Below are 60,948 nucleotides of genomic sequence, written 5' to 3'. Positions count from 1 at the left end.
AAAAACGGCGTCGTTTTGATTAAAAACGCGTGTCCGGCTTAAAAAAAAAAATCAATTTCAGTTACCGTAACAGCGTTATATTGTGCATAATTTGAACTATATATCCAGAACGAATGAACTATATATCCAGAATGAATGAACTATATATCCAGAATGAATGAATTATATATTCAGAATGAATGAATTATATATCCAGAATGAATGAACTATATATCCAAAATGAATTAACTATATAATTCAAATTATGCACAACATAACATCGTTAACAATAATCAAAACTGTTTTTTTTTTTTAAAGTCGGATGTCAAAACGACGTCGTTTTGCAACCGTGTACACTATGCACCATGCATGGTGCACACGGTTGTACAGCATAACGCTCCTAAGGGGTTTCCATGGGCCGATTTACAGGTTATGGATACGGCCCAATTAAATTTCCCACAAGCCCAAAAGGCCAAGGATTTTCTGAGGGGCCGTCTCATTCAAACTGGAGATAAATACCGAAAAACCCTAGCTTCGTCTTCTCGAACGGGCGTGGTTGCAGAAGAGTGAGACAGAGAGAGAGAAGTGAGACGCCAGCGAAGATGAAGTACAACCCGAGAGTTTCCTCTTCCCGCCGCAAGAGCAGGAAGGCTCACTTCACGGCGCCGTCTAGTCTCCGCAGGGTGCTTATGAGCGCGCCCTTGTCGGCCGACCAGCGCACCAAGTACAACGTGAGGTCGATGCCGGTGAGGAAGGACGACGAGGTTCAAGTTGTTCGCGGGACTTACAAGGGCCGTGAAGGAAAGGTAGTTCAGGTTTACCGTAAGAAATGGGTGATTCACATTGAGCGCATTACTCGGGAGAAGGTTAACGGATCCACTGTCAACGTCGGCATCCATCCTTCCAAGGTTGTTATCACCAAGCTCCGCCTCGACAAGGACCGCAAGTCGCTTATCGAACGCAAGGCTAAGGGCCGCGCCGCCCATGACAAGGATAAGGGAACCAAGTTCACCGCCGACGACATCATGCAGACTGTTGATTAATTTTGAGCTTGTCTGTTAGTTTTTGGTACACTTTTATCACTACTATATCTTACATTGTTAAATTTTTGCTTATTCAGACTTCCTGCGTTGTTGCAAGACTTTGAAACTGGTTCGCAGCTTTCTATATTGGTTTAAAGTTTAATCGAATTGTGACAATAGTTTTGAACCGTATTATTTTGGTGTTGATAATCTTCTGTGCTACATATATGTGTTTGTGTTTATGCTTGCAAATCAATTAGGCATATCTTCTGTTGCTGGTACTAGTTGTGAAGGTCTTGATTTGCCTTGAAATAGAATTGTGATTTGTGTCAATTCGAAAGCTCTAGAATTGTAGCTGATATGTTTTTCATTTCTTTGGATTTTACTATGCATTTTGTGTGTTACAATATTTCTAAGGACTTACATTATTGAACCTTTGCTAATATCAGTTTTTAGTTCCCGAGCTTCCATTGCCACTCCTTGAATTGATTTTTTTTGTATATCTGGTTGCTAGTAAATTGTGAGTGGTTTTTTGGTTCATTAGGTCTTATAAATCAAGATCAGATGTAGGATTATAATCTCTGTTAGATAAGGATACTTGCATCACATGTTACCTTGCCACAATTCAATTTCGTTTTTCAAATCATCACCTTAGTCAGCATCTTTCTAGATAACCATTCTTTATCTGGCTGAATTTAGTTTCCATCAATATCGAAAGCCGCTTTTTCTCAATTAAATTATTTCCCTTTGGTCTTCTCCCATTGCACAATCTATTCTCATTGTAAATTGTCTCCTTTAAAGTGTTTTTTTTTTTTTTTTTTTTTTTTTTTTTTTTTTTTTTCAGTAAATTGTCTCCATTAAATTTTTTTTAGTATCTGTAAAAATCATTTATTCTGATCTCAACTATCTATCTCTGTTGTTGAATATTGTCAGAGACTTCATTTCTTTACACCAAAAAAAAAGAGAGACTTCATTTCTCAGCTTGTACTCAAATTCTGAACTATTATTACTAAGGGTGTGTTTGGTTCGCACATAGGAATCGGAATTGGTATGGGTATCAAATATTTGGTAATGGTAATGGGTTTTGGTGAAAATATTTAACATGTTTGGTAGTAAGGTGGAATGGGAATGGTTACTAATAGTAGTGTTTGCGAATGAATAAGGGAATGAAACCCTTATTGTATTTGGGTATGGGTTTTTCAATTGATGGGGTATTTGAAACCCATAGTAGTGTTCTAAAAACCTATCAACCAAACAACAACAAGCACTTTCATATCCATTCCTATGGGCAAAACCCACCAACCAAACACACCCTAACTGTTTTCAGTAAGGTGGCGAGTACTTTGGTTGATTATTTCAAGTCTTGAGGTTTTATTAGTTGATATCTTTAATGTATTATGATTCTTGTATTCTTTTACTAGTTTAGGGCAATCTATAATGCATTTTTTACCCATTTTTTGAAAAAAAAACTTGGATGGATTGACTTTACATGAGAGTAGTTTGGTTCTGTAGCCTTGGATTCTTATGATGCATTGTAGATTGTCTTATCACTTTTAAGCTTCAAGCCTAGTGTGACATAATTGGCAATATAATGTTTTCAGCTTGTAATGTGAATTTATACATATTTCGGTTGTGAATGGTAATAAATAGATAATCCATGTTGGCTGCTAACTAAGATATTCATGGACTCCCTAAACACCATCGCATTTATTTTTCTTAACTAGTAAAGTGTGTGATTCTGGCCTTCTGGGGATCTTACGGACTATTTGCCCATTGGGTTATTTCGTAGTGATTGGTAGCTGGTAAGAAATTGAAGTCATAGTAACGAACATATATGTAAGACTTGGATGCTATACAGTACTGTTGCTGGGAAATCAAATCGGCCAGTACAGTGACGTGTCAACTTGAAATATGTGTTCATGTGGGTGTGGAAGGATGCTACAAGCGCAGTCATCCGTTACTGATTTAAAGAAATTCATAATAGCAACACATAAATATGGCATGGGGAGTTTATATGCTTCAAGAAAAGAGGAGAGCTCAAAGGAACTATGGAAATTAAACAAACTTTGCATAACTCCAGGAACAGCTCAATGAATAGATTGTTGCTAGACAGTTTTCTCACAAAAGGATATTAGGAAAAAGTAAACAGAACTGGACAAGACCATGCCATGGCCACTAAATCAAACAAACCCTATATGTCATCCCACATCTGTTGAAAAGTATTTGCAACCTTATTGTGCTTCAACGTTATCACAGGGGAAAAAAATGTTTTAATCAATTAAGGCTGTGGTGTCAAAAAACAAAATGAAATTAAGGCTTGAGAGCAAGTGACACACCGAACCTTGGAGTCTTCTCCAAGGCCTTGGTATCAAACTCACTCGAGATGGACAAAATTGATTTTGGTACCACCTCGTGCTGTAAGAGAGCACCTAATTTGCCGTGATTGTTGAGCTTCAGCTTCACATTTGTCAGGTGATCAATAGCGCACGATCCACCAACTGTAAATGTGTTCTCATTGGTGGAGAATCTTCTAACAATCTCTCCTACTGCAGCAGTCTTCTTCAATGCATCCAGATGCTGAGTATATGATGCCTTTATTGTGTCCCCCTTGTCTCCCCTGCAAGAAGTAAAGAACAAACATGAGAAAATTGGGCAAATTATTGTGGACCATGGTCCACACACACAGTGTTGTGTGGACCAAAAAATACATTATTCGTGTACTGAATGTACATTATACAAAATAATGTACTTTCAGTACTTAAATAATGTATTTTTTCCGAGTATAATATACAATTTTAATATACTAAAAGTACATTATTTGTGTACTAAATATACATTATTTGATAGTATGGTCACCACAGCTGTGTGGACCATGATCCACCCAATAATGATTGGAGAAAATAGAGTCTTGGCCTCATATGTACATGGGGATGCATTAGCTATCATTAACTCACAAGATTATAGCAGCGCAAGATTCGGGTCTTGTTACACTGATACCAGCATTATACTTTGATAATTTACCAGAAGCAGTTTCGTAACCTGCTTCAGCACCAATAGCAAAGGTTGGAGTGCCAAGGGTAAGAGAAAGATCAATGATGGGTGAGTGATTGGGGGCAACAACAGCTGTTGTGAAGGTTGCATGGTGGTGGAGGTACTCAAACTCCAGCTGCATAACACAACACAACAGAAAAGGTGTGTTGTTAGAAATTGCCAGTACTTAAACTTTCATTTACAGATGAGATTTTCACCTTGACAGAATTATAATTAGGAAATTTCACAGAGGCAATGGTCTTCGATGATGGGACAATGTTGGTGAAAGTCAGAGTTGTAAAGATCTGCAACAAAAAATAGTTAGAAAATTTTTTGGGTGAAAATAAGGATATTTTTGGAAGGAATAAGTTGGTCTTAAGCTCCCCACATTTGATTCTGTATCAACTTTGACATCAACCGTAGTGTTCTTATATTTGTATTGCACTGCTACATCTCCAGTTGAAAGAGCTCCTTTCTTAACTGCAGTTGGTGTTATGGTCTACACCACACAGTAGAAATATGAATCACGAAGTGTACAAAAAGTGACAAAATCTAATGGTTATCAAATGAAAAAACAATACCCTTTCATATTGACTCTTTACTTATTAGCTTAGCATCCTAAAATCAATGGCAACCTTCAAAGTAACTAGACATGAGTATAAAGTGTCTACCTGGTCATTTTATTAATTTATGAAATGTAAGCAATTAGGCAATTTAAAAATTACAAAGGTTCCATTGTAAGTTTAGTTACTAAAGGCATGTAATATAAGCATGTACAGATATATCAGGCTTAACCATGGCCAGACAAGTCGTTTAATCTATAAATGTCTCTCCTATCTTCAAGTCATCCATACTTGTTGTAGCATTGATGGGTTCCAACCTTTCAAATCACCAAGTCTCCACCACAATCCTTACCAGATTTTATTAGTTAAAAAGTTCACAAAACTAATGTTTCAATGCATGCATTAGAAAATTACATGCTTGTTGTCTAGCAAGGTCTAGAATATATGAGTGAGCCTGAAGAAGAAGAAAGATTGCAATGAAAATGTGACATCATGACTGGTGCATTACTGCACCATACCTCCCAAAACTGGGAGCCGTTGTTTCACAAAGACCTTGGATTCAATTTTCATATTGAACCATTGAGTGCTGCCTGACTGATGTGAGACTCAGGGTTGTCATAGTCAACCTAACTCAAAGGAGCAATGCTCAATATTTATAATGAACCCCAAAAGCCACCCCAACAGATGTTGGACTCTAGGGTATCACAATTACATAACCACACCTTGTCACTGTGAAGCAATGTGGATTCTAAAGGTGGTGTTTCCAACCGGATATAATACGGTGTCCTTCCAGACCATAAGGACCTTTACCTGATTAGTTTCGGTCTTTGGGATAACGGATATCATCACCAACACAAAATATCAGTGAATCAACCATATGCCAAGTCCTAATGTTCAATGGACGAACAGGCAAACATGTGGAAACATAGATTGGACCATATAATAATGTAACAAAGACAGAAAACGACTCGTGAGTTCCAAATTAAGAAAACCTGGAGTACTTTATACAGCTTAAATTGAATTCTACTCAAGTTTGAAAATCAATATCAAGAAGTAGTATTACATGTATTTTACACCACCTTCATTGCTTAAGTCAACAGGGATACTTTCATAGCATAGACTGATTAATACTCCGTAATAATAAATTCAAATACAATAACAAAGAACAAGTCGATGCAGAGGGTAGTAATTATGTATCAAGCCGAACGAACATTTGGAAATGTGCTGTACGGCGCTAAATCTAGCTAAGAAGAGTACTTAAATTCTAATGAAAGCCTAATTAAGTGCCTAACTAACCTATATCAGCAAAGGAAACAAAAAAAATCACCAGAAAGCACTCTATTCAAATTGAATGAGGAGAAGTCAAGGAATTCGTACCACTCCGCAGTCACTGTGGGTCGACACAGATATCTTCTGATCCGAGATATAGTCCTTCGTCAGCAGATCTATGTGAATTGTGCAGGAGAAACGACGTCATGTTTCGGAATCGAAGGATTTACACACACAGAGTACGTGAGGAGCGTATAGATACGAAGATGGATTAGAAGAAAGGAGGATCTGAAAATAGATTTACCTTTGGCTTTCTTGCCAATACCGGAGAAGAGACCAGGTCCGGTAGTCATTTTGTCTCAGGCCGATGAGATCACCAGAGATGGAGAGTATTGCAGAGAATCGGGAAGGCGGAACTCTGAATCTGGAAACCGAGAAGGAGGAAGACAGCTCCAAAAGAGAAATTCGTTTTTATTGTTACCATTATCATATTATTTTTTGGTGACCACGAATCGTAGTAGTAACCGGGAAGTCGGGAACGGGTTGGATTTTGGTAGCAAACATATCTCTACCGTTGATTTTGTCCTCCTTACTATTTTGTGTTTTTTTTTTTGGTAAACAGTATATGCTTTTATTTTTAAAGAACAAATTGTTAAATTAAGAAAATAATGTAATTGAGTATCATAACTATTTTTGTAAAGCTTCATTCAACCTCTTAAATGGATTTAAAAAAAAGTATAATTAAACGTTGATTTCACACATTAATTAAATTGTCACATATGCTTGAGCCAATTAGGTCACAGAAACATAGATCAAAGTCCATTTGAACTAATGAACCAAAAAAGAGTTCAATTAAACTACTCAACATTTAAAATCATCTATTTTGTTTAGATTCATGCATGTTAAATTTTGAGTGGTTCATGAGATTTTATGGCACAAATTCACAAACAATCAATAAAATAAAGAAAGTATTTTCACACCATATGTCAACAACTCTTATTTGACTTGCATGAACTTAAACAACTAGTTATATAGAAAAAAAAATGGATGACTTTTAAATGTTGAGTGGTATAATCAGACTTTTCTTTTATTTAGTAGCTCAATTGAATTTTGATCTATGATTCAGTGGCGGCCTAATTGGTCATTTTCCGGTATATTTTTAATGAAGAATAGCTATGTGTGAAAGGTAAAAAAGGATATAAGAATTGTATATTTCTACGAGCAAAATCATTCAAACGTTGTGATGCACCTTTGCGCTTTGTTTTTGTGTTTGCTAACGGTACTGCTCATAAAGAAAAATAAAAATCAAAGGTCTTCACATGAGAATAAAGAAGAAGTGCGTAATAGCCAATGGGACCAAGTCTGCTCTAAAGTCTACGAATAAATTAAAGGTTAAATAAATATTTAAACTTATTTAGATAATTAATATAAGATAGACGTGATGTGAACAAAATATTAAAATTATTTTAAATTTTGAATTCAAACTATTTTATGGGGTATAATTTGTTATTGTTGTAAATTTCAGTTATTAAATTTTTAAAAAATTGAAAAATAAAATATTAATACTTTTATCTAGTAATATAATGTTGTTGAGGTTAATATTACCAACATGTGTCTCTTGATAATAGGCCATTGGCTTGAGGTTAGAGTCAAGCATGATGAAAAGTATTAAGAGTTGCAGAGTACTGTAAAATTAAATGTTGGTGTGTTTGACCCATCCTCACTTGAAACACCTAACAACTCATGAAATCAATTACAACTGTCTTATATTTTTGTTGTCAGTCCTAATTACAGGAAAAATCATATTGGGACAAGCACAATTAATCTATTAGCTCTCTTGTAATGGCTAAACACCATCTTATATATGAGTGTATAACTTGAAGTTTCAATGCAGACTAGCCCACTCCATTAGGCCCGCGCCCACTGCGAGTTGTAAATTTTACGAGCATTTACAGTCTAGCCCGCGGACTAAAAATCTTCAACAATTCAACCCTAACCCACCTCATGTAGGTTTATAGGGGCCGCGGGCTAGCTTATGGGCCAACTCAAAATTCTTTTAAAAAATTATTATTTTATATTCTAATAATTTAAACTAAATAATATTAGATTCTTTCGAGCTTAAAAAAAATTCTCTGTGTTTATTAAAAAATTTTAAGTTTTTAATCTATTTAATGGTATATATATTATTGTTGTTAGCCTGCGAGATGGCCTGCGTGGACTAACTTGTGTAGCCCGCTAGACTCGCATTTTTGCTGGTCAAAATTTTTAGGCGTTAAACTGCTCTACCGCGGAGCGGTTTAGGACTGGCCCATGGACTTCCCATGTTGACACTCCTATAAATACAACATACATGCACAATAAGGAGGGTCAACATTCTGCTTATTTGAATACATTGTTTTATTAGGGTCACCCCAAGTAACCAAAAACATTCCATTACTCTGTCATTTACACTTTTGTTATAATTTTGTACTTACCTTACGGTTTATGTTGGGATTGTATTATATCAATAAACTTCAGCAGATGTAAATCATTCTCATAAATTTAATATTTTTGTAAATAAAATAACTAAATAATCCCTATTAATTAAAATGTAAATTAAATTAAATTTATTTAATTTTTTTTATTTATCATGGAAGGGGGAGACCCCAAAGAGAACTACAAAAATTCAGACTGTATGAACATTACGCCAAGTATGTATTCCGGCAATGTCATCTTCTATAATGCCCAACAACGGCTCAGGAGGATTATTTAGTACATGAAATCCCTTTGGGAAATTCCGGCTAAGCTTTGCTAGGGTGTCAGCTGCATGATTCTGTTCCCGCGGTATAGCAGCAAGCTCCCAAACTTCTAGTCTTCGCAAGCCGGTGTATGTAAATTAAATTAAATTTATTTACTTTATTATTCTAATATACTGTTTACAAATATTTAATATATACTCCGTATTAGTTTTTTATTACCTATTTTATTACTTTTATTTTTCAGTTGTCACAAAATATTATCCACTTTACTCAAATAAATACTAGTATACTACCACCTTGAAATAAATAAAAATAATTCCATATTAAAAATGTAAATTTGAAATACAATTTGAATAAACATAAATATTGTACCACAATAACCAACCACTATCAAGGATAAATTAAAATTTAAAAAGAAAATGCAAGGATTGAGATGTCAACATTATACATGTGTTTATACTGCAAAATTGTGTAAAAATTTAAAAAGACAGTAAATTGTTGGACAAATTTTTACAACCCCGTTGAGATTGTGCAACTGCTCGAGAATGATAGGATGAGAATTCCAAAACTGATCTTATAAAAAAATTACTCTAAATAGTTTTTTTCATATTTAGTTTATTAACATTAATAAGCAAATTCAAAGGTCAAATTAAAGCACGTGTAAGGTTTAGTCCTGTTGATGTGACACTAATATCATCTCTATCACATCATCATACTTACATGTCAATTGATATATTATTTTATAAATATTTAAAATCAATTATTTTCACCATCAATATATTACATTGAATAAAATACTATAGTATAAGGATCTTGTAGGTAATTTGACTAAATTTAACTATATTAAATTGTTTACCAAATACCCTGTATGTATTACCAACTCCATAAAAATATTTGAAGCAAACTTAAAATAATAATGCCTTAAATCCACATGTGAATCCCAACAAATCAATCACCATTGTTAACAAACACTTTGAAGATATGAACCTACTAAATTCACACACGTACAAATTAACTCCACTTTGGTGTTTAAAAAAAAAAAAAAAAAACCCACAAAACCGATCCATTTTGGATGGTGACGTTTCATGGCAAAAGGCTGATCACCGGCCATCGCCGCCGTCGCTCAAGGCTTCCATACACTAGCCCACACCACCGGCTGATCCTTCCAGGACAAGAATATTCCGGCGGAAGATTCCCCGGAACACTGTCCCTGCATTGACCATCCTTCTCTGTACCTCCTCAAAAGGGCGCGTACATCATCGCACACTTCATCACTGTATGAAGCGGGGCTGAACCCCCCTGCATGGAGGCGGCGTGACCAACGCGCCGCCGTCTCCCGTCGCTCCACCGACTCCGACGGCGGGCACGCCACTAGGTCCACTACCGCCCGTCCGGCCTGCCGCTCCAACATTAAACGCTCGTTGCTCGTTTTCGGGAAACTTTCCTCCAAACACTCGAAATAAACCCTAAACCACCTCAAACATTCTTGAAAACCGGTGATAAAGTCGGACCCATCAACGCCCACGTCAAGATTAGCCTCCTCCTCCACCACCGTCAAAACCCTCGGCTGTAATCGCCGGAAAGTCGATATCAAGTGGCCCCGCCGGCTGTCGGCGACGGAATGTAACGCCCCGACGCAGTTTACTGCCAATGCTTCATCTTCTTCCACATTCAATGCAAGAATATCGAATTCAGATAGATCGCCTGCACAAAAAATGGGAAACCCATTCAAGTTTTTCTTGTTCATTTCTCAAAACCTTCTCAAATTTATCCACCTTTTTTAAAAATACTAAAATAATTAGCCCATCAGCCAATTATTTAACCACAATTAGCAATTTAACTTGGTTAAACAATCAATACTATTTGATTAATTAACTTTTTGTAACAATTTATTATTCCAAAATGCTAAATTTAAAAAGCTTGCATCAACTTTTTGATAAAATTATGTTTATATATAATCAGCTAATTTACCAAATACTTTTCTGCAATTAACTAATGCTATCAACTAATCAAACTTATTAACCAAATCAGCTAACAGTCATTTATCAAACACCGCCAATACCTAATAATTTGTTCATTTCTCAAAACATTCTCACCTGTATGATATACAACGTTGAACTTAAAGGGCACACCCATAAGTCTAGCAAACTTCTCCATCCTACTCCCAATCTCTTCCATCACCGTCTGGACCGCCGCAGGCGGCCCATGACCGCCGCCCGGTTTCCGGACCACCACAGTGGTGAGCCGTAGACGAGGGGGGTCGTCAGTTCTGGTAGCGAGGGATTCAAGAAAAGTGGGCCACTGCGTGCAAAAAGTATTGCTTATATCAACTATATGAATCTTGGATTCACCGTCAATGGCGTCCATGATCGCTCCGTTACAGGCGACGTGGCCGAAAGTGGTCCACGGGCTCACCTCCTGGAACTTCAACGCCGTCTTCCTCGTCGACTCAAACGAGCAATTCTTCTCCGACGCCGACGCCGACTTCCGGCAATTCCGCTCGCCGGAATCCGTTATGCGGCTAAACAACGCTTGGAGAAAGTAATAAGCCAGCTTCTGATCGGTGTCGCCGTACGGAGAGCTGATCTCGTTGAGCATCCATATGAGGTGCCGCACGCGGGGGGTGTTCTTGTCAGCTACGGCTCTGGCGGCGTCGAGCAGAATATCGTCGCCGGAAAAAGACGACCCGGAATCAAGACCCAAGAAATGATCGATGGGAGTTTGATAGCGGTGAGAGTAATTACCAGAGAAGTGGTGGGGATTATAAGAGGAAGAAGAAAAGTCGTCTTCATTATTATTATCCATGAAAACAGGAGTGAAGCATTGTTGTTGGGAAGATCTGGAGGTGGCAGAAGTTCTGGAAGAGTTGAAGGATTGATCGGAGTGTTGAAGGGTGAGTAGAGGAAGAAACATATCATCCATTTCAGCTTACCCAACGAGGAATCAACAACATACATTAAAAGTTGGTTGGATGTGTGTTAGATTTGGCCAGACACAAAATATATGTATATATAATATATGTGGAGTTGTTGTCTGATATCGCGGATGTACGAGAAAGGAAAGGATAAATCACAATAATTTAGTCGCCATCATGTGAGAGGGTTCATGTTTGGTATTTACAAGGAACTTATAATATTAATCTTATTGGATATGAGCCTAAACTATAAGTAATATTTGAGTATTTGACAATAATATCCAGAAGAATTAATTAATCAAATTATAGGGGTATGGCATACTTCAATTGTTATACTATGGGATCAGGGTTCATATTGCGTTCTGAGTCTTAATATAAAAATTATGTATTTTTAGTTAACACGTTATATACTTACAATTAACCGTTTGTGTACATGTAAACAAATAACTTGATAATTGCTAACACATAATATGATAGCTACAGATACAGAAATTATCAACCACAGGTACAGAATGTATCAACTATACATATAGAATTTGAAAGTTATTTTTGGACCAAAATCTACAATGCAAGGTAGACCCTGATTCATGATACGATTTGCTGCATACTTAGTCCCAAAATTATAGACACTACCTCCATTTTTATTTTTTTTTAAGTCCTCAATTATTAATTAACATAGTTGTATTTTTCCCCTTCATTGAAGCATAACACGGTTAATTAGTTATGTTACACTTTTTTTTTTTTGGTCTCAAAACATAATTTTGTAGGACTAAACTTGTAAATTTATCATTTTGAAATGTTTTCCTTCTCGATACATTGAGGGAAAATTACACATTCAAGTTATTATTTGGGTTAAATTATAAATTTAGGAGAAAATAAGGTGTTTCGTCTCGGTACGGAACTCACGCACTGGAGATTTGTGAGGAAAATATAGGAAAAAAAGAGAAAACTTCGGTGAATTTGTCTTGAGAAATTAGGTTTCGAAGAAGAAATTAATAATCTCTAACGATTATATTTCGATAGGGTCAGAAAAAAAAAAATTAAACAATACTAATCATTGAAGGATCAAAAGTATTATTTTCCTGCAAATCCGGAAGTTGACAACCGACCATTTCAAAATGCATTTCCTATGTATTATTGATGTCAATTAATTATCCAGGGGCAACTAACGTACGTTAATTAGAAACGGGATAAATTAGAGTCTAATATACTTGCTACTCAATTACACCCCTCAAGTTATGATTTGTGAATATTACACCAGGGTAAAGCTTAGCCTTTATACACTATAAAATAGTGGTAATGCGATTTGTGTGATTTATAAATATTACATAGAAGTAGAGTTTATCTAGTGTACACTCTGATTAAGATATCACGTAGAAAAAGCAGATGGTTGGGTTAGTTTAAAAAGGTACACAAAGATAACTAAACAAATGCTTAAAATAAGAGTAGATGACCAAAAAAATCAAATTAAATGTTTGTAAGTTTTAGAAGGCATTATTCGACCACCTAACCTTTTTTTTCAATGAAGCGGACCATTTTTCAGTTAATTTATGTTATGGAAACAGTTTTGGAGGATTTAACTAAAATAAAAAATTGTAAGAAGTATTGACTTGGCGTGGCTTCTGTGACTGTGGGCAACAATTTTTTTATTTTTTATTTTTTAATATATTTGAAACATTCTTGGAAATATTAATTAACTTAACTGGAATGTATTGACCAGACCGACTCATAGTTGACATCTGCAGTCTTCAATTGAAATTTTAGAAATATCAAATTGGATAGATCCAAACATTATAGAAAAATTCGAGATTTCTAATCCATTAAAAATAGTTAGAACTTAGATTTTTAGGTTTTTTTTTTTTTAAAAAAAAAAAAAAACAACTTTTCTAACCATTTTAGGATTCAAAACATCTTTCCTTATTATTACCAATCACACATGGACAATAATCGATAACATCAACCACCAAAAGTCATCAACAACTTGGTCAATTAATTTAGTAATTATGCCTGTTCACAAATTTCTGATCACCGGTAATTGATTATTATTATTTTTTTAAAAAAAACATTTTGTTTTTAAAAACATGGCTGCTAAAATCCATGGCTATCGGATAATGTAAACTGAGTTTCTGCTTTCCAACATAAATAGAATTATAGAAACAAGGTTTCTACTGGTAGCAAAAATCCAGAAGTAGGTTTAAGCTCCATTGGTTACATATTTATTATTTATATATATTATATGCTTAATATATTTATGTGTGAATCGATTACTTTATGATGAGCTATAATTTTGCATGAATTTAGATATGATACTAAATTAAAAGATGTACCTCGTCTTTTTTAAAAATTTTAAGATATAATAATTACATTGTATGTTTATTATTTATATATAGAATAACTTATCACAAGTAGACTCAATCATCTTTTAAAAGGTAGTAAAGGTTTAATATAAAGTAAAAGCATATATAACTTTAATTTGCTGAGCAAAAGAAAGATTTAAAGTAATGAGAAGTTGCAATCAGATCTGAGAAGCCAAGCCATTTTCCTGGCTGGACCTGTTTTCAAAAGACATAAAATGGTTTCTGCCTTTGAGGCCCACCACCGTGACCGATTCTCATTGGCCAAGTCCCCAAAATGGGGCAAATTATGCCCTGGACCCGTGTCCACATTGAATTGTGGACACGGGCCCAGAACGACGTCGTTTTTAAAAAAAAACGCGTCATTTAGTTTTTTTAAAAAAAATTCGCGCGCGTTTTGCCGTTAACGGTGTTATTTTTTTTTTTGATTATGAATGTACAGTTATGCCGTTATGAATGTACAGTTATGCCGTTATGAATATACAGTTATGCAATTATGAAATTATGAACACAGAGCTCTAACATTATGAACTTACAATTATGAACATATATAGTGATAAAATTATGACCATGGAGCTTTAAAATTGTGAATATAGAGCTTCGAAGATTATGAATGTACAGTTATGGAGTTATGAATGTACAGTTATAGAGTTATGAATCTACAGTTATGGAGTTATGAATCTACAGTTATGAGATTATGAATCTACAGTATGGAATTATGAATGTACAGTTATTGATCAAATTATGAACAAAGAGCTCTAACATTATGAACTTACAATTATGAACATATAGTGATAAAATTATGAACATAGAGCTCTAAAATTGTGAACATAGAGCTTCGAAAATTATGAATGTACAATTATGGAGTTATGAATGTACAGTTATGGAGTTATGAATGTACATTTATGGAGTTATGAATGTACAGTTATAGAGTTATGAACGTACAATTATGGAGTTATGAATGTATAGTTATTAACATATAGTAATAAAATTATGAACATATACTCTTACAATGAAGTGGTCTGAAATTAAAAAAAAAAAAAAAAAAAAAAAAAAAAAGGTAACAGTGCCGTTTCTTGTCCAGCAAGCATGCTGGACACGGGTCCAACGCATAACGATTGCCAAAATGGACCTGCATTTTCCGGCCATGAGATTACAATTGAATCGTGTTTGTCCCCAACATAGTTCAACGGATCAATGTACAAACATTTGAGCATGTAAATGATACGATATTTAAGTTTAAACTCTAACTCCATTACAAAAGTTAGCCTCATTTTTTCTCCCTCTTATTTTTCAGGTAACCTAAAAAGAATTGATAAAATCTCCAATTGGTGGAGATGCTATGATCTAATTAAGGTAATGTCTAAATTAAAGTAGCAATTTAATGACGACACTGTTACTGCCGACAGGAACAAGGAATCAACCTGTGTGCTACACAATTGTTCATCAAATCATTTCAATGTCGGTTTACTATATATTTTGTTGCATCAATTCATTTCAGTATTGATGGGTTGCTATGGAGTGTTACTCCGGGAATAATTATGGTAACATTATTATTGATCTTGTGATCTAATAATTAATTAAGGGACTGATTAATATAAATCCGTAGCAGAGTTACCAAAATTGCAAAAGAATGCTTGATAATGATCAAATTGCTTTGTTTTAGAAGTAATATAATTGCTTGTCCGGCCTTTTTCTCACCCCTTCAAGGATTTTATACACTTACACTAGTCATCACATTCCTAAAAATCTAAAATACAAATTTGACAAATCAATATATTTTCATAAATAATACCTAATTTCCTTAATCATTAAACTTTCTTAGATTCAATTTTCATACCATATATGCCCGAAATGTCAAGATGCCTTGCATTCCACGTCATCTTATCTTGGGCCGGCTGAAGGTCCATGCATACAGGAAGGCTTAGCCCACAGTTCTGTGGATCACGGTCCAAAACGACATTATTGAATTTATTATGAGTTAGAATAATGTACATTATGAATTAGAATAATGTGTTTTTTTTTTTTATGTTAGAATAATATTCTTTATGTGTTAACCCAACATGGTAGTTCAAGTGACAAATGAGCTCTCTTTTGGGATAACCCGGGTTTGATTCCCTTTGGGCCAACTCCTGTGCCTCTCGGAGCGAATGGAGATTAGTCGTAAAAACCAATGATTGAAGTATTTGAGTATTTTTATTTTTTAATATTGTTTTGAAACTATGACTTATGAATTATTATTATTTCATTTATTTGGAAGTTTTATTTGATTAAATGTTGAAAACAGCCTCATTAAAATTGTCAAACTACAAGTCTGCCACTATTTTGTTGGCACCTGCCTAGATTCCGCCAAGGCGCTAGGCACTGCGCGGGCGCCCAACTAGCGTCTAACACCTACTGCTCGCAACAATGGTTAGAATAATATACATAATGTGTTAGAATAATGAAGCTTCTGGGGTAAGATAACGTACTTTATGAATTATAAAAATGTATATTGTTGTGGGTCACGTAAAAAAAATAAATTACATAAAACGACATCATTTTTAGACCGTGATCTACATAATTGTGTAGACCACGGTCTACGCAATAACTATTGACAGGTACAATATGTGTTTTATTTCATTTGAACCATAGGTCAGGAAAAAAAAATTACGATTAATTTGGTTGGCTAGCTAATTAATGTTTAGTTTAATTCAATTAATTGTAATTTAGAAAACGTTGGAATAACCAAAAAAGTAAAATTCATTAGGGAATTAATTTAAAAAAAAAAGAAGAGATTTTACACTTTCTTTATGACGAGAATGTCTACGTTTCCGTCCTCATCTACCTCTTTCGCTTTCCCGGCTTTCCCTCCGTCCAATTTTCCGGCGGGTTCCTCTGGCTTCTTCTTTGATATTCTAAATGTGCTTATCAGTCCTCTAATAAACCTCCCCGGAAGATTGTATTTTGCGGCTCCCGGAATCTCATCCTGCGACCATTCAGAGGAAGAAGAAGCCGCCATATTCGATCTATCTTTGCCTGAAAGAATCCGAAAACTAGAAGAACAAACTCGTTCTCTCTCCGCCTTATCAATATTATTACTCTCAGAACTAAGCCGGAAACTTCCAGAAGAAACCGAGCCTCTTTCTCCCTTGCCGATCTTGTTCAGAGAGCCTGCAGCAAGGCGACAGCTGGCGGAGCGACAAGAATCCGTCTTGACGACGTCGTTCGGTTCCGCCAGAAACTTTCTCATGTCGCTCAGCTCCTTCTCCAAGCTCTGGATGCGTGAGACGGTGGCGTGCATGGCTTCCTTGAGTTGAGCCGACTGGCGAAGAGCCGCGTCGCGCTCCAGGACTGCGCCGAGGGTCATTGATGATGATGAGCTTTTGCTCCTGTTTTCGTGAAGATTATGGTGGCCGGCGGCTGAAACGATGGAGCGCCGCGTGTTGTGCTGCTCAACGAACATGGCTTGGACCACAAAGCGTAATGGCATCCTTGGGTTCTGAACTGCATGCATGACAACCTTTGGAGAGAGCATGGCGCAGTTGACGTTGTTGCAGATTCCCATTTTCTGTTCTTCTGTCATCTTCCCATTGTATTCCTGCAAGACATGACAGCCAACTTGAATTCATGAATAAAACTAAATCCACAAAACACCATAAGACACTAAATCAACCTAGTTACCTAGGTGACTAAAAAGGCTAATAGGCCGCTATTGCTAAATGTCAAATAGGGATGGCAACGGGGCGGGGCGGGGCGGGGGTGGAGAGTATACTCCCCGTCCCCGTCCCCGCGACCCCGTCCCCATCTCCGTTCCCGTCCCCGTCCCCGTTCCCGACGGGGAATTGAAAATATTTCCCATCCCCATCCCCACGGGGAATTAGCCGGGGACAGTGATTCTCCATTCCCCATTAACTCCTAGTCAAAATGTTAAATTTTTAATTTTTGTTAATAAAAAATTTAAAATCTAAGTCTTAGTTTCAAAACTAAAATACTAACTCTACAAATAAATAAAATACTAACAATATACTATTTATATTTATATATGCAATGAAGTATATACAGTAGCAATAGTGCAACTTATATAAACAGTAACAACATTAACTATATACTCCGTATATATATATTCATTACATATATAAATATATATAGTATTCTATTAGTATTATATATATATATATATATATATATATATATATATATATATATATATATATTATTCGGGGACGGGGCAAGGCGGGGACGGGTATCCCCGTCCCCGTAGGGAATTACACATATTCCCCGTCTCCGTCCCCGATCCCCAAAAATTTTCCCCATCCCCGTCTCTTTCGGGGCAGGGATCAGGGATCCCCATTGGGGATGGGGCACATTGCCATCCTTAATGTCAAATTTGTAATCTATAATCACTTGGTTGGGTTTGTTGGGCGAAATTTCTCAACCTATGGATCAGCCCTACAAGATTTGTGGATATGGTAAATCACGTGACTCAGAAGACAAATGTCTAGTGCATGCCTACCAAGAGTCCATCATATTGGGTGTGACTTTCACACTGCGGTTACTAAGTCTCTGATTTGCCCATAATTTACCACTCAAAAATCAACTGAACTGGTTGTACAGATTTAATATTTCTAATCTTTATGTTACCTTAAGATAGAGGTCAACAAGCTTGTAAAGCAAGTCATGGCTGGAACTCAACCGTTGATTCATGGACTCGAGAATTACTAAAAACTCCTTGGGTTTCAACTCTTTAATGTCGTCCATGCAACTCGTAACGCCGTGATCTTCATCCATTACCCATAACGCTTCAATACATCTGCTTGCAAGACACGCCGTCGTTTCGGACACCGGGAGCAACGACAGGGAAGACCGCAGCAAAATCAGCGTGTATTCAGGTTTAATCGCGACGGCGCGGCGGAAGTAATTTTCTGCTTTTGTTACCAGGCCCTCTCCGCAGGTCATCTCCATCAGCTCAGCGGCGGTTCGGAGTGCCGCGACGTTGAACGGCGTTATGACCAAGTCACCATCGTAACAGAACTCGACTAGCATGGTGAAGGTTTCGGACGTTATCTTTAACGGCGGAGGGAGGGTTAATTCTGACACTTTCTTCAGCTGCCGTTTCAGGTACCTGCTCCTAGTCGTCAACGGCTCCTGTGGAAAATTAAAGGAAATACAATTAATGCCCACGACTTTTACATTAATTGCGCAAAAGTACACTGATTTTCCTCAGGGGGTTGGGTAAGCATTAAGTGCCATACCACTTAATTTTTATTTTATTAAGATCAAATTAAAGGGATGAAATTTACACCCAATTAGAAATTAGAAATTTAGGCATGCCAATTAAAGAGATATTAGTTCAAAATTATTAGATTAATTACCGAAATGGTCCCTTGACTATAGCGAAATTATCAATTTGATCGTTGACTATTTTTTTGACCAATTAAGTCCCTCAAGTTTAAAAATTTTAACCTATTTGGTCCTCCGTTTGTTTGACCGTTAGTCAACCGTTAACTTGGGACCAAATTGGTAATTTGCTATAGTCAAGGGACCATTTTGGTAATTAACTTTAAGGGTGGACAATTTTGTTCAGTTTTCTCGAACCGAACTGTACCAAACTAGTTAGATTCGTAATATACCGAACAACCGAACGGTAATATATTCTTGTATACCGAACGGTTCGGTAAAAACTCGAACCGAACTGAATTTGTTCGGTAAAAATCGAACCGAATACTGTTTGAATTGTGGATTGCTATTTTATTATATATTAGACTTTAGATATGGACTATGTAAACACCATAACACATAATATAGAACTTTTGATAACAAACCATAAAGAAATCAAATAAAACATTTACGAGATACCCGTGAGAATATGAGCTGAAAGGCAGAGCAAGCAGTAAGGGACTTGGATTTACTTTTTATTTATTTATTATTATTATTATTATATTTTTTAAAAAATAATCAAACGGTATTCGGTTCAGTTCAATTTTTTACCGAACAATTCGGATCGGTTTATTATCGAACCGTTCGGTATACAAGAATCCAATACCGAACCAAATTAGTTCAGTTCGGTTTGGTACGGTTCAGTTCGAAAAAACTAAATCGAATTGCCCACCCCTAAAGTTAATTACCAAAATGGTCCCTTGACTATAGCGAAATTACCAATTTGGTCCCAAATGAACGGTTGACTAACGGTCAAACAAACGGAGGACCAAATTGGTTAAGTTTTTAAAGTTGAGGGACTTAATTAGTTAAAAAAAAAAATAGTCAAGGACCAAATTGGTAATTTCGCTATAATCAAGGGACCATTTCGGTAATTAACTTAAATTATTAAATACAGGACAATCTCAATCAAGTTAGTAATCACAAAGTTTTAAGTTTGACTCTACCATTAATGTCTATTGATTTTATTGGTTTAAGTCAGTCGAGCTTCTTGTGATCTTTTAAGAGTTAGGGTACGGTCAAAAGACGAATTTCACCTAAACGGGCTTTCTCGAAAATCAATAGTATTAAATATTTATCTTTTGTCACAAAATAGATACGAACAAAATAGTTATGAATCAATAGGTCGAGCCCGTATGGATAGTTCAGTTGGTCACATGGTGAAGTTTGAGAACATGACCTGTGATCGAAACTCACCAGAGATAGTGTGGGAGGAACCTAGGGGGCTCGGTGTGGGAGCCATTAGGGTTGGAGATTCAAACAATGAATCAATAGGTTGATATGAATATATGAATTTAGTATCTTGTTTAATACTTGATGATTAAGAAGTGCATGCATGTCATTGACATTTGTCAGCAAATAAGTTAGAAATCTTATCAATTTGCTACCTTGGACGACCAATAACAACCTAATAGATTAATTAGCTAATTTGGTTGTTTGCTGACCTATTTAATGTTTGATGGAGATGTAGCAACTGCTTATAGTATTTTGGTCAATGCTTAACAACTCTCTGTTCCCTTCCAAATGGAAAAATAAAAAATAAAAAGAATCATGGAAAATAGTTAATTCCTCTTTTGGAGGAGGCAAGGGGAGATGCCGTAGGAAAAAGGTAATCAATGGGGGAGTGGCCGGTACCACGGACTAAAGTCCGATAACAATTTAAAATTTTTGACTATTATTTAAGGTGTGTATTGAGTAAATTCTATCTATTCGACCATATTTTGTGGCATAACAATTCAATTTTAACATAATAACTTAATGTAATTATTATGAATGAGGACGTGTTTTAACTTTTTAGTGAAATAGAATCATGTTAAAAAAAAATGTGACAAACTAGAGTAGCTACATAAATTTTAAGGTACAATAGCCACATTCCTAGAGGTCTAAGCTAAATCGGTCCTATAAGTCCTCCTGCGTCAGAATTCAGAAATAAATGAGACGAGATATACTTGGTTTTTTTTATTAATAAATAAACATTTGAGGAGTTAAACTGAAACTGTTTTCTATTTTTGAAATACAACATTTTTATTCAAAATAAACACAAAATTTGATTTTAATTCAAGCAAATCATCGAAACTAGTGCAAAATAGTTCAGAAATTTGTATGCCGCAATTAAAATCGATCAGCGTACCTTATGCAAATGGAAACGCGAATTTTGAACGTATATCACCACATCCGTTTCACGTCCGGCGGCTCGGCGCCTTTTCATTTCAGTTACAGAAACACAGATGTAAACATACATCTATACATCCATAGAGCTGAGATATATAAATATGGAGATAGAGACAGTATTGAAAAATTACCAGGAATTAACGCAGGAAAGGAGAGGAGTCGCCGGAGAAGGGGACGACGGAAGCTCAGGAGAGAGAGCAGAGAGGGAAGAGGCGGAGTCTTCGCAGTATATTCTATCTTCGTCTTCTTCCTCGTAGATAGTCTCCACAAACCCTAGCTCATCGCCGCCGCCGCGTTTTGCCGTTTCCTTGGCCGCCATACGGCCTAAAACCTTTGCTTCCTGCTGCATCGATCAAGTTATTCGATCTCCAGTGGAAGCTAGACAGTGTTTGTGTGCTGGTAGTACAGTGAGGATCGATCGGATAATGGTATACAGTGTAACGTACGCCGTGTATGTTCGCTTAGGGTTCAATAAATAGGGAGAAATAACTGTAGCAGGTTACAATCTGGTGGACTGTATTAAATTGCATTCCCCTTTCATGTGATGATTCATAAATACATACCATCGAGTAAAGAGAAAGGGATTAGCCCGTACTGATTTAGCTTAATGGTTCAGTAAATTCTTTGTGCGTATCGATATTTCGCCCTTTCTGATTAGTTATTAAGTCATCGGAATTGAGGATTCAATCTTTTGGAAGAAGAGAAAGGGATTAATTAGAATTAAAAGAGATTCAATGAATGATGAAAATGGTATAGATTTTTAGGTAGGATAGTTGAGTTGGGGTTTGACATTTTGATTTATTACTTAAACTGTTAAACATCTTGCTTGTAATTTGAGAGTAAATTTTGAACATCAAATCTATTAACAAGAAAATGTCAAAAGGGCTCCACACACGGACATGTAGTCAATAATATTTGGAATAAGGTTCAAATTGGCCACTGAACGTAACCTGAGAATGCAATTAGGCCACTGAATGAAAAACAAGTGCAATTAGGCCACTGAACACTCAAAAAATGTGCAATTTCACCTGATAGCAGGTTACCCTCAATTTTAGCAGGTTATCTGCTTACGTGGCAGCTGAGTTGGCATTTTTAATAAATTTTAATTAATTTTTAATAAATTTTAATAATAACTTTTTATTTAAAAAAAAATTAAAAAATAAAAACGACTTTATTTTATTTTTTATTTAATTTTTTCCAATTTTTTTATAAAATTTATTATTAAAATTAATTATTAAAAATTATTTAAAAATTATTAAAAATACCAACTAAGCTGCCACGTAAGCAGGTAACCTGCTAAAATTGATGGTAACCTGTTATCCGGTGAAATTGCATACGTTTGGAGAGTTCAGTGGTCTAATTGCACATTTTTGGAGTGTTCAATGGCCTAATTGCACTTTTTTTTCGTTCAGTGACCTAATTGCATTTTCAGGTTACGTTCAGTGGCCAATTTGAACCTTATTCCATAATATTAAAACTGGACAAGTAACCTTGCTTGCTGGTAGGTCCAAAAGAAAAATGATATACAAACTATTACGTGTGGTAATTTAATTAATAAAAGTGAAAAAGACTCACTCTTCTTTCTATATGAATCAGAACATGTTACGTAAATAAGGAGTGAAAATGTGATAGAAATTAAGAGTATGTGTACTTGGTCCAAAAATATATGTACACCAAACTTCATCAAACCCAAACCAATTTCTGATGAACTATATTATGATTAGTTGTTAGCTTGGTCAAACAATTAATCAATTGTTGACTTAATGGACAATGCCACAGTACACAATTCATGATTTGTCAAGTGATGATGATTTTTCTCACCGGCAGGTGTGGCAATATAATGGAAGGTTTTCTAAATGTACGTTCTACATGGATTAAATGATAGTTACTACTCTACTTTATGAAATCGACCAATATAATACGCCTGTTCCTCTACGGACTACGAATGAGTATATATAAGAGTATTTTTTTTTGGGTATTTAATAGGTTTAGTTAACTCAAATACGTATGTAAATGTCACAAAAACATTAATAATAAGTAGTTGTGTATTGCTTCAATATTATTATATTGTCTACAAAACGCTAAATTATATTCATTGCCCCAAGAGTTCCTACCCCTGACCCGATATGATGGTGGATGGATAAATTATAACGACTCACCGTGTTCTTAGGTGGAATTAAGGATATGCTAGTGTCTGGTGTCTACAATAAACCTACCATATTGGATGTAACTCTTACACTATAGTTGCCAAGTCTCGATCTTGCATCCTAAGTGTACATATTGCACAACCAAATTCATTGTATAGTTATCTGTCTATGATGTAGTAGAGTAAAAATACAATTAGTGAAGGTTAGATCTCCATTTATATGCATTGAATTTCTATTTAATACTTGAAATCCCGTAAATATATGAATAGTTCTAAAATACTCATCCTATCACATTTTACTTGTTATGTTTACTATTCATTGATCAAATTAATTCTTTTTTACTTTGCTTATTTTCTTTAATATTTTTTTTTGTGTGTTTAATAGTACTTTTTTTAATGTGATTTCTGAATATATAAATTTTATATATTGATACTAAACTTAACATTATGAAAAAATTGAATTAAAAATATTCTAAGTTAAGCCTCGTTAACTAAACTAGATACATAAAATGAGATGGATGAATTAATAACTAATCATAAGGTAGTAGACTTCATGCCTCTCTTTACTGTTATGATATTTGTCGTGATGTCTTGCATGCATTTAAGGTATGTTTGAAAACTTAAAAAATATTTTTCAGAAAATGATTTCTTTAATTTTATGATGTTTGGATGAATGTCAAAGAAATATATTTTTTCTATTTGGGTGAAAGTTAAAACTTTTTTTTTTTTTTGTTTGGTTCATTTTCTTGAAAATGAACATATTATTTGTTATAATAATAATAATAATAATAATAATAATAATAATAATAATAATAATCATCATCATCATCATCATCATCATCATCATCATCATCATCATCATCATCATCATCATCATATATAGTGATGGTGATGGTGTGATGCGGTTGTGTTGTGGTAGTGGTGGAGATGATGGTGGTTATGTTGGTGTTGGTGTTGGTATTGGTGGTAGTGGTGGTGGCGGTGTTGATGGTACTAGGGGTGGGCACTTCGGTTCGGTTTATCAGAACCGAACCGATCCGGTCTGAACCGAACCGAACCGATCCGGTCTGAACCGAACCGAATTAGTAATAGAAAATCGAACGGTTCGGGATTTTGTAACCCGAACGGTTTAGTACCGAACAGAACCGAAACCGAACGGAAACCGAACGGTTTGACAAAAACCGAACCGAACCGAATACTATATAATTTTTTTAATAAATAATAATAATAATAATAATAATAATAATAAAATTAATAATAATAACAACAACAACAATAATAATAATAATAATAATAATAATAATAATAATAATAATAATAATAATAATAAAGAAGTAAATCCAAGTTCCTCGATGACTGCTCCGCTGTTCAGTTCTCATTCTTACTGCTACCGAACCTTACATTTTTTATTTGATTTCTTTATAACTTGTTTTCTACATTGCACTTTTGTTGTTTGTCGCAATTGTTCTTTACCTCACAATTATATCTAACTTGAGTTATATTTACAATATTCAGTATTTTCCTTAGTTTCATGTTTTTCTATAAAATTAATGTGCTTTACAGTCATTCTAATTTTGATTTTCAGTGCACTATAATTATTTTCTAGTATTGAAATATATTTCGAGTGCACTAGCAATGATAGATTGTGTCCAAAAATTAACTATATAGTAATTGACACTAGTTCTTTTAATATCAACTATACAGATAGATGATTATTCATCTTATCAATAAAAATATTCCAACTGAAGAGTCGGTTGTGCAAAAACGTTAACTGATGATTGGTAATTAGTACTTAGTATTGTGTTTGAACTTTGGATTGCTATTTTGTTATATAATGTTTAGAGTTTGAATCTGGATTATGTGAATATGTATTGTTTGGTAGTATGTTCGAAAAATTAGAAAATGTTGAAATTTGGGGAGCTTAAACCGAACCGAATTAAATCCGAACCGAAGCCGAACCGAACCTTAATGTTAAACCGAATGGTTTAACTTTTTTAAAACCGAAAAACCGAAACCGAAACCGAAAAAACCGAACCAAAACCCGAAACGCCCACCCCTAGCTAGATGGTAGTGTGGTAGTGGTGTGGAGTTATTGTTGGTGGTGGTAGTGGTGTTGTGTTGTTGGTGGTGGTAGTAGTGTGTTGTTGTTGTTGTTGGTGGTGGTGGTAGTGGTGTGGTGTTGGTGTTGCAAGTGGTAGTGGTGTGGTGTGGTGTGGTATTGTTGTTGTTGGTGGTGTGTTGTGTTGTGGTGTTGTTGGTGGTGGTGGTGGTCGTTGTCATCGTCGTCGTCGTGTAGTAGTGGTGGTGGTGATGCTGATGCTGTGGTGTTGTGGTGGTGGTGATGTTGTGATGTTGTGGTGGTAGTTGTCGTCATGTGGTAATGGTGGTGATGTCATGGTAGTGATGACGATGCTGTGATTGTGTGATGGTGTGATGGTGTGGTGGTGGTGGTGATGATGTGGTTGTGTTGTGGTGTGGTGGCGGTGATTGTAGTGGTGGTAATAATAATAATTCAAAAACTAACTTAAAAAAAAAAAAGAGGGAATAGAGATGGAAAATAAAGAATTCGAAAAATGTCTTCCTACTAAAAACTAGGAAGACATTTTTTTTGCCAAATTAAACATTTTTCCGTTGAGCATAATGAATATTTTCCTTTGACTTCATTTTTCTTAAGTACCAAAACACTGGAAAATGACTTCCGAAAGTCATTTTTTAGGTTTCTAAACGGACACTTAGGGTGCATTCGGAAACTCGGAAAATGATTTCTGGAAATCATTTTCCAGGTTTCCGGTCTTTGGCTAGAGGAGAAAAATGGAAATCAATAGAAAATAGGGGTGTGGTTAATGAAAAATAGAGGGGATTTTCTGGAAATGACTTTCCTTTTTTTATTTTTGGGGAAGTTATTTTTCCGTTTGCAGTAGTAGAGCAGCCAATCACCCGTCGCCGTCACCGTCGCCACCACCACCAACCACCCACCCACCCACCACCACCATCATTGTATATTTTAAATATTTAAAATTAAAAATAATTATGCTTATTTTTCAGAAAATGAACCACACACACTAAGATAGTTTTATGAAATGCAACCAAACATTGAAAAGTAAAATGTTTTATGAAAAATGACCATAAGTCATTTTTATACTTTCCAAACACACCCTTAATGTATGATACATGAACTTTGATATACGTTAATTTTTAGTATATATATCACATATTCATTTTACAATTTGTATAGATTCATAAATTATGTTGCAGATTTATTATATGTAATTCATATTCATTTTTACTGTAGTGTTAGTTTTTTTTTTAATTTTTAATTTTATTTTTTTTACCAAGATCCATAAAATAATTTGCCCATAAAACATGCCTACAGCTGAAAGGCTTCCAGATTTGGGCTAGTGTTTGGGACGTTCCATCTGATTTATTCATTTAGCTATGGACATACTAAACTGGCCTTGTATCATGAATATGGCAAATTATATCATGCACCGCGCGTCTTTTTTTTTTTTTTTTTTTAAATCAAAATAAACAGTATTTGTTTTCCGCCGTTTCGCACCTTTTTGCAAAAAGTAACCTTGCTCTTCAGTGTCATTTTGTACACACTGCAGTTTCAGTTCAACACAACTACAATTTCATTTCGATATAACTATAGTTTCATTTCATATTTATAGACTCAAATATGTGAAAATGTTATTTAATTTTATTTTATATACACTATAGTTTCATTAAAACACAACTACATGATCATTTTGATATAATTACAACTTCATTGTACAATATACACTCAAATATATGAAATGTTATTCAGTTTCATTTTATATACACTGCAGTTTCATTTCACTATAACTACAGTATCATTCTAATATAATTGCAGTGTCAGTTTAGATATACTGTAGTATCAGTTGGTGTTCAATACACCAAACAAGCGGACTCCGTTAACTATAACGGCGGGCCGTTTCTTTACTTAAAGAAACGACGCCGTTTTTTACCGCGGTGCACGTGCACCGCGGTTTATGATATAACGACCCCATGAATATCATAAAAGTCTAGGCTATTCCTATTGCTAAGGGAATATTCAATGAAATTCTATTCCGTGGCATATAAAATGAATCAAATTGTTGGAAAAACATATTTCATCGAATGTTGTTTTTGATTCATGGGTTTACACATTAAAAATGAAAATCAAAATCATAGTTAAAACACAACTATGAAATTTGATTAATATTTCAATTAAAAATATCATTTCCTAATTAAAAACGTGTATCATTTCATCATATTGGTAATCTAATTTTTATGTTTGGAGTATTGCTTTTAGATTTTTGTTTTGATTTTTTTTGTTCATATTGGTGCTTTAGATGTCATTATATTAACATCAATTGTCTTAATTTTTATTTTTTGTATTTTAAAACATATATTCCCATTATAAGGTCATACATAACCAAACATCAATATTAGTAATCATTCTAATTACACAATACTACAGAACATGCAAAATACTTTCACCAAAATCCCTTGTGCGAACAAAACACACCCTTACTCTATTTTTAATCTTCTTGTAAACCAAACGCTCCTTTAGTATAAGGAAACATCAATTATAATGGTCCAAAACGACAGACACTATAGTGTATCTAAACTGACACTGTCTCACATATACTTTTATTATATACGTAGTATTTTTATTATATTATCAAATGGAACTGCAACTGGATAACAATTTCACATATTTGAGTGTATATTGTCTTGCAAAATTGTAGTATCTGTTCAAACATACTTTCTCAACCTAATGAAGCACACCTCCCACATGGAAGATGTCACTACATGCCATATGAGCACAAGGTTCTTGGCCAGCAAAATTGTAGTTATATCAAAATGATATTGTAATTGTGTTGAAATGAAACTGCAGTGCATATTTGATGCCATTGCCACAGCTCTAAGATCACAGAACGTTATGCTGGAACCGTGCCCACCTTACAAGGTGCGCACAGTTCCAGATTCATAATTTCTATACTACATATTCATAATTTTTAAACTGTAGATTCATATTCTATACCGTAGATTCATAATTTATATACAATACCAAGTGGCTTGTGGTCCATTGGTATTGGATTGCTCCCCTATGTGAGAGGTCTAGGTTTCGAGCCTCGTTATAGGCGTAGTTTGTATGTGTATCCCCCTTCCTTTGTAATAATTAAAAAAAAAAATTATATACAGTAGATTCATAATTTCTAATAGTTATCAAATTATGAACATATAGTTCTGTGATTTGTGAATATAGAGTTCAACAATTGGGAGTATCGAAAATTATGAACATATAGCTCTATCAGATGCGCGATTGCGAAGAGAAAAACGCCCTTAACGACAAGTGAAAAACAAATTTTTTTAATTAAATAAATTATAAATATACAATATAAAAATTATGAATCTGGAAACGTGCCCACCTTACCGTTTTCACAGCATAATTTGCCCACGTTTCCACAACATAATTTTCCAAGATCACATCTATTTGGAGTAGAATCCAGTTAGAAAAGGAAATCCAATTGCCCACTCATCTCACAATCGTTATACCGTGCATCAGGGCACACATAGCATTGTGCATCCCGCGCCTCCCAAAACGACGTCGTTTTGTTAAGTTGTTAAAAAAAATTCCATGTTTTGGATGCACATAAACTCATAACAGAGTACACATAACTAATATAATACATAATACACATAAACTCATAACACAATACACATAAACTTTTAACTGAATACACATAATGAGTTTGGTTAACATAATACACATAAACTCATAACACAATACACATAAAATTTTAACTGAATACACATAATGAAGTTTGGTCTATTCGAGACGGAGTGACATCAGCATAAAACGAGTGCATTTTGTGTCTGGACGCACATTGCTATGTGCGCACCATGATATAAATTGCCCTCATCCCATATGCAAAATTCAGGCATCACATCCTGATAGCCCAATTTCTCAGCCCATAAAGAAAGCCCAATTTCCCAAGCTCTTTTCTTTGCCCTAGGGCCTAGACCCAGCAAACTTCACCCCTCTCTAAGGAAAACCTCTACGGCGCTACAAATATCATAACCCTAGCTCCATTTTTGCTACTAACAGCGCAGCAGCAGCAATTGGAGACGAGAGGAGAGAGCGGTAGAGAGAAGGATCGGCGTCGAAGATGAAGTACAATCCCCGAGTGTCGTCCTCCCGCCGCAAGAGCAGGAAGGCTCACTTCACGGCCCCGTCTAGCGCGCGGCGCGTGATTATGAGCGCGCCCTTGTCCGGCGACATGCGCTCCAAGTACAACGTGAGGTCGATGCCGGTGAGGAAAGACGACGAGGTTCAGGTGGTGCGCGGGACCTACAAGGGCCGCGAGGGCAAGGTCGTCCAGGTCTACCGTAAGAAATGGGTCATCCACATCGAGCGCATTACCCGCGAGAAGGTTAACGGATCCACCGTCAACGTCGGCATCCACCCCTCCAAGGTCGTTATCACCAAGCTCCGCCTCGACAAGGACCGCAAGTCCCTGCTCGAACGCAAGGCTAAGGGCCGCGCCGCCGCCGACAAGGAGAAGGGCACCAAGTTCACAACTGAGGATATCATGCAAACAGTCGATTGATTTTGAGGTTGTTATATTTCCTGCTACTTTTTATCCATTGTTCAATCAGTGAGGATTAGTGTTACTTTTTGAATATCTGCACCTTTAAATTTTGGCTATAATCTATTGCTTATTTCCTGGATTTATGCACTCATCAGTTAACATTATCATCATAATATGTCTACCATTTTTATCTTTATGTTGTGCCCAATGCTCATTGCTGATTAGTACTAGTAGTAGCAAATTGATTTCTTTGAAAAGATAGATATCTTTGGATCTGATTGTGAACAACAAACAAATGGGTTTTTTTTTTTTTTTTATGAATCTTCTGAATTTAATCGTAGTTTGTACTCTTTCTAGTGTTCTTGAGATCTTAGATTTTGATGGTTTGAGGTTCTTATGTTGCCGTGGTTTGCCGTGGTTTATGAGTATCTTTTCTACACTGAATAGTGAATAGGCTTAATTTTAACTCTGGGAAAATTAAGTGAAATAACTCAGAAAACTAACACTCCACTCAATGGCAAGTGTTATTCGGTATTGCTACCCCAAGGAAAAGAATGTTCCTTCCAAGTTCCAATTAAGAATCCAAAAACAGAAATCTCAAGGCAAGAGGGCAAGGGCAACACCAAACCTGGGAGTCTTGTCCAAGGCCTTGGTGTCGAATTCACTTGAAATGGTCAAAACCGATTTTGCAATCACCGTATGCTGCAATACAGCTCCGAGTCTTCCATGGTTGTTGAGCTTCAGTTTCACATTTGTAAGGTGATCAACAGCACACGAGCCACCAACTGTGAATGTGTTCTCGTTGGAGGAGAGCTTTCTACTGATCTCTCCCACAGCAGCGGTCTTCTTCTTCGCATCCAGATGGTGCATAAATGATGCCATTATTGTATCACCCTTGTCACTCCTTTAGTAAGAGCGCACTGAATGTTAGAAACCGAATCTTTCTTTTCCAGAACTGACGCAATTGATGGCTTAGTTATGGACTTACAAGATTATTGCAGCACAAGAATGCGGTCTTGTGAGACTGATGCCAGCAGTATACTTTGTTAATTTACCTGAAGCAGTTTCATAGCTTGCCTCAGCACCCAAAGCAAAGGTTGGAGTGCCAAGGGTGACTGAAAGATCAACTATGGGTGAGTGTTTAAGAGCCACTACTGTACTCAAGGTTGCATGATGGTGGAAATACTGAACCTCCAGCTGCATAAGACAAAACAAAGAACAAGGGCCTTAGTTTACTGGTTTGAAAGAAGGAGAAAACAAAGAGCAAGGCTTCATAACTGAGCTTTTTCACCTTGCCAGTATTGTAATCAGGAAACTTCAGAGAGGCAATGGTCTTTGTTGATGGAACAATGTCGGTGAACGTCAAAGTTGTTGAAATCTGCAACAAAAGAATGGATGAGGAAAAAGTTTCACGAAAACAAACACATTTCTTAAATTAAATAATAACAATGCCTTGGTCACCCACATTTGATTCTGTATCAACTTTGGCATCAGCCAAAATGTTCATATATTTGTATTGCACTGATACATCTCCAGTTGAACGTGGTCCTTTCTTCACTGCAGTAGATGTAAGGGCCTAAATTACAAACGAGGAGTGTGAACCAATGCTCTTGCATATCTGACACTAGAATAGATAATGAGATGACTTGATCTTGTAGCATAAAAATTTGCAAGCGTCTCAAAGCACTGATGAAGAATAAATACTTATTTCGTTCTCAAATTACCCAGGCAAATAAAAAGAAGATATAGGAATTAAGTTAAAATGAGAATGATTTACTCATTCTCTGGTATGGTACATTATAATCTACATGGTCAAAGCAATTCATTAGTTCCAAGAGTATTTAAAGAATATATGGCTTCTGGTAAAGGTTCTTCAAGCAAAATGAGCTACAGATTTGGTCATTTTATCAATTTATTCTAGTGCTTGCTCATTCTTTGCAGCCTCCTAAAAGTGCCTTCCTTCACAAATCACAATGACTAGACAGTAATATACAGAACTTATTCTTAGCAGCCTCCTAAAAGTGCTGTCCTTCACAATGACTAGACACTAATATACAGAACTTATGTGGACACGCTTATACATTTTACGATTGATGGCTTCCAACCTTCTGTATCGCCACTAAGTCCATACCATTCCTAACATCATAGTTTGAAAATGTGTTATCCTACTCTTGTAGGAAAGAACCAAATGATCTTTTGTTTAGCATTGAAGTCAAAAAAAAATCTCGGGAGCTTCATCTAAAAGTACCTTCAAATAATATTATCAATAAATCTAAACAAGTCTTGAATGTCCACAGAGGATATAAATACCACTAATATAATGCAACACATTGAAAATTTGAAATGGATGTGCACACACATTAGCAGGGAAAAGAAAAACAACAATGGCATTATATTCCTTAAGACCATACGTGTAAATTCACCCCTTAAAAGGAAGAAATGAGCTATGCATTAACCAATATAGCTAAATCCAGACTCCATTATCAAATCAAAGCATATATGCATTTAAAGCTTCTAAGTAAAGTCTAAAGCAATAGTATCCAAAACCTAACCACTATAATTCAAAAATTGGAAACAAAAACTACAACTAGAGCGAAAAAAAATCCAGAACGGAAACGTAAAGGAATCATACCACTCCGGTGTCACTGTAAGTCGACACAGATAACTTGTGATCGGAGATATATCCCCTGGTTAGCAGATCTACATGTATTATGTATAGAATACGAAAACCGCAATCAAATTACAGAAAGCGTGCGCATATAAATACGACGTATAAGAAAAGTGGATTGAGAGCAATTTACCTTTGGCCTTTTTGCCAATATCAGAGAAGAGACCGGGCCCCGGACTCATTTTCCGATGTCAATTGCGGATGCACAGAGAGAGAAAGAGAGAGAGGAGACGTGAAGCGATTGGGCGATGTCGAACTGTGATACTGGAATTGATCGATGAAGCAGAAGAGAAATTCGCCTTAATTCACTTTGTTTTTTTAAATAGTGACCACGAATCGGAGAAGAGCCAGGAACATGACTGAAGTGCTTGTTTGGCTTTTGGAAATTATTACATTATTATTATTATTTTACTCCGTATAAAATATAAAATTCTAATAAGTTTATATAAAAAAATAGTATCCAACTACTATGTAATGTGATCAGTGTTATCATTCAAAATGGGTGAGTGTTTAAAAAAATAGTAAATAATGAATTAATCTTTCTTCTTGAGCTGGTTGAAGGGTACAAGTATGGGATCGGAGGTGTGGATGTGAAAACGGACAGTCGAATTGTTTTTAATGTTATTAGATTGCCATCTTTTAATTCTGCCTTTGGTTTCATAGTTGATGATGTTAAGAATTTAGCAGTGGAAATTGATGATGTTAAATTCTGTTGTGTTAAGCGATCTGCGAATTGCGTCACCCACTCTGCTGCTAGGGAGGCCTTTTCTGAGTCATGTTGCGGGGGTGATTAGATTCTCCTCCATCTTTCCTTGTAAACGTTCTTACTTGTGATTTAATGAATTAACCTTTCAACTTCTTCTTCTTCAAAAAAAAAAATAGTAAATAATTAATATTTATATAAAAATATTTACGAATACATTTTTATATTTAATTTTCCTCACACGTTCTGTGTACTGTGTTTTTTTTGTAGTATCTGTTCATATACTTTCTCACAAAGAGCCAATCACGCCTCCACTGAGGCTCGAATTCACAACCTTCCAAATGGAAGTCCAACCCGGATACCATTAGACCACATAGTCCTGGTACTGTGTTTTTATTTATTTATTTATTTATTTATTTTTGTCTTCTGTTTATGTACAATCTAAATTTCTAGGAGATATCTATAGACATAAAAAGAATACGACAAATAATATTTTTGATAGATATCTTTTATAATTCTCAATTATCAATTTAATTGAAATTATTTAGTCGATTTATGCAATTGACAAAAATAAATTTGAAATGTCTGAAATATAATCTCTTTGAATATTCAATCAAAATGTATCCCCTTTTCTCCATGGTTTTTTTTTGACAGTTTAAACTAGATTAATTTGGTAAATTGAAAATTTTGGAGCTTGTTATTGCATTGCCAAACTTGATTGTTATTTCTTGTTGGACTATCTCATTATCTAGTCATTATTATTATTATTATTTTCAAAATTTAAGTGTTGTGTATAAAAGTTTGCTGCAACAACAAAATAAAAAAAAAAAAAAAATAGAGGAAGGTAGATGATGTCTCTTCACCATTAGTTGTCATTATATTGTTACTAAAACACACATCTCATTGCCAATATTCTTTCAAGAGAGTTAATACCATTGATGTCATTCGACTATACTGATTTTGTCACGTTTAGTTCTAAATTTTTTAATTGACCATCATTGTTCCTTTGACTTTCAAATCATTATCATCCGCAGTTCAAGTTTACAACGTAACTCACAGTCCTTCACCTATCAAATTTTAACCACCCATAATTCTTCCCGGAGGACCACGACTGATTAAATTTTAAAAGTTGAAGGACCATGGGTAGTAAATTTGTAGCATTGATGATAACAATTTGAAAAGCAGAAGGATGTCAATTTGAAAGTTTAGGACTAAACGTGACAAAATCACTATACTCGGAGGATCTCATATGACATTAACTCTTCGTTGAAATTATTCATAGCTTTACTCATTTCTTGTCACATAAGGGTTCTTTGATGTATACATGGGATGAAATCTTTGAGTAATTAATAAATGTTAGTCCAATTTTTAACGTGAAGTTAAGGTTCATATCCTAATAAGTATAGCATCAATAATACTCAAAGTGATAACCACACCTCCATATGCTGGCAGGTATGGAGAGGAATCACTGATACTGTAACTGATAATCAAACCTCCATATGTTGGTAGATATCATTGTATCAAAAATAAAAAAAAAAATAAAAAAAAAATCATCAATAAACGATAAAAACAGTACAGTGTAACAGTGTAAGCAAAAAGATAACATAAATATCTCCACATGAATAGACAACCTAGATGGAAGATCACCGCACATTTTTAATAATAATTTGCGATTTTACATAAACAACGGCCATTATCAACCGATCGAGCTCGAGAGATCCGACAAAGATACAGATCATTCGAATTTTTATTTTTTAATTTTTTAATTTTTTTTTTTGTTTTTTTGCGTACGTTGTTGTATACGTCGTAGCTGTTTCCTCTTTCCACGATTCTCAGCCGTTGTTGTATGCGTATATAACTCAATCATTGGTGCGTTTCTCATTCTCTCTCTCAGCGAGCCCTCTCTCTCTATTCAACCGGAATTGTTACACGAGAAATAGAGATCACATTGTTTCTGCTGTGTTAATGCTGAGAGAGAGGGGGTTTGGAGGCTTTTTATTCAAAGATTGGTTGTTTTTGAGGTAGTTTTGAAGGTCGTGTCTGGAATACCATACTGTAGAAAACATCTGATTAGTTTGCAGAGAGAAGAGATCATATATATAGAATTGAATGAAACTTTTTGATCTTCCCTTGTCCCGTATTCCTCCCAAACATCATTGGATTTAAGGTAATAATAATGCCGTCTATTTAATTTATTTCTAATGTGTTTGGTTTAACAGAAATTAAACAAATTTAATTTGCAGAAATTTTAGGATCATATCGGAAAGATGGGCAAGCTTTCGGATTTGAATCATGCGACATTTTTGCCGATTCCACCTCCCCTGCCTCATCCGTACGCAGAACAAACCTTTATTCATTATAGGAGCAGACCAACGAGGAAACACTGCCGCACCTTCTCCTCGTCGTCGAACCGCCGGATGGATCTTCTTTTCGATGAAGGATATCGAGCCGATGTCGCCATTAGCACGGATGACGGCGCTATTATCTATGCACACGCTAGTATTCTCGTAAGTTGTTTGTTTATTCATTCGATTTCTCCGGTACGCTGCTGCAGATCCTTAATTGTAATCATATATACAGGGTGTGTCTTCGCCGGTTATGAAAACGATGTTGAGAAAACCGAGACGCATGCGTGGCGATCGGATTGCAATCTCGATCCATGGAGTTCCGTCCGAGGCTGTCTCCATTTTTGTTCGCTTTTTGTATTCTTCCTGGTAATCATTCATTCTCTGTATAAATATAGGTTGAATCAAATGATAGACGATGTTTATTGAGGTTTCCGATATGATTATGGTGGATTCAGCTACGAGGAAGACAAACTGAGGGAACACATCCTTAGTTTACTGGTGCTGTCGCATTCGTACGCGATTCCTCAGCTAAAGCGCGAATGCGAACGGCTGCTGGAGGACGGAATGATGACGGTGGAGAACGTAATCGACGTGTTTCAGCTAGCGTTACTCTGCGACGCGCCCCGCCTCAGCCTTATGAGCCACCGTTTCATCCTCAGGAACATCAAGCCCGTTTCCCTCACCCAAGGCTGGATCGCCATGAGGAACAGCCACCCCGTCCTCGAAAAACATCTCGTGGAATCCGTAATCGACGAAACTTTTGTAAGTACATACTAAAACTTTAAATTTCACAATTATGTTTTGTTTTTTGCTGAAAGTTGAATTGTTTTGGTTGCAGAGGCAGAAGGAGAAGGCGAGGAAGATGGAGGAGAGGAGCAACTACCTGCAACTGTACGAGGCGATGGAGGCTCTGGTGCACATATATAAAGAAGGGTGTCGGACGATTGGTCCGCTTGATAAGAGCTTGAAGGAGGATCAGGAAACGTGCAAGTACGGCGCGTGTAAGGGGCTGGAATCGCTCATCCGCCACTTCGCCGCCTGTAAAATGAGAGTCCCCGGCGGCTGCATCCGCTGCAAGCGGATGTGGCAAGTCTTCGAGCTGCACTCTCGCCTTTGCGCTGATTCTGACAATTGTAAGGTTCCCTTGTGCAGGTATACTAATGCTACCTCATATCATTATCTAAACATATCTCATATGATTTATCTTTGAGGGTGGAGCACATGTTTGCGACTATGGTTCATGTGTTGCTTGGAACACACCCCAGACGTGAGGGACGTATTGAGCCTCGCAATCCAACTATCAGCTTAGGCTTTTAGTTGAAATGGAGCACATGTTTTAATTATCTTGGTAATGTGCATTGTTATATACATTTATTTCAGGAATTTTAAGGAGAAGATGAGGAAGCAGAATAAGAAGGATGAGATGAAGTGGAAAATACTAGTGAGAAAGATTGTAAGGTCTAAGAGCATCTCAGGAGCTCCATTTTTCTCCGTTGAATCAACATAAAACCTAAGCTTTGAGTCTTCTTCTTTGTACACTACATTGTCATCATATTTGTAACCCGCGCCTACCCATTCAAGATTAACGTAATATTTTTGATGTTGTCTTGGCATTCTCTTCATCAGCATGCCCACCCTCCATTCTAGCCTTCATCATTGTCCTAATCCTTGAAAGTTTTATCCATGACCTTTTTGTATGTCATGTTATAAAGGCTATATTATACCTTTTTGGATAAAAATATCTTTGTTATTACAATTTCGGTTATCTCTTTCATTAGTACTTCTATTACTTTAAATTGGGTTAAAGGTTTAAAACTATTATGTTTTTTTTTTTTTTTTAATTTAAAAACCAACCAATAAATGATTGTATTAATGAAGCAAAGCTGCAATCTAGTCCAGAGGGATTGAATCCCAAAACATAAATTGATCCTGAGCAAAAGTTAAAGAAGCTAAAACAAGTGCATGTGAATTAACATGCCTAGAAACATAACTTAACGAACAATAATCAAAAGAAGCCACTAACGACCTACATTGGTCTACTATGACCCCAACATACGACATTATAATCGTTGACTCCTGGCTTATAGCATTCCGAAGTTGCATGCAATTCGTGAGTAGATCCACCACCGTTATATTCCTCTCGAGCAGCCAGAATAGAGTCTCCTCACAAGTTAGGGCCTCCGCCATAAAAGGTGAGAAACAAGTTGGTAGCCTTCCATTTCGTGCCACCATAAATGATCCGTTTGGCGAGAGCACTACCACACCAAAGGTGGCCTCTCCCTTAGCCTGCCGGTAGCCAGCATCCACATAACACCTTGGCCTGCCGTGTACGCCAGCGTCTGGTGCGTGCGGTATAGGTAGCGGAGGGCGGTGATTGGCTTGTCGGAACGAGCTCAAGGCCGTGGTTGTCTTCCTCCATACGCCAGCGGGGTGAGGGAGTGCTCCTTCCCACACGGCTGAGTTGCGGCTCCGCCCGCCAGCGTCTGGTGCGTGCGGTATAGGTAGCGGAGGGCGGTGATTGGCTTGTCGGAACGAGCTCAAGGCCGTGGTTGTCTTCCTCCATACGCCAGCGGGGTGAGGGAGTGCTCCTTCCCACACGGCTGAGTTGCGGCTCCACCATAAATGGTATAGTATCGCTACCAAGACACCACTCTGTTCTTGTGTTAAAATAGCAAGTGTAGCTATTAGCCAGGCGGAGAAAGAGTACAATTAAGTACGTATTTGCAACAAACCATCTATATCTATATATAATAAGTAAAGAAAGTCTAAGACGGGTTGTCCAAAAAAAAAAAATCTACTACAGTAATCAACATTAGTGTCTATATTTGAATTGTACCCGTGCAAGAGTTACCCATATCCATTGGCTACAAATTATACTGTGGACCATGATCTATGACAGAAAGTGGTAAATATTCAATTTTAGTATATTCAATATTAATTTTAAATGTACTAATTTAGATAGTTTATAAAAGAACCTGCAATATATTAAATGTTTTTTTTTTTTTTTTTTGGTGTCGCAATATATTAAATGTAAACCTTAAAAAAATGACATCCAATATACAAGAAGAAAATGTATGTTAGTGGCTCATCTTTTGCAATGTATACCCTGGTTCAGGTATAATGATTGCCTACCAACACTTTAGAATTTTCCATAATAATTATATACTACGTATTAGATATAAAATTAACACATAAATAGATGGTGGATGGTTTGTAAACACTTCCCCTCTCTCTATTTTTTTTTTTTTTTTTTTTGAATGCTACTGGCACTATTACAACATAAAGAACCAATAACGCGCCTCTACTGAACCGAGAACTCGTAACCTTCCAAATGAAAGTGCAACCCGGGTACCATTAGACCACATAGTCTTAGTCCCCTCTCTCTCCTTAATTTTTGTCCTTTTGACTGGTAAGTTTATCTACTCTTTATCTCTCTTTTATGGAGTTATTCTGGCCATTATTATATCATGATTTTGTTTCTTCAATTTCAACTCAAACTGTGAAGGTACACATTCTCGCTGAGGCATTTTAACAGTCATTTGGCAGTCGTAGATTTCTTGGTTTTCCTTCTTAATGGGCTTACTTTATTAGCATAAAACAGGGGGAAAAATGGATGCTTTACTTTGCTTAATGCAATTTATTCCTTTTGTCATTCTCTCTTTAAACCACTGAACAGTTTTAAGATCATTATAGAAGTGAAAATGAATATCTTTCTCAACTAGCTGTTATCATGTGTTCATAAGTAAAAATATAAGGAGAAGAAAGAATTTCTTAATCTTGCAAAAACAAATTAATGTTATAGTCTTATGATGCCTAGTATTGTGCCATTTTTGTTTCTACTATGTATACAAGTGAAATAGATTGTGCTACCTAGGTTTGATTGTAGAGAAAAAAAAAAAAAAAAAAAGTCTCTTTCACTGGGATTTGTTCACTGTGCATGTCTGTGTTTAAATATGTTCAACATTTAATCCAAGGATGCTGCATCTTGTTCTTGTTTTCCTATGCTATTTGATCTCTCTGGACTCGCAAATCTTTACAGTTTCCAACATGTTATTTCATGTTGGTGCTGGAGCAGGCTGATTCAAAGCATGGGACTTTCTTTCCTTGTTCACTAGCACGAAATTTTACCCGAAAAATTCTTGAATTTGCCATCCTGCTCCTGCAGAAATTGCTGTCATCAAGCATCCATGTAAGGATTGTTTTATGCACCATTTACATGTGATTTCATCGATATACTTGCCCCGAGCTTCAATTATGTTGTTGAACATTATATTTGCTGAAAACTGGCAGTGATGTAGCTGTTGGGGTTCTAAATGGTCTTGCAGAGCCAATCACTGTTCTGTCATGCATCCTCCCAACATCTTTGCAGACATTATCCAGTATGGATAAGAAATCCCTTACGATTATGAAGATTCTGAGAGGGTGGGGTTCCTCTGATGCAGCATTGCCATGGAAATATTCTGTCACTTCCTTCACCATGGATAAGGCCTTTTTCTCCTCACCTTTAATCCTAAACATGTCTTCCTCGGATTCTTTAAGGAACAGTTTGATTGAGTCGAAGAATTTTCCCTCCATGCCTTGTTTCTCAAACTGCAAAACCAACCTAACGTTTTCTAGTCCCGTTTCGAGCCTAGACACGTAACTATGTAGGACGTCTGAGTCCATCCCTGCTGCTTTTTTCACGTTGCCAAGCTCCCGGCTTAAGCCTGCAACAACCTGCAGCTCTTTCCTCTTGAGATCGTCATCTTTGATTCTCGTATTTGTTCTGTTTTCATTGATAGGACCGGAACCCGTTCCTTCTGACCTAATAATCTCTTGGACCACAAAATGGAGCAAAGTTGTCTTCCCATCTGTTCCTTTTATGTCCACCAATTTCAAGAGAGTCTCTAGTTTGAACGCTTTGGCATCACCGCGGCTCGTGCCAACATTCATCCGGTTTCCTGTCCTTAGCACCGCTTCCAAGAGTTTGAGGAACAATCGACTGTTCTTCAATTCTTTGCTCGCATTCTGGTGAAAACAATGGAAGCCAATGACTATAGATGAATGCATTTGATCAATTGGAAATTTGGAATAGAATTGTTATTGTTATTACCTCAAGGGTTTGGAAGGAATTCCTCAAGTAGTTCACTTCTGAATCAAAATTAGCTTGGTACAACATTGCTTCCACTCTTTTGAAGGCAAATGGTACATCAAGAACTGCTTTCAGGAACCCCTCTGCAGATCCTAACTTTGAGGTGTCATTTTTGTAGGCTCTGAGCTTTATTTCTTCCTCCTTTGTTGGAGCCATCTTCACCAAAGTCTCCAGAAGCTCAGGACCCAGCCCTTCTGGATTTCCTGCAACCCCAATGCATTATGAAGTGGAAGAAATACAGGAGGACTTGGTATCTAATGTGCCAATTTTAAAGTTTGGACCTTTGTTAAACCGCACTAAAAGATTGAATTCAGTAATCTGATATTTTTTTCTCTAATTTTTTAATGTGGGATTCGGAGAGATATACAAACCATCTAGAAGTGCTTCAGAAACCTCTTCTTTTGTTACATTTTGAGCTCTCAACAGTATAGCTATGTTTTGTGACTTCTTTGGGTCCAGTATTCTATGCTCCTGCTCAACTGGAGGCAGTGCTGATTTCCTGGTGACTTCTTTGGGAGCTGAATTTGCAGAATTGCATCCAAAAAGTGACTCCATCATATCCTCATTCACTCTGCAGATACAAGTCTTTGTTAGGTACCGAACACTCAGACAGAATTGTGAATGAGTAAATTAAGGTGACTCCTATTAAGTGAAATGATCAATGTCTAGTATCCGAGTTACCTCACTAGAGGGTAAAACTCTAAAATTGTGACATTTAAGGCTTAATTTTACGTCATCGGCCCGACAATTTATCTCTCACGAACCAATTGTCCCTTGTCGGTCTGATGTGAACAGGATTAGTCTAAATATGGTACGAGCTTAAAATGTGTCTCTTAGTCTGCTCAGGACATGTCGAATAATTTTTTTACCATGACTACTTACTGGAAGGAGCTTGGTTTTAGCTGGTCCCAGACTGTGGCTCGATCAGATGGTGCTTGTACTTTGTCCCAGTGCAATGGTTTCAGCTTGGGTTTTGATCCATCCATTTCATCGGAATCACATCTTTCCGACGAGGCTGTACTTCTGTCTGTCTGCCCGGAGCCGCTTTTCTTTTCGCTCTGCGGGGTTGTTTTGGGACTGGGAGTTCTTGAATCCTGCTTTTCCGTTTGATGGCTAGCCAATGGCGGGAGATTTGTTTGGGAACCACCCAATTTCCGTGTCAGCGACAGTGGTGGCGGCGGCGGCGGCGGAGGAGGAGGAGGAGGAGGAGGAGGAGGGGGAGATGGAATTCTTGACATTTGTTTGGGTTGGCTGGTTAACAGTGGGGATGAGAATTTCGCCGTTTTGGGGACGAAAATGAAAGGTATTGCCGGTCTGTCATTGCGCACCGGCGGCTCCTGTGGAAGCGGCTGCAACGGCCGTGGAGGATCCGGCGGTTTCTTAATCGGCGGTATGATTGCCGGCCGTACATCCGGCGATGAAGCGGAAAGGCGTGATCTTGGAGAAGTTCTCCTTTTAGTCTGCTGGGAAATGGGAGTATAGAAGCCTTCTTCATTGCTGACAGATGAGCCTTGCAGCGTGTAGAACGCAGTGTCCTGGCTCTCTTCGTCGGAGGACGTCATCGCCGGCGGGGAATTTATATCGGGCGGCGGCTGCGGCTTGCTCAACGGCGGGAGTGGCTGCAGGTCAGGGCTCGGCCTATACCGATCGGATTTTAACTTCCGGTAAGGCGACCGGTTTGCCCAGTTGTTGTCACTTACCGGAGGACGCGGCTCCACCGTTCCAATGTACAGAAAAGTCGACGGCGGCGGCATTCCTGATTCCTCGTTGATTCTCCGAGAACTGCCGCCCACCAGCTTCTGGGTTTCGTCCGGGTGTTTCAGGCGGTGCTTGTAGATGTAAAACGCCAACGCAGAAAACATTCCCAGCGTGACAATCCCGACCGAAATCGCAATGGCCACTTTCTTTACCGGCCGGGATTGCTGCGGCAAAACCGGGTTCGACGACACCGATGAATGGTTGGGCTGAACCGACGCCGACGGCTGCTGTGGGCTCTGATTAGGCTTTTCCGGGAAGAACGGCGGGTCTGGGGTAGATAACGCGGGACTTTCCGGCGGAAAGAAGTCGGAGCCTTGCGGCGCCACCGCCGGAAGCAGCGGCTGATGCAAAACTCTTCTTCTATGTTTTTCTTCGCCGTTGGAACTCTGAACTGTGATCTGAGCTCCGGTGGACTCTACGACCACCAACGACGACACAACAAGAAGAAACAAATTCATGCGAAGATGATGATGAGCTCTCATTGTGCGCTTCTTGTGTTGTTCTTTCCACCTGTAAAATTCATCTATGGCTTTTGTTCTAGAAAATCCTTACCGAGGTAGAGGGAGAAAGAAGACAGCAAAAAGAAGCTTCTCTAAGCTGCAAGATCTAAATGACTTCACCATTAAGCCACCTTTGTATTCCATTTTCTCAAACTAAAACTATGTGTTTCACTTATCATAAAATATACTTTTTTTTTAATTTAATAAAAATAATTAAAATTGCAATATGAATTAATTAATCGAAAATGAAAGGATTGTGTGTATTTAACTAGACAAAGTTTTAACTATTTATAAAAGATTTTTAACATCTAACAACAATTCGCATGATTCAAATGCTTCCCGAGCAAACTAAAAGTGTTCCTATCGACCATGTTTGACTATGCATTTCACAGGCCCGTTGTCCAAGCTCACATGTTCGAGTCTGTGCCAATGTCGACCTTAAGGTCAATCTTCAATTTACCTCCAAATTCTTAGTCTTTGCCTTCAGTTTAAGCTTTCTATGATGGACTTGACTTTTTAGACTTAACTATTTAGATTGAATCTAATATAATTGTCATAATTAAAATTTTAAATTAATAACTAAAAATAAAAATGTTATTACCAAAAATTAAATAATTTCACTTGGCATATCTGTACATTCCAACTGGATTGTAATAGAATCGAACTTTGGTGGTGGGAGCATTGATTTTTTGTGTTAAAAAATAAAAAAAAGTATAATAAAGATACTACTATCTTGTAAAGAATTATGTGTGTTTTTTTTAAAAAATAAAAGTAAAAATATTATTATCAAAAATAAATAATTTCTTTTTATTCTCATCCGGCTGGGGAGTGGGAAGTATGTAAATTTCCAGACTCCATAGTCCATCCTGTAAAGCGTCAAGTCAATGATAAAAGGAACACGTTTAAGTACTTTTTGTCCAAAATATCTTATTTAAATTTTTTTAAAAAATGTTTCTTAATATGCTTTATTTTTGCACCGTAACCGAGGCGGAACGGTGGGAGACATGCTTCTAGCCTTGGCTTATTATTGTCGTTAAATAGTTCGTCAACTCTAACCAACGTTTTTCTAAAATGTTTTATTTTCTTTATTCTCACTTGCTTAATAGTTAATAGGATGGGATTGATAAAATTTACTCGGTATTTTTTACTTCTCTTACAATAGTAAGCTTTTTTTTTTTTTTTTTTTTTAAATCGTTAATTTTAAAATGTAAAAGTAACTACATTTTTGAAGGCTAAAACAATTAGCTTTGAAGGTAAATTAGGTGTTTATAACTTGTAAGTAACAAGTATAAATGTTTAAAAACGGAATTAAGGTAAAATATGTAAAATTAGTAATATTTATATTAAGGTATTTTTCGATATATTCAAGAGCTTTTAGACATAAATATTAAATCAATAATACTGAGATGACGTATTTATCTATCGTTTTATAATATGTTCAATAGCATTTAATATTGTTAGCATGTGCATACCATGGCATAGATTCAACCATAATCATAGAATCAAGCAAAGTGTGAGTTTAACTGTGGTATGGACTCAACTAGGCACAAGGTTGGCCTTGCATAGAGTCGAGACTCTATATAGATCGAGTTTGAACTCAGACACAATTACTCCAGTTCGATCACTAACTTCACAATTCAGGAGCAAGAGAGCTAGCTAGTAATAATGGGTTAATTGGCAAAGATCCTAACACATTCAGTTCAATTATGGAGTTGGTTGATACATTGAATTAGCCTGCAGAGTTTTATTTGGAATGCAGACCGATAAGTATATGCTTGTTGTCAAGAAAGTTACCGATCATGTATAGTGATTATGTATAAACCAAGTGATCGAGTGACATTTACAAATAATCCTAAGCCCGTAAGACTTAGAATTAGTGGCCAAGTGACATTTACAAATAACTGTCGTGATCATGTATAAATAACGTGAGTGTCGTACTATATTGACACACAACCTGCTTATCTTGAATCTGATCGAATACTAAAGAATATAATTCATTTGCTCAATGCAAATACTATTCTTACGATTACTTCCTTACCTACCAAATTTTATTTATTATTTTCAGTGTTAATTAGCATTAACTAACATTGCCACCATCACACTAAGATTGCCAAGTTTGAATTTCTGTATGAACTAAATCTACCAATATTATTTGATTGAGTCATACCAAAACCTAATATTCATCACAATACTAAATCATACTAAAATTAGAGATGCATGAACTAAATCTACCAATATTAAAGAATCTTAGAACTCATTTTTATTAGAATTTAAAATTAGAGAGGAGATGGGAATCCTAGACCAGTTGTCCCACTCAAAAAGTATGTCTACAATTCAACGAAAGAATTAATTATTGTGTCCGACAGTAGGAATCTGGGTACACCCGAAAAAGAAAAAGAAAAAAAAAAGATTGGTATTGGGAGTGGTTGGAAAGAAGGCATGGAGAATGCACACCCATCTCATCTTCTAAAGGCAGGCAGGCCATTTATAATGGCAACTACACATACATCTCACCAATTATTATCATTTCTCAAAATTATAATTTTTTCCCCTCTGTTGTCATCATAATTACTTTCACAAGGAAATCAGTGCTCTTTATAATTACGCCAAATTATTATTGTTTTTCTCATCATTAGTGTAACATGATCATTGTTAATCATCTTTAGCTTATCTTCTTATATTATACATCTTCAAATCCAATTGCTTATTTACACTGCTCGAGATACATAAAACAATACTTTAATTTACTACTTTAGTTGAATGGTAAAATAATAAAATTAAAGAGATTTTTTAGTTACGTTGGTAAGTGTTTTATTGTTCATATTTTCACCTCTTATTTAAATCATTTTATTCGTGAATTTTTTCAAACTTCATGTGTATTATGGCTTATGTGTGTTATTTTGCTTCTAGGAACACTTATCTATCAGAAGTAATGAGTTGGAAAGCTTTGGATGCAAAAAAGAGCAATTCAATAGCAAATTTGGAAGTAAAGTAGACAAAAGAGTATGGGAGCCAATATGAAGCTAAGGAGATGACTAAAATACTTTCAAGAGAGCCAAAAAAAATGGTGTTTTCAATATTTTTGATCATTTGGACAAACAAAGGTAAAAGTAGGGCAAAATATCAAAAAGTTGAAATTCTTGCACGGCATGATCACTGCTCAGTATTTTGACCATATCTAAGTATAGACTTGTCTAAATCAAGTGATTCTTGCACCATTGAAAAGAAAATTCAAAGGCTACAACTTTCATGAAGACCATCAAACCTAATTTTGATGTTAAAATCGTCAAAGAAACCAACGAAGTCATTTTGCCAAAATGCACATGGGTGGCTACACGAATGCATACACGCCCATGTCTTAGCATGGGCACCACAACTCTCCAAAGTAATTTTCTTACTATTTTTCACACAAGCGCCTACACGCCCATGTCCCATATCGTGTAACTATCCCTTGTTCACTATTTAAGCTTGTTTTCACCCATTTCTACTCCGGTTTGACCCTAGACAAACCCTAGTTTATATCTTTCACTTCTTTTTGTGTTTTTAGGTTAGGTTATGCTTAGATTTATGTTCTACAACATTTTGGACGCTTTTAATCATGGATTTGAAGCTAGGATTTTAAGAATCTCTCATTTTCAATAGATAAGTTCTCATTTTTTTTATCTCATTCCTTTGCAATATTTATGTTTATTACTTGTGTTGTTGCTATGTTATGCTTAATATGTGTGAGTAATTAGTTTAGGGGCTTGGGTTAGGGTTGTATTATCTATTTAGATGCTTTATTTGTGATTATTGCGTAAAGGTAGATATGCCTAACCTAGGGTTCTCTAAGATTATGAAGGAATATTAATGTTTGATTGGCCACATTCATTAGCATGTTTTTGGTGGATTCTTGGCCACAATGCGAGTTGGGTCAAGATTCTAAGACACTCCTTGCATAATCCCTATTTTCCACCATGAAAATAGGAGAAATTGGGGGATTTAGATGCGTCATGAGAGTGAGAAATTCCTAGTCTTAATTCTTGTTTAGATGATCACGAGAGTGGTTTTTAGACTAGAATTGCTATTTGCATCCTATCAATTCCCCGGTTATGTGTTATCCCCTAATCCTATAGGTTTGATTGCATCTAGTAGATTTTTCTCTATGACTTGAGCCCTATTTCTTTTATTTCGTGATAATCTCTTGTTTATATGTGTTTGTTCTATTTTGTCTATGTCTGCTTAGCTTCTTGTTAATTTCCCAAAGCTAGTGACTAGTTACTTGTTATTGCATATTACGTATCATAATTCCCAATCTCGAGAGAACGACAAACTTCTTATGCTTCCTTAACTACATCTTGTGTTTTTTTATTAGAAACAATTGTGTATGTTACTTGGGTCACACATGAATACTTGATACTTCAATACTAGCTTATTCATACTGAATAGTGCTCGCATTCAAAAAAAATACTGAATAGTGCTCGATGCAACTAAACATAACTATGTGTTTGTATTTGGTATAAAATTAAAGATACTTGTGTTGACCTTAAAATTAAAATATGATTAGTATTTTCCCCGTGTATCTTACTATCTTTGCATGAATATTGATATGATCTATATTGACTCTACAAAATATTGAGTTGGGGTCAATTTTTATATTTTTGAACTAATTAACTTTTGTTGAGAAATTAGAGTTTTAGCTTAAATTAAGGGCCTATTATTATCATTTTTTTTTATCAAACCACGAGGTGTCCTTAGTAGGTTCTAACTGTAGGAGTCACCTTTAAGTCCATTTCTATGCTTCAACTGATCTCTGTTCGCACCGGACCGACTCAATTAAGGGACAAAGTACTGACCAGATTAATTTTCCATACGAGAAGGGGTTGATATTATTTGAGCTAACTGTGTGGCAAGAAAGGGCTACAAGAAGAACACTACCTAGTGCATGATAGTGCTCAAAGGAAATTGAGAAAAGTCCAAAGTGAAAGCTATTCACTCATCAAATGTCGATGTAGAGGCCATTGATGCATGTAAACTTTCACTTTATAGTCTATTCATTGACTTCATTTGTCCCATTTTATCAGTCATGTTTCTTATTAATGGGTCAAACCAACATTTTTTCTTTGCTCATTTTCATGAATATTTTTTCATTATTTTTAAATTTAATTTTTAATGTTTAAGAGTACTTTAAATGTAATTAATAAATATATAAATTTTATATACTAATACTAAGCTTAATATTGTAAAACAATTAAATTATATTTTATTAATACTCTCAGGCCAAAATTTTGTATTGAGAATCTGTTCTTCCTGACTTTGTTTAAAAACTTTTACATTCATCTATTCCTTGATTTTACTTAAAAAAAAAAAAACAAAATTATAAGTATCTCAATTAAGTCTCGTTAATCGAATCAAATATATAAAATTGTATTGGTGAGAGTAATTACTAATAATGGTTTGACGTGTAAACAAATCATCATAATAGAAGCTTTTTTTGTAACCCCAAAAACAAATCTTAATACAATGAATACAACACTACAAACGACTAATTAACACATCAAATTACATGATTAATAATAAACAGCGATTAATTATTCTGTAACAAATAACTAGGGAACAACAAATAATAGTTAGGGAGTCACGCAGTATGAGTCATGTGATGTTAGCTTAATTATACGAGTCCAAAATGAATTTGGATTAGCTTTAATTTTGAGTAAGGAGGAAAATCTGTAATTATTTTTAAAAGTATGCACTAGATATATTCTGCCTTGTAATTTTAATTGGTAAAAGACAATAATAAGATAAATCAACTTAATTACACATAAATAATAAGTTTAAACTAATAAGACCAATAATCACTCTATTAATAATAGAACTTGAAAGTTTATTGTTACAAAGCCAATAATTCAATCAACTTGGCCAGGTAATTTTAGGTCCTACCTGGAAAACATGCGATGGATCAGAACAAATTTGTCGGCGATCTACTACTGTTACACAACATTTTAATTATTATTGAGGAAAAAAAGGATCCTATGTGTAAACGTAATTAATGGACTGCAGTAGACATCATTATAGTATCATTACTGAAAGCTAAATATTGTGATTAGATTAGATGTGAAAATTACAGTGGCATCGTGACTTTAGAGGCTAAACAACTATTATGAAAATGATCTTTATTACCAAAAACAAAAATAATTTTGTGGAATTTAGTTATTTTAATTTACGGGACATAAAAAATGATTTTGTGGTCAAGCGATATGACAGTAGTTTTTCTAAATAGGGGGATCACACATCTGAACCTTAGTGGGAACATTGAATCTTTGTATATGGACAGATATTACATAGTAGTACTATATATATATATATATATATATATATATATATATATATATATATATATATATATATATATAAAGTAGAGTGTTTAATAGCAATTTATGTAGTTCGTTAACTAATTTTGTGAAATTTTACATTATAATAATATATTGCCGCATATAACAAAACTGTTACCATAGGCATGTTAAAGCAATACGATATATGAATGCAGAAGACATTATCATTGTTCATTGTAAGTGAAAGTTATACCATGAATCCAGGTCAACCTTGCAAGGTGAATCCGAATACACAATTTACATATTGAATGTTCATAATTTATTTTCTGCCCCGAAATGTTCCACTATGTACCACATCAGAAATCATTGGTCATATTTTTCAGTTTTCTGGGCCGGATAGCCTGGCCCAGCAAAAAGTAAATTAAATGAACCCAATATAGATTCATTTTTTAGTAATAGTGTGGATACAGTCAAAGACTTTGTGGTCAAACAGCATAACTGACTCTTTTAAATGAGAGGTTATAAATTCAAATCCCAGTGAAAAACACGCAAGCCAATAGTGCTAGTAGTAGTAGTAGTTAATAATAATGATGATGTTAGGGTGTCATCTAATCAATATTTAAACTTCCTACTTCAACTAAAAGCAGGTAGATTTTCAAAGTTTGGTTTTCCTACAAAGCTGCCCAAATTTTCTAACTCTGCTATTGCTTTTTATTTTTTTCTCCTACTTCAAATGAACTGACTAGAATCAAAATCAGTGTGAATATACAAATAGAAAAATTCTAAGGTATCAATAGACACTAGTGTCTTCTATACCGAGTATAATCATATACATTTTAAGGGTTTTTTGAAGTTGTTCGAGGTACAACGTGGACAATAGTGGAAATAAGAGTTGACGGTACTAAGGACAGAGCCACCTCGAATTTAAAAGGATGGTTATTTGAAAAACACAAGAACAAAGAATTACTTCCATAACAGCAAATCTCAATATGCAATGTTGATAAGACTACAAAATTTACAGATCCAAAATGAAAAGATAGATGTATCAAATGCACCATTGCAGCAGCATTACTGCTCATCACTCCTCACACTGACTAAAGCTCTTTCAGCACCCTCCTGTTGGTTGGTTATCCATGCCATCATTATCCGCTGCTTTCTGTAGAAATAAAGCAGAGGGACCATTAGACTGTATAAAAGTCGAACCAAAGTATGTGAAAGTATAATCAATATGATGCAGGATTGGTATTCATACTAATAACCAAAAATTTCATCTTATAAGTTGCTAGTTTAATCTAATAAATCATGCAATTTTCGGAAATAGCATCAAACAAGCAATTCTTTGAAGAAAGAAGTAAAAAAAATAATAATAAATTGACGGGATTGGTCCATTTTGGTAAGAAGTGCAAAGTGAAAGTTCTAATATCATATAATAGAGTTGTGCACTACCAGAAAAAGAAAATGAATAGGTTTGATTTGGTATTTGGTAACCTAAGGCATTGACATTGCTATTTGGTGTGGTCATACTGATAGTGAGGCATATATTATGTTTGATGATATACAGTTGCTAAGTTTGTTCAACCCCGATCCAAAATAATGATTTTGTTGGCTTATGGTCTACAAAGCAACATGCGTTAATATTCATAGTATAAACAATTATATAGACTACTATTAGGCAGACTGACAAGTTGAAACTTCAAAGGGGAAAAAGGAAAAAAGTAGTGCTAAGAGCTCTGAGCATACGTTTTCAGTTTGACCACGAGCAGTCATGAGTTCATAGAACTTGCGCATCAGCATTTCTTCCTCAACCTAAAAATATCATGCAAATGAAGATAATTACATAGATATTGAAGAAGACCAGAGGCAACTTATGACCGCAAATATCATGCAAATGACAGCGTTATTACTCTGCTTACACCATATCAGAAAGGCTCAAAGAAAATGCAAAAAACCATCCAAAACATTGTTGCTGGCATTTATTCCTTGATTTAGGAAATCCATTTCTTTAACTCAAACACTCAACCTTAGTCAATATACGTTGTAAGCAAAATCTTAAGACACCATCAAAGGGTAGATTCAATTATTCAAAGAGTCCAAAAGAAACAATTTTAAGCATTACAAGCTTTGCATAGAACCAGAACAAAGAACACAAAGTGCATACAGCCTCTAAAATGTTCAATCTTTTCTAAACAACTGATTGGTTGAGATTTGAGCAGAGTATATACACCCAAAACAGTGAATTTCTTCTCTTCCCCTATCCTATCAGCAAGCATACGGTTCTTAGCAATGAAGTCAATAATCAAAATGTGATTAGGAAATAAACTAACTGCATAGATTAACAAGATTACTTACTGAAAATTACAAAGATAAAACAGTGTTACAAAAATGGAATCACAAGATAACTAAGAGATTTTGAGCAAAACCTGAAGCGTATGCAATTCGTGCGACATGGAATTATAGGCTTCCATAAGGAGCTCGTATTCCTTCTCTAAATGTCTGCACCACACCACAGAATATCATCATCAGAAGATCAGACATCAAAGATTAACCCTAACCGTGAAAAAAACGAGAGTAAAGCAAATGCACTGTGAGATAAACAGTAAACGATAAACCCTTCAAATTCGACAATTACTTTAGCGTTTCTCCTGCGTATCTAGGATCCATCTCTGTTAGGAGTTTAATCTTCAAACAATTACCCTCTGAGTAAATTTTCGCCCAGAAATCTGCCCTCCCGGAGAAGAAGTCAATAAACAAAAGAACTCAAACCTTTGATTTTTACTACGACGTATAGGTTATCGGCACCGGAGATAAAGTCGGTTCGGATTTCCGGCGCTCTTTAAACGGTACAATCCAATAACAATAAACCTATAGGAATCGGGTCACAATTTTATTAATCCGGCCCAATTAAATAATACAGCACTGAGAGACTCAAAACCCTCGGGTCACAAATTTTCAAAATAAGGCCCATGAACTAAAACATGGGAGACCCAATCATATCTTAGCATAGTTACTGATTTAATCTCATTCGTTTATCTAAGAACTAAGATGATCGAATGTTAAAAATTAATTTTAAAAATCTAATAATATTTTTGTAAGTATTACGGTAGTGAGTTTATGTATTACTAGGTATATTTTTTAATATGAGTTTGTCTGTATTTATTCTTCCAAAAGGTTGAACTCCAACCCTAAGGGTCCCATACCCCAACCCAACAGAGCATTTGGGAGGATGTAAATCGTGGTAACTCAACTGATCTTTTCTTACTGCGCACAAGGAGTCCCCCTCACTTTGAGAGGTTGCTCCCACACTGCCGCTGGTGAGACGGTCATTCTTCCAACTTTTCACCTCTATGACCAGTTGAGTTGCCCATAATGGTTGAGTTTGTCTGTATTTATATTGAGCTTATTCGTTGTATTTAGAATTTTTTTTTTTGAGTGACGATATAAACCCATAGTCACTACTCACTATATAAGAGCGTGCATTAGGTAAATCTCGCTTTGTGACCTTAACCGATAAATTAAAGAATCACAAGAAGATAAACCAGTCTAAGTTACTCATAGTTGACTGACTCAAACTAAGAAAGTTAATATATCACTCGATCCCTTTGGAAGTTGAACTTGGAATATTTGGTAATATTTTCTAAAATAATAATACTTTGATTGTCTCGATTTAAATAGGAATATACTTGTGTAATTTATAAAACCACAAGTTATTTTTCTTTGCATAAATATAGATAACACTCAAATTTGTGTAATTTATAAAACCACAAGTTATTTTTCTTTGCATAAATATAGATAACACTCAAATTTAATGCACTTATATATTTATATAAAGTACTTAAATATCTACCATACTGAATCACATGAATGTTATTCGGTTCATTCAATTCCTAATAAAGGTTTATTCATATTATTTAAAATTAAAATATTTATTATTTAATTTAATATCGGTAGATAAAATTTATATTAAACAAAACAAAAAGAATTAAAAGAAAATAAGTAGAATTAAAAAGTTGATATTATCCCACAATGTATGAAGCATGCAATTGTCCATCCATAAAGTGATCCATGTTGTATTGCAACGTGGCATGCCACGTACAGATCCTATATTTTTAATCTAAAAAATAATGATAAGATGGATGATTAGTCCACCCTCATCCCCCACTAGAAATTTAGGTTTGATATTCTCATTAGAACATGATCAGATGTGTTGAAAGTGACCACTAAATTGATCCATGTCACAACTTAAAGTACCTTCATGAATGCCACCAGCCCACCATATCAATTATTTTCACATTTTTGTATTTCAACAACACTACATATAGGTGTAGATGAAATATTGTTGGTTTTTTCTAATTTAAATAGAAGTATCTGGTTCGAGCTTTACGAATCTGAGTTAATTTTATTTTTGGTTCTAGATTTATAGGTAATAGTCTATTTTTAATCATTTTTTATTAGAACATCTTCATTTAGTCCTAGTATTATATTGTGGCATGACCATTCTTAATCCTCATCCAACAAAATCATTGAAATTTCGTTAAATACAAAGACATTTCAATCTATTTTTATACAAAGTACGTTGAACCGCTATATTTTTTATGTTTATTTTTTTGAAAAACTCGTAATTGAAGACCGAAATACCCTAAAGGACAAAAAATGATCATGTCACAATAATACTAGAACCAAAAAATGGATGTTCTAATAAAAAATGACTTAAAGTGGATTGTCACCTATAAATCTAGGACCAAAAATGGAAATAACTCTTACGAACATATATCTACTTTAAAACTCAGCACGAATAGGATTAGTAACGATATGTGTAGTCCTAGTGCATCCTAAATGGGGGGAAAACACTTCATATAGTATCAAACGACCTACTATATGTGGTTTAAGTATGATGAATTTTTGAAAATTGGGTGGTTAAAAGGGTAGAGTATGATTTTTCATACCGAAAAATTACGAGTTTGATTGGCAACACCGATCTTCTTGGGCAACCCTGTTGCACAGAGTATTTGTTTGCGATGAAATTCATACATAGCATACCAAAAAATCTTGTAATCAAAATACTGGAAGCAAATTGACTTGATGGACCGATGATGACAGTGGAATAGTCAATTGTAGGTCGTAGTAAAATATTTTTTCCATAATCCCTCCAAAGTTGTCTCTAAAGGTGAAGGAAAAAATCCTTTCAATTCAAGAAAAAAATGTATTCTTTTGGAGATTTTAAGTCCAGTCAACATTCCAACCTATTTTTGATTAATGAAATCACTGTTATTTTCTCCCCAACTTCCCTTACCTAAAACCCCATATCATGTGATGAGGTAGCTCTGGAAGAGTGGTCAAGTAATTGAAACATGATTATTTTACTAGAACATTACGAGTTTAGATCTTTTCAACCCTTTTGGTGAAACCCGCCGCACAGGGTTTTCTCTTCTTCTTCTTTTTTTAATCTTTTTTTTGGTACCTAAGGTTTTCACTTGTTGAACGGTAGACACCTGTAATGAGTTAGACAACTGTCACAAACAGTCTTTATTGTAAGTTATTACATAAGAATTAAATTTATTTAATGTATACTTTCAAATAATAATTACGAATTTTCTTCGTTATCCAAAAATATTATGTAGGTTGTAGACAATGATTTTTATGACCACCATTGGTGGAATGGTGGGTAGGTCAATATTGGTAAGAGCATAAAGTTGAAAATTTTACATAAATTAAACCAAAGAAAAAGGGGATGCAGAGCTCGAGATTAGCTTAGTTTAATATTAATTATGGTAACTATTTAGCTAGGTGTAGTTAGGCAATTCAAGGTCAAAATATGCCTAACACCTTGTCTTTTTAACCTAAAATTATGGGACAAGACTTGTGTTCCCTCTTCATTAAGCCAAAAAGTGTCCTTAGTGTTTCATGGGATATATATGGCACATTATCCGTCTATGAGTTCTTTTGTTTGGTTTAATTAAACTATTATTAGTGACCTGTTGATCAACCAGACAGAATTTCTAACAATTGTCCATTCAAATTATTGACTTCTTATTTGTTTAGTATATATATATATATATATATATATATATATATATATATATATATTTTACAATGTCAATCAACACCATTATCTTGTGTATAATATACAATCACATATGATACTATATATAAGTTTAATTATTTGATTGCACAAATGCTGATAGTAAATGATACAATTTAAAGAAAAAAAAATTATATATTTTTAAACCCCTATTCAATAATTTTTTATGTATAATTGCATAAATATTTCTAGTCACACTTATTTTCCCTCTCAACCAATCTACCACCATAGCTTTACCTTCACAATTCACATGATCTTAGAAAGAGAAATATGTTATTTTCATGTCAAGCTAATGGGTCAACATCGTATATACTATATACAGTGAGTAAGAGTAATTTTGGTATGGATTATATTATACTAGCTGCATCATGTGAATGCCCAAAAGAGGTGGTTGAATGAGTAGTGCATAATTCTCGTATGAAAAGATCATAATTCTAATTTTTGTCTGTCTTTCTCGATCGAATTCGTCTCACATTGTTATTATTTTCAATGTAGTTTAATTTTCCTAAGCTACTACACATAAATGAGATTTATCCAATGTATAGTATACCCTTAGTGACTATAGATTTTTATCCGGATGATCGTTCCCAATTATAATGTGTATTCATGCTATGGTTGACAAGAGAAGCAAATTGTACTTCAAGAGAAGAGCACTTTTGAGAAGACACCATCCATTTAGAAATCGTACCTAAACAATGATGATTTTTTGGGGTATTATGATTTGTAATATTCTGCGGTCATATCGGTATTTGCTAAATATATCTTATAATATGAAGTTAAGCTATTATAATTGTAAAGACTTTACAAAGTTTAATATATATGTACTCTCCTTCAAATAGAGAGCGATGACAGACAACTTGTGACTTGTCACGTATTAAAGACGAAAGGACGCAGAACAAATAAGTGTGCAGTGTCACTATATATTGACATTGATTATTTTATTTACGATATTTGAAGAAATTAAATCTTAGTTAATCTAAACTAAACTTGATTTGCATTCAAAAAAAAAAAAAAAAAACTAAACTTGATTTATTTGGACGGAAGAGATGATGATTGGTCCTAAACAACAATGATAACCGAAGTGAAACCCCACAACAATCATTGATCACTAGCTGCATTCATTTTGCCACAAGAGGTGTAAAAAAGAGGCTATTGATTGCTCAATTGCACATTCTTTTTATGGAGCATGATGAAGACTTAAAGGTGACCCAAATGGTGCACCCAATTAACCCCCACAATCAGTTAATCTCGTGATTAATAACACCTATAACAATTATATAAAATTTTTGTAACCGAACAACATAAACCCGTCACCCTAAATAACAAGTCACACTACTGAAACACTTACTATACGTATACAAGTTAGGATGAGTATCTAAAATTCGATCTTGTGAGTATAATTAGCGTATTATTGTAATGATTAAGATTTGGGGATGGGAGAGATAGATGTGGGTGGGGTTTGATTGGTATATCCATCAAAAGATGGTTGCTGCAAAAGTAGTGTATTGTGTTCCATTAACATCGCAATCTATCTCAAATGGAAAGGAAAAGAAAAATGGAATGCAGAATCGCCTGGTACATAAAGCCAAAAAAAAAATAAAAAATTATAATAATAATAACGCCCTTTTTAGTAACATAATTAGCTTATAAATTAATTTTAATTTATTTAATTATTATTAATTGTTTGATTTAGTTAAATAATCAATATAAGTGTTTGATTAATTAGTTTTTTGTAACAGCTTATTGCTTCAAAATGCTAAAATTCAAAAAGCTAATAAAAATAATTATTTTGCTGGTAATCAGCTATCATCTAACAACTAATTTAACAAATATCTTTCTACGATCACTTAATGTTATCAACTAATCAAACTCATTTAGAGCATCAATATCAGTATGGGATCATTCACGGTTTTTTATGAACTTACAAGGAAAGAGAATAAACGAAGAGAAGAAAGAAAAATGGAAAAAATGGAAAAAGCTGACAAGCAACTTTAACGCATGAGAAAGAAAAAAGGGAAAAAAATTATCTCTCACATGGTGGCTCCATAATTCTACATTTCTACCACCCTTTACAAGTGAAATAACTCCACCCCACATTTTCAAATAACTCCATTCAAATTTTTTTGACTGACAATTACACCCAAATAACATCTATCGTGGATGCTCTAACCCAATCTATTATCAGTTATTAGCTACAAGCTATTTACCAATCACTCCTAAAACTACCAAAAACAAGTGGTAAGCAATGTTCCTGATCACCATTACTGCTAAACAAAAACAAATAAGTTTTTGTGATTAACATAAAACTAACATTACATTATTATTGTCATATGAGATTGAATTGATATTCCCATCCATCCCCCAACCCCACGTCCTCTCCTTTAGGATGTAAGCACGCAATACCTACAAAACAAATCCTTTTTGCCGATTTGTTTTCGCTAAGGAACAAGGATTCTTTATCTTTCACAAAAACATACATGTACACCAACCTAAACACACAACTTCACAACAAAAAAGAGTATATAACCAACCCATCATTTCATTACACTGTACCACCTTCCTACATCCTCATCCTTCTATGGACACCCCCCTCACTCGACCCCACGCTCGTGCTCCACATTCACGTGTCAAATTGAGGTCTACTGAATTGATTACCATTTTTTAAGAATGACGAGAGAAACTTATAGTTCAATTTGTTCTTGAAATAGGTAATATAGAAAGGAAAAAAGTATAAAAAGGAGAAATCTATTTACAATAAAGAAAAGGAAAAAGGGGATATTCCACCCCATTTACAAAGGGCCTCAAAAGCAAAGGACTAAAAGGGCTCAAAGAGATTTTCCTTAACTTCTATTTTCACTTGTTTCCCCGAGACAAAATCTTCCCCGGCCAAGAAAAGAAAAGGTAGAAGGTGACTAAACAACGTTAATTTAATAACACTAAAACATGAAAAAAGGTAAGAAGAGAAAAGAGATGATCTACAAAAAGACAAGCTTTCTTCTAGATTTTTTTTTTTTTGAATTATTAAACCTCTAAATTAGATTTTGGCGATGTTGTTCCAAGAACAGAAGATGGGCCACTTAGACTTCTCTGGGATCAACAAAAATGGAGAGACCAGCTTGTGACTTAGTCCAATCACCGACAGAGCCGTCACTGTAGTATTCCCCTAGCCGTTTAATGCACCACAAATCGTCGGCGCACGATAGCCGTTTCCAGTGGGGGATCCCTAAGCTGAGCGGATCGGCGGCGGAGACCTCCGTGGCCACCACGCCGCAGCCGCGGTCCTTGGCCAGGTTGTGGGCGAAGCCGCAGAGGGCCGTGATGAACTTCACCGATAATGGGCCTTCTCCGCCCAGCCCATACAGAAAATGCAGCCCAAACGGCCTGAAAACCTCCGGCACCGACGGCAAATGCAGCCACGGGAAAGCCCGGTCCAAAACCCGCGTCGTCTTCGCGAACCCGCGCAGCTTCATCGACGCGCCGCGCACCTCCAGCTTGAACAGCTCCATCGAGTTCCACACGCTCAGCACCGCCCACGACTCCGGCGGGTCCGCCAGAAACTCCTCCGCCCCCGGCCACGTCTCCGCCGTGTACCGCCCCTTCGGCACCGCCAGAAACGTCCCCAGACTCAGATTATTCCGCAAAATGGAATCGATGTCCCGCGGAAAAAACTCCGTCGTCGAGAACCTCCTCCGGTACAACACCTCCGCGTCGCCGGGACTCAGCTTTATGATAGTAACTCGGCTCGAAACGCCAACTCGGTGAGCGAACACGGGCTGAACCAGAATCGACGGTCTCCGAAAGTTCGAGTAGCCGCATTTATGAGTGAAGAGATTAATAGAAGCCTGATTGTCGTTTTCGGTGGCCATGTATGAATACTCGGCGCCATTTTCTCTGAACCATTCCTCCATTTTCATCACCAGTTTCAACCCAATTCCCATTCTCCTGTAACCAAAATAAATACCCATCACTAACAAGAAGAACAAGAAGAAAAAGAATGATTTTTATATTACATGACATATACATATACATATACATACAACTAAAATAAATATAAATATATATGTATATATACAGTACCGGTGAAAAGGAGAGACGCGAAGGCCCAGGATATAAGCAACTTTGGCGTAAATCGGGAGAGGAAGACCGGTCTTTCCGTTATTTCTGGACATTTTCTTCCCGCAAGTCACAGTCTTTATGCAGCCTCTGATCATCCCGACAATCTCCCTCCATTCGCCGCCGTCTTTTTGCACAACCACCTCGGCAACCTGATCATTACCGAAAACAAACGATGAGAATTGAAACAGAGCATGGTCGGCCGATGAACAACGCATTCAAGATTACAGCTTTAGCTTTGCTTACCAGCATTTGATAAACGGGGGAGTTTCTAACTCTGCAAATTGGGTCACCCAAGAGGTCAGTGAATATGGAGAGTTTGCCGCCGGGGCCGACTTCGCATATTCTCTCCACCTCCTCCACCGCCCTACAGTCGTTCTTGGGGTCGTAATCTCGCACCACCACCACCGCCGCCGCCACCATCTCCTTCCCAAATTTTGATCCTCAAACTATATATACTCTGGAAGCTATGGTGAGTGAGAGCAGAGCAGAACAGAGTGATTAGAAACGTGGACTGTTGAAGGGTTTATATAGCACAGGGGAAGGAGAAAGATTGCAGCTTTTTCAAGAAATGACGGGAAATTAACGTGTAGTTGAAGATAGAAGAACAGAATAGACTGGAAATCCTATCGAGAACTGAGAAATCTCAAGCCATGATTTTCTCTTTTCATTATTTCATATAAGCGCTGGAAGAAAAGAAAAACAGAACTCGACGGTCATTAAAGGTATGATGATCTAAGGCTATTTATAATCCCCTCCTAATCTAATTACCGCACTTAGCATCTGTTAAGGATCATTATTATTTTAAGTAGCTCTTCATTTGCAAGTATTTACACAAAACATCCTCACCTCCTTCTTCAACTTCCCTTGTCGCTTCCTATTTTTGTGCCCAGGTTCTCTTTCTTCCATGGAGTCCCCACAGTTTTCGGGAAATTATACAAACGCCCCCAAAACTATTAAAACACTTCTAATCCTTATTTTAATAATTGGCAGACATTTTGGTATTAACTAAAATTTAAGCCAAACACCTTGTGCGCAGATGATATATAGTGACCTCAATAGAATCAGTAGCATTCAAAAAAAAATTAAAATTTAAATTAAACACGCAACTTTTTGACCATAACGGGCAA

At 35.7% G+C, this 60,948-nt stretch overlaps 9 protein-coding genes and 1 long non-coding RNA gene across 12 annotated transcripts; 3 read left to right on the top strand and 7 right to left on the bottom strand.

Moving 5' to 3' along the window:
* Window positions 1–515: 515 nt before the first annotated feature.
* Window positions 516–1,196, top strand: LOC109188963 (60S ribosomal protein L26-1-like). The gene has a single exon (XM_019339630.1). The coding sequence runs from the start codon at window positions 582–584 to the stop codon at window positions 1,020–1,022; it is 441 nt and encodes a 146-aa protein (XP_019195175.1). The 5' UTR covers window positions 516–581; the 3' UTR covers window positions 1,023–1,196.
* Window positions 1,197–3,034: 1,838 nt separating this feature from the next.
* On the bottom strand, window positions 3,035–6,369 carry LOC109188960 (mitochondrial outer membrane protein porin 2-like). Its single transcript, XM_019339627.1, has 6 exons — window positions 6,168–6,369; window positions 5,972–6,039; window positions 4,420–4,530; window positions 4,250–4,336; window positions 3,956–4,167; window positions 3,035–3,618 (listed from the first exon to the last, which is right to left on the bottom strand). The coding sequence occupies exons 1-6, from the start codon at window positions 6,214–6,216 to the stop codon at window positions 3,312–3,314; spliced, it is 834 nt and encodes a 277-aa protein (XP_019195172.1). The 5' UTR covers window positions 6,217–6,369; the 3' UTR covers window positions 3,035–3,311.
* A 3,125-nt stretch (window positions 6,370–9,494) lies between these two features.
* Window positions 9,495–11,668, bottom strand: LOC109188958 (protein SHORT-ROOT-like). The gene is made up of 2 exons (XM_019339622.1): window positions 10,698–11,668; window positions 9,495–10,305 (listed from the first exon to the last, which is right to left on the bottom strand). Exons 1-2 carry the CDS (start codon window positions 11,521–11,523, stop codon window positions 9,725–9,727), a joined length of 1,407 nt encoding a protein of 468 aa, XP_019195167.1. The 5' UTR covers window positions 11,524–11,668; the 3' UTR covers window positions 9,495–9,724.
* Window positions 11,669–16,648: 4,980 nt separating this feature from the next.
* Window positions 16,649–22,011, bottom strand: LOC109188836 (BTB/POZ domain-containing protein At3g49900). Its single transcript, XM_019339472.1, has 4 exons — window positions 21,591–22,011; window positions 21,419–21,488; window positions 18,493–18,996; window positions 16,649–17,449 (listed from the first exon to the last, which is right to left on the bottom strand). The coding sequence occupies exons 1-4, from the start codon at window positions 21,806–21,808 to the stop codon at window positions 16,649–16,651; spliced, it is 1,593 nt and encodes a 530-aa protein (XP_019195017.1). The 5' UTR covers window positions 21,809–22,011.
* A 7,688-nt stretch (window positions 22,012–29,699) lies between these two features.
* On the top strand, window positions 29,700–30,396 carry LOC109189239 (60S ribosomal protein L26-1). Its single transcript, XM_019340051.1, has one exon. The coding sequence runs from the start codon at window positions 29,785–29,787 to the stop codon at window positions 30,223–30,225; it is 441 nt and encodes a 146-aa protein (XP_019195596.1). The 5' UTR covers window positions 29,700–29,784; the 3' UTR covers window positions 30,226–30,396.
* Window positions 30,397–30,667: 271 nt separating this feature from the next.
* Window positions 30,668–33,262, bottom strand: LOC109189238 (mitochondrial outer membrane protein porin 2-like). Its single transcript, XM_019340049.1, has 6 exons — window positions 33,009–33,262; window positions 32,840–32,907; window positions 31,673–31,783; window positions 31,499–31,585; window positions 31,196–31,404; window positions 30,668–31,111 (listed from the first exon to the last, which is right to left on the bottom strand). The coding sequence occupies exons 1-6, from the start codon at window positions 33,055–33,057 to the stop codon at window positions 30,805–30,807; spliced, it is 831 nt and encodes a 276-aa protein (XP_019195594.1). The 5' UTR covers window positions 33,058–33,262; the 3' UTR covers window positions 30,668–30,804.
* Window positions 33,263–35,388: 2,126 nt separating this feature from the next.
* Window positions 35,389–37,679, top strand: LOC109189172 (BTB/POZ and TAZ domain-containing protein 4-like). 2 transcript variants are annotated; one of them, XM_019339951.1, is made up of 6 exons: window positions 35,389–35,745; window positions 35,822–36,085; window positions 36,159–36,292; window positions 36,382–36,688; window positions 36,765–37,116; window positions 37,212–37,251. In XM_019339951.1, exons 2-6 carry the CDS (start codon window positions 35,846–35,848, stop codon window positions 37,241–37,243), a joined length of 1,065 nt encoding a protein of 354 aa, XP_019195496.1. In that variant the 5' UTR covers window positions 35,389–35,745; window positions 35,822–35,845; the 3' UTR covers window positions 37,244–37,251. The 2 variants fall into 2 exon arrangements, with proteins under 2 accessions (XP_019195496.1, XP_019195495.1); XM_019339950.1 differs by lacking the exon at window positions 37,212–37,251 and adding an exon at window positions 37,307–37,679 and having other exon boundaries at window positions 35,398–35,745; window positions 36,765–37,078.
* A 1,993-nt stretch (window positions 37,680–39,672) lies between these two features.
* Window positions 39,673–43,441, bottom strand: LOC109189170 (formin-like protein 6). Of its 2 annotated transcripts, XM_019339948.1 has the most exons (5): window positions 43,230–43,441; window positions 41,940–43,199; window positions 41,429–41,628; window positions 41,019–41,260; window positions 39,673–40,933 (listed from the first exon to the last, which is right to left on the bottom strand). In XM_019339948.1, exons 1-5 carry the CDS (start codon window positions 43,295–43,297, stop codon window positions 40,175–40,177), a joined length of 2,529 nt encoding a protein of 842 aa, XP_019195493.1. In that variant the 5' UTR covers window positions 43,298–43,441; the 3' UTR covers window positions 39,673–40,174. The 2 variants fall into 2 exon arrangements, with proteins under 2 accessions (XP_019195493.1, XP_019195492.1); XM_019339947.1 differs by having other exon boundaries at window positions 41,940–43,441.
* A 7,124-nt stretch (window positions 43,442–50,565) lies between these two features.
* On the bottom strand, window positions 50,566–52,365 carry LOC109189174. The gene is made up of 4 exons (XR_002055553.1): window positions 52,256–52,365; window positions 52,047–52,119; window positions 51,367–51,432; window positions 50,566–50,782 (listed from the first exon to the last, which is right to left on the bottom strand). It is a non-coding gene; the product is annotated as an uncharacterized LOC109189174 (long non-coding RNA).
* A 6,068-nt stretch (window positions 52,366–58,433) lies between these two features.
* Window positions 58,434–60,652, bottom strand: LOC109189171 (probable N-acetyltransferase HLS1). The gene is made up of 3 exons (XM_019339949.1): window positions 60,065–60,652; window positions 59,783–59,970; window positions 58,434–59,647 (listed from the first exon to the last, which is right to left on the bottom strand). The coding sequence occupies exons 1-3, from the start codon at window positions 60,239–60,241 to the stop codon at window positions 58,783–58,785; spliced, it is 1,230 nt and encodes a 409-aa protein (XP_019195494.1). The 5' UTR covers window positions 60,242–60,652; the 3' UTR covers window positions 58,434–58,782.
* Between the last annotated feature and the right edge of the window lie 296 nt (window positions 60,653–60,948).

Source organism: Ipomoea nil, unplaced genomic scaffold, assembly GCF_001879475.1.
Source record: "Ipomoea nil cultivar Tokyo-kokei standard unplaced genomic scaffold, Asagao_1.1 scaffold1509, whole genome shotgun sequence".
Classification (NCBI taxonomy): Eukaryota; Viridiplantae; Streptophyta; class Magnoliopsida; order Solanales; family Convolvulaceae; genus Ipomoea; species Ipomoea nil.
Note: the sequence above shows the minus strand (reverse complement) of the source record. Positions and strands in the feature narration are given on the sequence as shown.

Coding starts and splice junctions, on each gene's coding strand:
- LOC109188963 (XM_019339630.1), top strand. CDS start 582: ATGAAGTACAACCCGAGAGTTTCCTCTTCCCGCCGCAAGAGCAGGAAG.
- LOC109188960 (XM_019339627.1), bottom strand. CDS start 6,216: ATGACTACCGGACCTGGTCTCTTCTCCGGTATTGGCAAGAAAGCCAAA. Junction 4,168..4,249: donor CTAATTATAATTCTGTCAAG/GTGAAAATCTCA, acceptor TGTGTTATGCAG/CTGGAGTTTGAGTACCTCCA. Junction 3,619..3,955: donor TCTTGCGCTGCTATAATCTT/GTGAGTTAATGA, acceptor TACTTCTTGCAG/GGGAGACAAGGGGGACACAA.
- LOC109188958 (XM_019339622.1), bottom strand. CDS start 11,523: ATGGATGATATGTTTCTTCCTCTACTCACCCTTCAACACTCCGATCAA. Junction 10,306..10,697: donor CAACGTTGTATATCATACAG/GTGAGAATGTTT, acceptor TTTTTTGTGCAG/GCGATCTATCTGAATTCGAT.
- LOC109188836 (XM_019339472.1), bottom strand. CDS start 21,808: ATGCAGCAGGAAGCAAAGGTTTTAGGCCGTATGGCGGCCAAGGAAACG. Junction 21,489..21,590: donor CTTTCCTGCGTTAATTCCTG/GTAATTTTTCAA, acceptor TGAAATGAAAAG/GCGCCGAGCCGCCGGACGTG. Junction 18,997..21,418: donor CGCGTTTCCATTTGCATAAG/GTACGCTGATCG, acceptor AATTTTCCACAG/GAGCCGTTGACGACTAGGAG.
- LOC109189239 (XM_019340051.1), top strand. CDS start 29,785: ATGAAGTACAATCCCCGAGTGTCGTCCTCCCGCCGCAAGAGCAGGAAG.
- LOC109189238 (XM_019340049.1), bottom strand. CDS start 33,057: ATGAGTCCGGGGCCCGGTCTCTTCTCTGATATTGGCAAAAAGGCCAAA. Junction 32,908..33,008: donor TATTGGCAAAAAGGCCAAAG/GTAAATTGCTCT, acceptor TAATACATGTAG/ATCTGCTAACCAGGGGATAT. Junction 31,586..31,672: donor AAGTTGATACAGAATCAAAT/GTGGGTGACCAA, acceptor CTTTTGTTGCAG/ATTTCAACAACTTTGACGTT.
- LOC109189172 (XM_019339950.1), top strand. CDS start 35,846: ATGGGCAAGCTTTCGGATTTGAATCATGCGACATTTTTGCCGATTCCA. Junction 36,086..36,158: donor ATGCACACGCTAGTATTCTC/GTAAGTTGTTTG, acceptor TCATATATACAG/GGTGTGTCTTCGCCGGTTAT. Junction 36,293..36,381: donor CGCTTTTTGTATTCTTCCTG/GTAATCATTCAT, acceptor TGGTGGATTCAG/CTACGAGGAAGACAAACTGA.
- LOC109189170 (XM_019339947.1), bottom strand. CDS start 43,297: ATGAGAGCTCATCATCATCTTCGCATGAATTTGTTTCTTCTTGTTGTG. Junction 41,629..41,939: donor CTAAAACCAAGCTCCTTCCA/GTAAGTAGTCAT, acceptor TTGTATCTGCAG/AGTGAATGAGGATATGATGG. Junction 41,261..41,428: donor TTCTGAAGCACTTCTAGATG/GTTTGTATATCT, acceptor TTGGGGTTGCAG/GAAATCCAGAAGGGCTGGGT.
- LOC109189171 (XM_019339949.1), bottom strand. CDS start 60,241: ATGGTGGCGGCGGCGGTGGTGGTGGTGCGAGATTACGACCCCAAGAAC. Junction 59,971..60,064: donor CCCCCGTTTATCAAATGCTG/GTAAGCAAAGCT, acceptor GGTAATGATCAG/GTTGCCGAGGTGGTTGTGCA. Junction 59,648..59,782: donor CGCGTCTCTCCTTTTCACCG/GTACTGTATATA, acceptor TTTTGGTTACAG/GAGAATGGGAATTGGGTTGA.